A 70,844-nucleotide genomic window follows, 5' to 3' on the forward strand; every position below is an offset into this window, starting at 1 on the left:
TTTGACCACAGTTTGACCACAGTTTGACCAGATTTGACCAAAATTGAAATAACTGAAATAATTATTTAGTAACATTAATATTCTAGAATAATTAGTTTGACCATTGTTTGACCACAGTTTGCCCACTGTTTGAATTTTTTTCGATTTTTTTCACTCTAGATCTTAAAAGTCCCGTAACTTTTTTCTATTAGGTTTTTGAGGATTTTGAAAATGTTTAACGGGGTTCCCCCCGTTAAATTTGGATGTAACTTTTTGAGTAGATGATTTTTCATATAAAAAACTTTTTCATCCGAGTTAGTATGCAAAAGTTATGCCCATTTTTACAAATTTCAGAGAGATTTTGCAAATAAAGTCAAAATTCACATTTGCAAATTTTCCCAACAACTAGACCACATATCACATGGGAAACTTATTTTCTTTTTTTTTTGACATTTCCATCATTTTCTTTTTTTTTTTAAAACTGAAAAGGCGATCCACGGGGGGGGGGGGGTTAGTTTGAAAATGGGACCTTTAGTACCGGTTCGTGGCACGAACCGGGACTAAAGGTCTCATCCCCATTAGTCCCGGTTCGTGCCTCAAACCGGGACTAAAGGTCTAATCTTTAGTCCCGGTTTATGGCACGAACCGGGACCAATGGTTGTGGGCCAGGAGCGAGGCCCATTGGTCCCGGTTCATCCCACCAACCGGGACCAAAAGGTCTAGATGAACCGGGACCAATGGCCCACGTGGCCCGGCCGGCCCCCTGGGCTCACGAACCGGGACCAATGGGGGCATTGGTCCCGGTTCTGGACTAAACCGGGACTAATGGGGTTACCCGGCCTGGACCAAAGCCCCCTTTTCTACTAGTGATCTCTACACAAAAGAGATCCGCTGACAAGATTTTTATTGACGGAGGGGACATAATGCACGTTCTTCAGCCACACGATCTTCCCCGAAGTAAACTTCAGATCGACCGTGTCAACACCACGAACAGAAGCACTTGAATCGTTGCCCATCAGCACAGTTGAAGTCCCTGCGGTCTAATAAGATGAAAACATGGAAATATCACCGCATACATGCACATTAGCACCCGTGTCAATCAACCAATCGGGAGAATGACATACTGAAAGAATAGTGGGAAATATATCATACCCATCATCCTTCATGTCAGTGTCTCCAATGACAACATTAGCGGTCTTGCCGCCTTTCCCAGGGTGACGCTTGTCATAGCGATTAGGGCAATTAGGAGCCCAATGATCAGGATCCCCACACACATGACAGTCACCTTTCTTCTTGTCATTCTTCTTGTTGAAGTTCGTGTGTTGCACAGCCTTGTTCTTCCCATCAAACTTTGCTTTACCATCAAACTTGCCCTTGTTCTTGAACTTGTGGGGCTGGAAGTTCTTCTTCTGTACCAGATTGGCACTAGATCCTCCTTCAATACCTCGAGCACGTGTGTCCTTTGCTCTCACCTTTTCTCCCACATCAAGAGTGCCAATGAGATCCGGGACAGAAAACTCTTGTCTCTTATGCTTCAGTAAGGTAACAAAGTTCCTCCATGAAGGAGGAAGCTTAGTGATGATACCTCTGGCAACAAACTTGTCCGGTAGCATACAACCGGAGTGCTCAAGTTCTCTAGCAAATGACTGTATCTCATGAGCTTGCTCAACCATGGAGCGCTCTTCAGTCATCCTGTAGTCATAGAATTGCTCCATGATGTACAACTCAGTGCCAGCATCCGAGACCCCAAACTTGGCCTCGAATGCATCCCACATATCTTTTCCATTATCAACTGACGCATAAGTATCAACTATGTTCTCACCAAGAACACTCAAGAGAGCAGGCTTAAACAGAGTATCCATTTTCTAAAAGGCTTGTGCCTATTGAGCATCAAGCTCCCCTTCAGGTTTGCCGAGAGTGGCGTCATAGCAACTCATGGTTTGAAACCATAAGACTGCCCTCACGCGCCACCTCTTATAGTGGATACCCTCAAACATAGGAGGTCTCATGGAAGCAGCAAAACCACTTGGGGTAAATTGCCTATAATAAGGTTTTTGAATTGTTGGAAATATGAGCAATTTACCAAATGATTTTATTAACAGAAATACTAGATAAAGCATGGCTAATATAGTAGAGATAAAAACAAGTCATGCGTTCTGACAGAGAGAAGGTAAATAGCTTCTGCATATATGAACCGTAGCCTATCATATCTATAGCAGACAGTAGAACTAATTGCATATATGAGGTAGAACCTAACATATTTAGGGCAAGTACTAGTACGAGAAATTGTGGCAGGATATCTAACAGAAAGAAGAACACATACGGGATAGCAGCAGCAGTAGCACTGGACTTGGGGTCGGTGTCCTCGCCATCCATGTCGTCGAGGAGGTTGTCGACGTTGGGGAAGAAGTCGTCGGAGTCCGGGGCGTCCGTGACGAAGGAATCAGTCAGTAGTCGCGCAGAGCGCTCCCCAAAAACCTTATCACCCTTCTCCCATACAGGACTCAAAGAGGTGCGGTTTCTGAGGCCTACTGTCTCGACCTGCGGTGCATGCCGCAAGCCGGGATGAGAAAGACAGCAGCAACTCAGAGATTGGAACCGGTGGCGAGAGGAAGGAGAAGTTCTGGTGCGTCTCTCTGAGAGGAGCGACCTCCCTTTTATAGGCGCAAGAGAAGGAGGCGAGAGGCTGCGCCGGGAGCTGAAGGGAACGCGGGAGATGAAACAAACAGACAACAGCCGAAGGGTGCAGCGTTCGTATTCAAAATTTAGACATCGGCTCGGCTCATTCCCGCAACCCGCGTCGTGGCGAGGCGAGGCGGGCGACGGAGGAGGAGCGCGTGTGGATGTCACTCTTGTTCTCATGCTCATACAAGTGGGGAAAGAACCTCTCTTATAAGGAGGTCCAACTCCCACTAAACTAGCAATGTGGGACAAAACTTTAGTAGTATCTCTTGCTTTGCACAAATGAATTAAGTGGGCCGCTAAGATTTATTATGAATTTTTGAAATAGTTATTGGGCTGCCTTCAATATAGACTAAATTCCAGCATATATTAATAAGGAAATCTTTATCATGTTAAACTGCCACACATATTTAGCCTATTTTCCAAATTTGGATACCAAATTTAGAAGGTGACCAAAGAACGTGCGCGCGCGCACACACACCTCTCTCTCTCTCTCACACACACACACACCTCTCTGACACACACATTGTAGATATGTTGCAACCTATTGCAGAATAACTTCTGTCACCACTTTCTAATTGTCGGAGAAAAAAAAAAGATAAGCTAGTTGCACGTCCTATACTAGCTGACTGCAAACCGTACTTTCTTGGCTCTATTTTTTCGCGCTGTTTCTTATCACAATTTTCAAACTGTTTATTAGAATGACGCAAATGATAATACCATTGGATATTTATTGACGGGGCAAAACTTCTTCAGGTTAAACATTTTCCCAAACTTTGAACACTTATATATCATTGAAAACCTATTGATTAGCCCGAACTTTCTCTGTAGAACACTTTTTAAGGTTTCCTATTGTTTAAGGGAAGTTTAAAAAAAACTAACGTCATTTTTGTCTTTTTTTGACCCAAACTGCTACATTATGCTACCTGCTCGAGCAGAAAAGCTAACTGATCTATGCTGAGCAAGCTAATTACTAGGTTCTTAATTAGTTTGTTCGGTTTATTGGCCAGAAATAGCCAATTGCCCCGTTGACGAGCAAGCTAATCGTCGGGACTAAAATAATGAAGGGCCTGTTTGGTTTCAGATAAGTCATCAACTTATAAGTCGAAAAGTGAAAAAAAAAATGACTTATTTTGCCAAACAGACCCAACTTATAAGTCATAAGTTGCTCCACCCCAACTTAAAACTTATAAGTCATTCCTTTTTGCGTTGGTCCCACCACCTTTACATAAAAAACAAGAAGAGAAGGTGTGGTCAGGTGACTTATAAGTCAGATGACAACCAAACAGGTATGACTTATAAGTCACTGGTTTTAAGTTACCTGACTTATAAGTCAGGTGACTTATTAGAACCAATCGGGCCCTAACTTCCCACATATTATAATGTTTTTTGTCCCAAACATTACTAGGAAAACATTTATAGGTAGGGTCACATTAGTGGCGGCATATTCTGGACCCCGCCACTGCTACTTTTGCAAGATATCTATGATGGGCACGTAACGAAGCTCAGCACTAATTTATGTTACAAGCGGCGAGCCAATTTTCCAGCCCACCTCTGGTTTTCTTAGCCTTGTTAGCCAAGGGACACTACTATCAGTGAGGGTGCCAATATATTTCCCGCCACTAATATTTGTGTGAGCAGCGGCAGGAGCCTACAATTGCTCGCCACTTCTAAAACATGCAAGCATTTTTTTTAACTTGCTTCAAATTTTAGTATGTTGTTTTTTATGACCTTCGTATTGTATGAAAAATTGATTGAACTTTCTAGGTTTCCTTATTTGTTATATTCTAGATTTTTTATTAACATGTTTGTATTCAATTGGATGCAATTCAAATTTGAACTATGCCTATATTAGAAAAAAACACTTCAAAATCTGGCATGTCGGCGATGTTTCGTGAGGGAACCATGGCTCACAGCAAGGGTTTTTTGGGAAAAAAAAGCTCAAAACTCATATGTTCGCACGAAGTTTTGAAGCACATAAAGTATCCAGAAATATTGTGTGGCATTTGAAAAAAAAACCTTTTGTGCTTCAAAAGGGGGAGAAAAGGAAGAAGAGGAGTTGTTTGAAAGAAAAAAAAAGAGAAAAGAAGGGCATGTAATTGGGTCCACCTTGCACCGCACACCAGAGTGGAGAAGAGCGTGAGGTCCGGCCGGCCGTAATAAACAGCAGCAGCAGCCAGCCGGACAAGCTACACGTCGTCCCGATCTATCGAGCTTTTAATTTTGAATCGTCGGGCTGGTTGTCTCTCCCTCAGTCGACACGTATACGCTACAGATGACGAAGCTGGTCTCCGTTCCCGGTAAGACTGGTCATAGTGAGGAGTAATTTAAACTAGTGTCATATGCATGACCCTAGTTTAAGTTACTATCCTCATAATGCAAAGTATCTTAGTAGTAGTGTCATAGTTTGTTTTATTTATTGACTTATAGACTCATTTTACTTCGGAAAGCGCTATATTATAGTAATATATTATGTTACTTCAATCATCTCTTTTCTTATTAAATACTTGCCACATAAGCAAAATTATCTTGAGATGTATTAAATTACTACTTAAGTTACCCCACTATGGCTAGCCTAAGAGGGTGTTTGGATCACTAGTGACTAGAGACTAGAGACTAGTAGTAGTCACTTTTAGTCAGTAAACCTCCAAACACCCCTGACTAATGGGTGACTAAAACTAGTTTAGTCTCTAGTCACCCCACCTCCAACTAAAAGTGACTAAAGTCTCTCCTCTAATTAATTGGCGGGCCCATCCTGTTGCGGGTGACGCATCTGCAGCCCCATCCCCTTCGCACGCAGGCAGGGGGCAGCCGCTCCCCTTTCCACTCCGCCGCTTCCCTTTCCACCGCCGCCGCCGCACTCCGCCGCCGCGGCAGCACTCCGCCGCGCCGCTCCCGCGTCCGTACTCCCGCCGCGCCCGCAGCCCTCCGCCGTGCCGCGCTCCCGCGTCCGTACCATGGACGGCGACGGCGAACTCCCCTTCGATTTCTTCTCGCAGACGGCGTCTTCCGGTGCTGCGGTGCACCACATCGACGAGGACGGGTGGGGGATGACGCCCCCTCGTCTCCGGGGATCCGCCGGCCGCGGCTTGGTGGCAGGGGGGCTCGGCCGCGGCTCGGTGGCCGGGGGGCTCGGCCGCGGCTCGGTGGCCGAGGGGCTCCGCGCTCCCATCGGGTTGGAGAACATCGACCTCAACGGCAACTCCGCCGTCGCCGCCTCCTACCCCAACATGGGCATGTACACGCACCTTTTTCATCCCGGGAGTGCGGCCGGCCATGGTGTGCCCCTCCAGCGGACCAGATCGGACGGCGTGGCGCAGCGGCAGGGTCGTCCACCTCGCCAAGGTCTCCCCCCAGTGAGGGCCCCAGATCGTCGTGCCAAGCAGGTCGTCGCGACGTCGGGACGAGGTGGTGCCGGTTCAAGTCGCTCAGGCAGCGGCAGGCAGCGGCAGGCAGCACCGATCATGGTAGAAGATGTTGGGGAAGAAGATGAACCAGCTGAAGAAGATGTTCAGGCAGAGGAAGATGACAGCATGCTGAACCAGCATATCCAGGTACAATATTTGTCCAATTGTTGTGTTTGCTTGAATGAATGTATGTTAAGTGGAAAGTAGAAAGTAGAAACTACAGCTTGTTAAGTGGAAAGTAGAAAGTAGAAACTACAGCAAGGTGTTCAGTTTGGACAAATGAAAGAAAATACTTGTTCATGCTACTTGTTCTGTCATATTTATCAAAAATAGTACAGTATCTGAAATAGTACTTGTTCTGTTTTCTCATACATTTTTTTAATAGAGGCCAAAAAGCAAGGCTAACTGGACAGACAGAAATACATTGACTTTATGTGAAATAGCTTGTGAGGAAATAGATGCTGGCAATTACGCTGGTAGAGTTTGGAGCCCTCAGGCGTACAAGAATATGAGGGAGAAATATTGGGAAAGGGCAAAGCTGTGGCATCCAGGCAGGGAGTTCAAGAACAAAATAACTAACTTGAAGGGCTTGTACAATGATTGGGTATGGTTGCAGCAGCAAACCGGCTGCGGCCGCGGCTTAGATGGCGAAGTGACGGCAACTGCAGATTGGTGGGAGAAAGAAATCAAGGTATTTTTGCTTATATTCTTGCTCCCTCTCCTTCAAGTGTTCATTTTTGCTTATGTTCCAATGACAGAAGATATATATGCTGATTTCTTTCTATTATTTCTTTTCAGGACAGACCAAATCTCAAGAAATTTAGAAATGGTAACCCTGAGTATATGCCCCTGTTACATGAGATATTTCATGAGGTCGCTGTGGATGGTTCATCTGCTTATGTTCCTGGGACAGAAGATTGTTTGGAGTTAAATAATGATGATGACCTGGATGGCAATGAAGGCTTTGTGTCCAGCCCTATGAGTACCAACACTCAAAAGAGAGGGAGCCGCTCAGAGTTAAGGAGTACAGCTAGTAGTCCTTCAAAGAGAAGCAAAACTTTAGACAACATGCCTCGTACTCAAGGCAAAACTCGGGGTCCATTTGTAAAATATATGAAGGACATTGAAACTAAGTTGGAGAAGGAAAGTGAGAAAACAGACTCTATTTTGCAGGCTCTTGTGAACCAAGGCAATGAAAAGGTTAGGAGAAGTGAGGAACGTGCTCAGTCAGTAAAAAACTGTCAGAACCTTGCCATTGAGTGTGGAGCATCAGAAGAGTCAGTTGAGTACTTTGTTGCTTGTGATTTATTCAAGGAGAAACACAACAGAATTGTCTTCCAGAACATGAAGACCCCTGAAGCTAGGTTGATATGGTTGAAGAGATGGTGCAGGGCAAAGAACATGTATGCAGCAGATGGCGAGATATGAAGGCAGAATGATCTGTGTCAGCTAGTCTTGTGTCTTGAGTCATGTGTGTCCTCTTGTGTCTTGAGTCATGTGTGTCCTCTTGTGTCTTGAGTCGTGGATGACATGATTTGTGGACTAATGTGGCCTTAATCATTATGTTTCTGGACAAATTATTATCTACCGATCTGTGTATTTGCATGTGTTGATGATATGTTCATTATGTCTGTAGACTTCATGATTTCTATTTGTTTGTGCTTTTCTTGCAGAATGAGGATGAATCTAGTGATGAGGACAGTATAGACCAAGATGATGAGTCTAGTGATGAGGACAGGACTGATGAAGATGATGACTCTAGTGATGAGGAAGAAGAATATACAAGGACCAATAGAGTGCTAGCACTACTTCAGTTGAGGCGGCAGAGGCTCAACAAACTAGGTATGGTCGCCCACATGTTTGGTATGTACTACATGGATCGTTTCATGGTCAAAGGGGAAAGGAGAATTTTAAAAGCTAAAGAGTCTGGATATGAATGGGTAGTGAGAACTCTAGGAAACAGAACAGATTGCTACAAAATGTTTAGGATGTACCCACCGGTGTTTGATAAACTACATAATCTGCTAGTGGAGTCTTATGGACTGAAGTCAACCAAGAAAATGTCATCAGTTGAGAGTTTAGCTCTCTTTTTATATATAGTTGGATCTCCCCAATCTATTAGACATGCTGAGAATCGGTTTATCAGGTCCATGGAGACAGTCAGTAGAAAGTTTAACAAAGTTTTGGAATGTATGGTTAAGCTTTCCATTGACATCATTAAGCCACGAGATCCTGAATTTAGAGTTGTCCATGAAAGGTTAAGAGGTGCTCAGTGGTACCCATGGTTCAATGATTGCATTGGAGCAATAGATGGGACTCATGTGCCGGTTGTGGTGCCACCAAACAAGGTTCCACAGTATTTAAGCAGACATGGTTACTGTAGTCAGAATGTTATGGCTGTGTGTGACTTCGACATGAGATTCACTTTTGTGCTTGCGGGGTGGCCTGGATCGGTCCATGATATGAGGCCATTCAAGGATGCTCTTAGCCGGTTTGATCACAAGTTTCCACATCCACCTTCAGGTACGAAACTTGATACTCAGTACAATAGTTTTATGCCTTACATTGACATTTGCTAAAATGCATTGCCATGAACAGGGAAATTTTATCTTGTTGACTCGGGCTACCCCAACAAACAGGGTTATCTTGCACCGTATAGGGGCCAAAAGTATCATTTTCAAGAGTTCCATCAAGGCACCATGCCGAGAGGTAAAAAGGAGCACTTCAATTATACTCATTCTAGACTACGCAATGTCATTGAGCGTTGTTTTGGAGTCTTGAAAAATAAGTGGAGGATTCTTTTCAAAGTACCAAGTTATCCTCTACGCAAGCAAACAAAAATTATTGTGGCATGCATGGCCTTGCACAATTTTATTCGTGAAAGTCATTTGGCGGACAAGGAATTCGATAGGTGTGACAATGATGAGAGTTATCAACCTCTCCTTGAGGAAACAAGGAGGGAGGAGGCGTCGTAACACTAGGGGTGAAGAAATGGAGCTAGATTCAGTGGATATGAATCGAGTGAGAGATACGATTGCTGATGGTTTGTTCAACAGGCATTGAGAAATTTCTGATGTTATTTATTTCGTTTCCAACATGTAACGTTATGGGACAATTTTAGTTTTCTTATGTGTGGACAGTTTTGATTTCCTTATGGGACAATTTCGTGAGGGATAGTCTGGTGCTTGTGTTGCTTGCGTGAGGAGAGAAAAAAAAGGTATTGAGAGCTGCTGTTGCATGGCGTGAGGGAGAAAAGGAACAGGACTTTGCTGCTTTCCTTCCTTGCACGGGAGTATAGCGGTAGTTGCTGTTGCACAAGGGAGAGAAGAGAGATAAATGGAAGGGAGAGAGAAGAATTTAATACTGAGACATTTAATGCTGACTAGTAGTAGTCACCTTCCAAACAGGGCCTAACTAAAAACTTTTAGTCTGACTACTACTAGTCACATGACTAGAGAGTATCCAAACACCCTCTAAGCACCCGTCGCTAGCTTCGACGCAAATGGCAAAAAGTTGAGGCGAGGCCCGGGCAATGCTGCATCCCTCTATTGGTGCAAGAATAAATGGCATGGCCTGAACTGAAAGCAGAGCGTGAGACGCCGCGTGCGTGCAGGAGGGAGAAACGCCCCTCCATAAGTGAGCCCTCTCGCTGCCACAAGTTTTTCTTTAGGGGCTCTCGCCGTCACAAGTTTAAGGCATCTTCGTTATCAAATCGTCAGTATATGTTTTTTTTTTGAGTTCACACACTTTTTGCTATCCAATGTAATCCCTTCAATGTTCGCGGACATATCTAGACATGCACTAATAGAAAATTGAGGGTTTTACGGGAGTCCCGACATTAAGACTAATCATAATGGGAGTAACTTAATTAGTAACATCACACATTTCAATATAAGATTGCTTATGTGGCAGCTAATTAATGAAGAGAGAGGGATTTGTGGTAACTTAGCTAGTTATTGTAACATCACACATTTCAAGGCATAATGAGTCCATAGGCTAATAAATGAACTCTTTCATGATACCACTCATATGTTACTACTCACTATAAAGATAGTAATATAGACTAGTAACATCGGCAAGTTACTATTCTATGTTATTCCCCACTATGAGCAGTCTAAAAGGCACTATGTGTTCAAGAGCGGCGATATGACTCATACCACTATATGGTAGCATTATCTCAGCCATTGGTTGGCACAGATCCGCTCCGCGGTCTCCTTAAATGAAGCGCGCCGTCGCCCGCAGAGAAGTGCGGAAATGGTGCGGGCCCGGAGTATGCGGCGTATGTACGGTACGAATACAGGAGGGTTGGATGGACGTTTAATGGAGCGCGACGGAATTGTACTATCGGCCCCATTGCAATCACCCGTCTTGGACCATGGTCCAGAATTTCCCGTTCGAACAACATACACGGGCACGTCCAGCGCCCGCTGCACCGAACGGGAGTTGAGCGGGGTTTCGCGGGAGAGGGGTCGTGTCGGGTGCGGTCTTGTCGGGGTCGTGAAAATCTAGGTGCTGACTAGGGTCGAGTCCGGTGCGCCGTGCGCGGGTTCATAAAAATCTAGGTTAAAAAACGATGAAAAGATAAAAAGGGGTGCCACGTCGGCACATCTGGAGAATTCTCGACGAGTCTGTTCCAGTCTGTAGTGTCTAGGGGGCGACAAAGTTTTCACTCCCTATACCTACCGCACTTATGAGGCCGCGGCTGCTGGGGGGCTAAGGGTCTGTTTAGTTTCAATAAGTCACCTGACTTATAAGTCAGGTGACTTAAAACCAATGACTTATAAGTTATGTTGTTTGGTTGTCATCTGACTTATAAGTCAACTGACCATACTTTTCCATCTTATTTTTTATGTAAAGGTGATGAAACCACGCAAAAGGGGGTAACTTATAAGTTTTAAGTTGGGATGGAGCAACTTATGACTTATAAGTTGAGGTGACTTATAAATTGAGTCCGTTTGATAAAATAAGTCACTTTTTTTATTTTTCGCTTATAAGTTGGTGACTTATTTGAAACCAAACAGGGTCTAAGTTGGGCTCGTTGATGTATATCCTAGAACAGCTGTGGCGGAGTGGCGAACTATTGCTGTGTTGGTAAAAAAAAGTGGTGCTCAACAGAGAAGATCGGTGGGGAGAAGGTGCTCTGCATGGAAGCGGAGGCGGATGCGGAGGCGACATGGCCGGCGGCGGCGGGCGACCGAGCGGCGGTTGGAGACGGCGGCTTTCCTGTAGATCAAGTGTGCATGTGAGGGCACAACTCCCCCTCGCTCCGACCACCCAAACACCACAGCTCGCCGTTGATTTTCCCCACAAAACATCTAGTCTGGCCACCCCCACCTCACTAGACTGCATCTGTCTTCTTCCTGTGCGGGGGTAGGTTGCCAATCTTCCCCGGCGTCGACGCGTCACCGGGATCGGTCCAAGACGAGGTGAGCGAGGTGGCTGGATGGGGAAGAGGTTGGGTGACGGCCTCTTCTGTGGCTGGGCGTGACAGCTGCGCCGTCGCTGCTGGCGACTACAGCGGAGAGAGCGGCCCCGCTGAGTCGGGAGAATCGGCGGTAAAACCTGATCCCAAATCTTCAGGCTGGATAAGAAGGTACGCTGGGATGCTCGCGGGAGCGTATTGTTGGATTGCTAATGTAATTTCTGCTACTGTAACTCACTGCGTAGATGATAGTCAAAAAAGATTTGGTTACCCCGTAGCCGTGAAAAACTGAAAAGACATTAGGATTTGAAATGTTCAGAAGTTCAGATAAGGCAGGGTGTGCCCCGTTTTTGGCACATCTCAACCGGTACGCTGGGGTGTGAGAAATGGAAAATAATGTGAAGTAGTGTGACGAACATAATTCTGGTAAAAAAGTGCAACGGCGTCTTAGTTTAATTGTTAGATGAGTTGTAGAGTGATGTTGCCAATTTAGGTAGGTTACTACATGGGAATGTGTAGAACGGAGATGGTAGCTTCTAATTATAAATGACGATCACAAAACAAAAAATGTTGGATTTGTTGTAGCTCAGAAATCTGGGTGGAATAATGGAATTCGGTGAAGATAAATAACTGAGCAGTAAAATTAGTGATTGGGGGTCCCTCGTTACTAACCTCACCTGCCAATTGTAGGGGGAAATGCAGGCAAAAATGAAATGCATTTTGTTGTTGACCTCTTTTTTTTTTCCTCAGAGTGCGAGTAGGCGCAAATCCAATCGAGCGACCACCTTGTCCTGGAAGGATGGGAGCACTCGAGAAGACTATCAGGGGCTTTGTCGAAAGGGAGGGTGATGAAGTAGTGAAGCTGAAGGTAGGGACAACGTTTGACTCACTGACGGAGGTCTATGATTTCTACAATTTATATTCATGGGAACATGGCTTCGGAATTAGATACGGCAAAAGCCGGCTGAATCCTGATAAGAGAAACACTATGCAGGAGATTGTCTGCGGGTGCTCGGTAAGGAAGGGATATTTCAAATTACACAATATGCAAAAATGATGTGCACGTGCATTTCCTTTTTCATCAGTTCATGACATGAAACAAATATTGCATTTCAGGGGAAACCCCTCCGCGAGAATGCCAGATCTTGTAGATGCGAGTGCCCTGCAATGATTAGACTGTTGAGGACATCTGACAATGGGTGGTACATCACGGAGCATCAAGTAAATCATAACCATGTGATGACGCTGAATTGTGGTGAAATGCTGCACTGGCCATCTCACAAGCACATCGACGGCTACACTAGAGACCTTGTTAGGAACCTAAGGAAGAACAACATCAACCTGAGCAAGGTGTACAACATCATCGGAGGGTTCTTTGGTGTTCGAAGTTTGAATGCTATAAGCCATGTAATCTCAACTATCTCTCCCTCTATTCCGTATCCTTATCTGTCTCTTCCTCTTGTAACGGGATGAATCCTAGCGATCGTTCTATCTTGTAACCTACGACAGGTCTTCTGTCCGCATCAATATATAGCAACGCGGCTCTCCCTTTGGAGAGTAGGAACGCTTCTATCAATCAATCTAATATGGTATACAGAGCCTAGCCTTTTCCCCTATCGTCTAGCGATCCCAAAAATCAGCGCCAGAAACCCAAACCCCCCGATCCCATCTAGCGACGCAGAAGCCCAAGCCCTATCGTCGCCATGGCAGGATCCAGCGCTGTCGCCGTCAACCTGGGCGCCCCTCCAACAGAAAAACTTACGAGAGGGAACTATCTTCTCTGGAAAGCGCAGGTAATGCCGGCGCTTCGAGGTGCCCAAGTAACCGGCCTCCTTGACGGCACAGATGCCGCACCGGCAAGAACGGAGGAGGTCCCCAAGGCGGACAAAACCACGGCCATCGAGCCCAATCCGCTGTATGGTCCGTGGTTGGCGAAAGATCAACAGGTTCTGAGCTACCTGTTGAACTCGTTAACTCCAGAAATCTTGGCGCAGGTCATCGGTAAGGAAAGCACTCATGATTTATGGACTGCTCTTACCACACTATTCGCTGCGCAGTCTCAATCTCGGATAACAAATCTGAGAATCGCCATCTCCAACACCAAGAAGGGCAACATGTCAAGCAATTCCTTCATCGCCAAGATGAAGAGTCTAGGAGATGAGCTTGCAGCCGCAGGTCGTCCAGTGACCGACGGCGAGATGGTCGACTACATCCTCGCCGGACTCGATCGGGATTACGATCCCATTGTTGCAGCGGTCGGCGCCATCAAAAACTCCATCACTGTTGATGACTTGTTCTCGCAGATTTCAGCGTTCAACCAAAGGATGGAGATGTTGGGCGATGGACCGTCCGGTTTTCGCTCATCTGCAAATGCTGTGTACAGAGGACGCGGGCCATCACGCGCGAGAGGAGGACGCGGGCGAGGGAACAGAGGGCGCAGTCGTGATCGTGCCTCTCCCTCTCCTGCTCGCGGTGGTGGAGGCAGCAGCTACCAACAGCACCAACGACAACCGCCACCACACCAGCAGCAACAACAACATGAGGGAGATTATCCCGAGTGCCAAATATGTTACAAGTTTCATGCCGGCGGCGCAAGGGCCTGTTGGCACCGATATGACGAGGATCATGGAGAAAAGAAGAAGGCCAATCTCATCACCAACTCCTATGGGATTGATACTAATTGGTATGCAGATTCTGGCGCCACCAAGCACATCACGGGGGAACTTGACAAATTGACAACGCGAGAAAGGTACCACGGAGGTGATCAAGTGCACACGGCAAGTGGCATAGGTATGGATATTGCTCATATTGGAAACTCAATTGTTAAAGCCCCCGGGGAAAATTTGCATCTAAATCGTGTCTTACATGTCCCTCATGCATCAAAAAATCTTGTTTCAGTTCATCGCTTCACTCTTGACAACAATGTTCTCATAATATTCTATCATTACTCTTTTGTTATCAAGGACTTGGCAACGAGGAGAGTCATCTTTAGAGGAAGATGCGAGGGAGGTCTTTATCCACTCGTATCATCATCCCCTTCATCATGGTCAAATAAACAAGCTTGGAGTGTCACCAAACCATCATCGGCAAAGTGGCATAGTCGTTTAGGTCATCCGTCTTCAACTATTGTTCAACATGTTCTTAGTAGAAATAAACTTCCTTATGAGTCTAGTGTTGAGTCAGTTTGTGATGCATGTCAACAAGCTAAAAGTCATCAATTGCCATATCCCATCTCTACTAGTGTATCCACTGCTCCTTTGCAACTTATTTTTTCAGATGTATGGGGGCCAGCCCCTACTTCAGTTGGTAGATTTTCATACTATGTAAGCTTCATTGATGATTATAGTAAGTTTACTTGGATTTATTTGCTAAAGAAACGGTATGATGTTTTTCAAGTTTTTGGCAATTTCCAAAGTCTTGTTGAACGCCAACTGAACTCCAAAATTCTTGCAATGCAAACTGACTGAGGTGGTGAATATGAGAAACTTAATTCTTTTTTTCAAAAGATTGGAATTTCTCATCATGTTTCCTGTCCGCATGCTCACCAACAGAATGGTTCTGATTGAGCGAAAACACCGTCATGTTGTTGAAGTAGGACTATCATTGTTAGCTAATGCATCCATGCCTCTCAAATTCTGGGACGAAGCTTTTCTTACTGCCACTTATCTTATCAATATTCGTCCTAGCAAAGTCATCAAATTTGAGAATCCTATAACACGCTCTTTGGTGTCACTCCAGATTACACATCACTTCGTATATTTGGTTGTGCATGTTGGCCAAATCTTAGGCCATACAATACACGCAAACTTGCGTTTCGTTCAAAAAGATGTGTTTTTATAGGCTATAGCCCTATGCACAAAGGCGTTAAGTGCCTTGATGTTTCCACTGGCTGGGTCTATATATCTAGAGATGTTGTCTTTGACGAATCAGTTTTCCCTTTTGAGTCTCTCCATCCAAATGCCGGAGCTCTCCTTCGCAAAGAAATTCTTCTTCTTCCAGATTTTGATCAAGGGGGTGATAACAATTGTACTAACCAATCTGACAATATTCTACTTGCCCCTTGTATTATGCCTGTGCAGGTACCTGAAGAAAACAACAGAGAAAATGATCAAAATCATGAAAATTTGGCTCAAAATGATCTATTATTTCATGTCAATGGAGAAGGAGGAGCCGGTGCGGAACCCGAGGAGGACCTGGCTGCGCCTGCCACGCCAGTGCGTCAGCCGGCCTTGGATCAGGCGCGCAGGTCTGTTTTGGATCGCACGCCGGGGCGACAGCCCGTTCGGGTGGATCAGGCCGCGTCTAGCCAAGCGGCGGGCCACTCCACGAGCGCCGCGTCATCACGCGGTAGCGGGCGCGCGCGCACTACACACATGCAGCCGACAGCAACAACAGCTTCAGGAAAGACTTCACTCCAGGTTCGACCACACCATTGGCCACTGGATCTTCTGCGCCCACTCAATCTACAGATTTGGAAGGATCTTCTGGATCTTCTGCGGCTGGTCACATTGAGCAGTCTTCTGTGCAACTACAGCCACAACCTGTCACCACTTCAAGGATTATGACTCGATTGCAAAAAGGGATTAGAAATCCCAAAGTAAGAACAGATGGTACTATCCCGTATGGCATGCTGTGTATTTCAGGTGAACCAACAAGATTGAGTGATGCACTTGGAGATCCTAAGTGGAAAAGGGCTATGGATGAAGAATATGGTGCACTCATGAGGAATAAAACATGGCACTTGGTACCAAGTCAAAGAGGTAAAAATATTATTGATTGCAAATGGGTTTACAGAATCAAAAGAAAAGCAGATGGCTCCATCGATAGGTACAAGGCACGTCTGGTTGCAAAAGGTTTCAAGCAACGGTATGGTATTGATTATGAGGACACTTTTAGTCCTGTTGTGAAAGCTGCCACCATCAGACTTGTGCTGGCTATTGCTATTTCCAGAGGATGGAGTCTTAGACAGCTAGATGTTCAGAACGCGTTTTTGCATGGTGTTCTGGAAGAGGAGGTCTATATGAGGCAACCACCAGGGTATGAAAATAAACAAACACCTCATTATGTTTGCAAACTTGATAAATCTCTTTATGGTCTGAAACAGTCTCCTAGAGCATGGTTCTCATGGCTGAGCTCACAATTGAAGCATCTTGGTTTTGTTGCGTCCAAGGCTGATACGTCTCTCTTCATTTATAATAAGGCAAATACTGTCATGTTTGTGCTCATTTATGTTGATGACATCATAGTTGCGAGCTCCTCACAAAATGCCACTAATGCTCTCTTGCATGATTTAAGTTCCGAATTTGCCTTGAAGGATCTTGGTGATTTACATTTCTTCCTTGGTGTTGAAGTTAAGAAGATTCAAGATGGCATAATGTTGAGTCAAGAAAAATATGCCTATGAACTTCTAACTCGTATGGGAATGAAAGACTGCAAGCCTTCGCCCACACCTTTGTCTTCTTCAGAACAACTTTCAGCGCATGAAGGAGAACCACTTAAGGAAGAGGAAAGCACAAAATATAGGAGTACTGTTGGAGCTCTACAGTACTTGACTTTGACACGACCAGACATATCCTTTGTCGTGAACAAGGTTTGTCAATATCTGCATGCTCCTACTTCCACCCATTGGATAGCTGTCAAAAGGATTGTGCGGCACATTAAGCATACTGTGAGTTTGGGGCTTCAGTTCAAACGCTCTAATTCTTCACTGGTTAGTGCTTTTTCTGATGCCGACTGGGCAGGATGTAGTGATGACCGAAAATCAACTGGAGGATTTGCAGTGTTCTTTGGTCCAAACCTTATTTCTTGAAGTGCCAGGAAACAAGCTACAGTGTCAAGATCAAGTACAAGTCATTGGCAAATGCTACTGCTGAGATCATTTGGGTGGAATCATTACTTGATGAGTTGGGAATCAAGCAACGTCGTGTTCCATGTTTATGGTGTGATAACTTGGGGGCCACCTATCTCTCAGCTAATCCAGTTTTTCATAGCAGAACTAAACACATTGAAATTAATTTTCATTTTGTACGAGAAAGAGTGGCAGAAAAAAATTGGACATAAGATTCATTCCGTCCAAGGATCAGGTAGCAGATGGGTTCACTAAAGCTTTGTCAGTTAAGCCTTTTGTAGAGTTCAAGAGAAACCTGAACATAGGATAGTTTAGATTAAGGGAGGGTGTTAGAAGTTTGAATGCTATACGCCATGTAATCCTAACTATCTCTCCCTCTATCCCGTATCCTTATCTGTCTCTTTCTCTTGTAACGGGATGAATCCTAGCGATCGTTCTATCTTGTAACCTACGACAGGTCTTCTGTCCGCATCAATATATAGCAACGCGGCTCTCCCCTTGGAGAGTAGGAACGCTTCCAACAATCAATCTAATATTTGGCACTATGGAGAATGTTCCGTTCACGAAAAGGTCTCTACGGAACCTGTGTGTGCAAATAAGTCGGGACGAGGCAGAGGATGACGTTAGGAAGACGATCGAAGTTTTCGATGAACTAGGTGCAAAGGACCCTGAGTTCTTGTTTAGGGTACAACCTGATGGCGAGGGCAGGATCAGGAATTTAATGTGGGCAACGGGAGACAGCAGGATGAAGTACAAATTCTTTGGTGATGCAGTCACGTTTGATACAACCTATCGGACAAACGTGTACAACATGCCATTCGGGCTGTTTGTCGGAGTAAACAACCATTTCCAGAGTATATTACTTGCCGGAGTGCTGATCAGAGACGAGCAGGTGGAAAGTTTTGAGTGGGTCTTCACGGAGTTTGTTAGGATGATGGGTGGGGTAGCACCTTGGACCATACTAACAGGTTTGTGTTTCAAACTTTCTTTCTGAATATTTTGTCCCTCGCTGCTCCTAGGTGATTGAACAAAAAAAGTGATGTGTGTGTGGTTTCATTTGGTTGTCTCAGATCGGTGCGGAGCTATGGAGATTGCAATCAAGAAGACTCTCCCAGACACGGTGCATCGCTGGTGCAAGTGGCATGTACTGAAGAAAGCAAAGGAGAGTCTTGGATCACATTACGGGAAGAGGAATGAATTCAGGCAGGAGTTCCACAAAGTTGTGAATCACATGTTAACTGTTGATGAGTTTGAAGAAGCGTGGGCTCATTTGCTGGAGAAACACAATCTGCGGAACCATGGGTACATGACTCAACTGTTTGAGATCCGAGAAAAATGGGCTAAGCCGTACTTCAAAGGAGTATTATGTGCTAAGATGACAAGTACCCAGTGTAGCGAGAGTGCGAACCATATGCTGAAGAGCTATGTACCACCTGAATCTCCAATGCATATGTTCGTGAGGCAGTACATGAGGCTGCAGTTCGACAAGTCATCCGACGAGAGCTACGAGGAAAAAAGGAGTAAAATTGTAAGGAGTTCTATTTCTCTTGTTGCTAATCTATTGGCAGACTTGAATGGAATCGCTGACCAGCTTACTTTTCAGGGAGGAGTTGTGTTGCGAACAAACTCATCCATTGAGATGGATGCAAGCAAGATCTACACCAGATCCATGTTTGAGCAGTTCCAGCTGATACTGTACGAGGCAGGGGGGTACCGTGTCCAGGAGATAGAACAAGATGCCTTGTACAGGGCTACGCACACGAGACCAGACAAACGAGAGAAGTGGAGCATGGTAGTGTTCATGGTGAAGATGCACGACAGAGGTGAGCACTTCGAGTGCGAGTGCGGGCTTTTTGAACACATGGGGATGATTTGCGCACATATACTAAAGGTTAAATCACTTGACTTTCTCGTACAAGCAAGAACTTTTTTGTGGCCAAAAAACAGTTTGCGCTTTGCTAACAACATAGTATTTCCTATCTTTCGTCAGGTGATGGATTGCCTAGGGATGACTGAGATTCCGAAAAAGCACATAGTGAAAAGGTGGACAAAGGATGCGCGGGATGTACTTCCAGAACACCTGCAACACTACCAGCGAGACAAGATTGGGACGACGACATTGACTTTCAGGCATAACAGAATGTATGTGCAAGCTCTCGAGTTGGTAAGACTAGGGGATGCTAGTGTTGAAGCTTATGACACACTGATGGCTTTATTCAATCAAGCTCTGGTGGTCATGAAACCTTTCGATATGGCAAGAGATGGCTTGGGACTGGAGGACCGTGCTACAGGCAAGGGGAGAATAACTCAAAGTGCTGTTCGGGTCAATGGCATTGCAGAAGAGGAAGATAGGAATTCCGTTGAGAGCAACACGCTGGCCGGGTTGGCACCTCCCATGAAAGAAGTTAAAATTAGGCAGGCCAACAAATGCTAGGGACAAAGCGCCATATGAAGGAATGACAAAGAGGAGCAGGTTCTATAGCATCTGCAAAGGTAAGGGGTACAAACACACGACTTGCCCCGAACATGGGGATGCTCCGAAAATTCCAAGGAAGGAAGCGAAGTGCAGTAACTGTGGAGTAGTTGGACATAGGAAAAACACTTGTGGCAGAGTTACCGGCGATTGAATAGTTCGTGATGTGGTCTAGGGTTTCCTTAGGAATTCTGATGTAGCAAATATTTGTAACGTTGTAATAAGTTATGCACCCTCAACCGAAATTTGAGTATTTGAACTTTTAATTAAATAGAGTGCGGTGGAAGTGCTGAAGAGCTGCTGGTGTGTAGACATATGTTTTTGCACGTAGCAAGTATGGGCAGTGCAGGCTGATGAGATACAGAATATTTAGGCAGTGGCATGTATGGTTGCCAATAGGCTTGCATTCATGGACAGATCCTAACGCGTGGCCATGCCCTACGAACCCCCCGGGTTTAAATGTTCGAAATTTGAACTACCGCTGGCGGGATATGAGCTGGCGAAGTACTAGTACATAAAGCACTCTGAGCCGGTAGGAAGGCTCATAGCAGAAACAAAAGCTCACAAACAAGTGCCCAAGGTGAACATGGCTGCCTCCTTCAGCTGGCCCAGCTCTGGTGTGGTGATCTCCAGTCTAGCTTGGTCACCGCCAGACTATATTGGGGATGAGGTATGCAAGTTGGTTTGCCAATCTATTCCATTTAGTTCTGCAGTCAGTTTTAATCTCCTGCTTGATCGATTTTGACAGTACTTTGCGAGTCTTTCTGGGGGCGGGAAGCACTTGGACGACGGAGCATCTGGAGAGCATGAGTTCCAGGGCCATATCGATGACGAGGTAAGATGTAGAGTTTTTTTATTGGCGTGTTTTCGCGAGTTACAACTGCTAGGAAGATTCAGATGTATAATGCTTTGGGCTATTGGTACTGGCATCAATCCGTGGAGGGGTAGCTAGATGTAGAAAATGAGGGCGAGGGGGTGCGAGGGATGAAGATGCAGAGGTAATCACTGCACAATTTGGGAAGGGATCTTGTCAGTTCTATGGTTGTTGACAAAACCGGTGTCTCTTTTTTTGGTCAGGAGGTGATGCAGATGGGGAACATGGAGGAAGCCGTGGGCGATTACGATCCCGACACTGTTGAGCACGTGCCCGCGGCCGTGCTAGAGGAGGGAGAGGAGTCAGGAAACCGCGCGCAAGAAGGGCATGAGACCGAGGAAGAAGACGATGCAACCAGCCATGTGTCCAAGCGGCAGCCTGTTGAATAAGTGGCGGCCGTAGTTAGGTCAGTGGGGCAGTGGGGGTTGCATGCATGCAGTCCACCGTATGGCTCCGTCAGAAGGAGTGGGTGATCGCTAATGATAAGATGCATGGTTGCCGGTTTAGGGAGTAGTGTCGAACTGATTGCCATGATGCAATCACTATGTAATATGGATCCGATGTAGTGCTTTGCGCAAAACGAAATTTGTAGAGTGCTTATAATTAATGCAGTGGTTAGCAGTAGTTGTTAAAAATAGTTAAGCGAACTAGCGTGCGGGCTATACGGAAGTGGGGAGTTGTTTATTTAGAAACACCTGGTCTCTTGGTAAGTGGCATGCATGCCTTGAATAATTAGAATTAAAAATGGTAGGAGCGTGGATAGCAGGAGTTTGCATGCATGCAGATGAGTCGCTGCATCTGTGGCCCACTGCATGTGGAAGTAAGAAGCAGTCCATGCATGCCAATCCAAACCCAAGGGATCTGGTGTGAGAAAATCTTTGTCAGGGAGTTTCCGTGGATCTAAGCTTAAAGTGGTGGAGTAAATGTAGTCTGTGTCGGATGAACAGTACGTCAGACGTAGCGTAGCAAAAAGATGGTACAAAAGGCAGCGGAGATGTCGGAAACAACCCTTGCGGAGGGACCGGTCCTTCAACGTCGAGCCAACTGCAGATGGGACCATATAGATACACTTACCAGTGAACCCTTCATGCCTAACTTTTTTTGGAATGTTCCAAAGGTACCATATGCACGTACGTGCACGAGATGGAGATAAAAGCCGTCGGCACTGTACGTGTAGCGTAGGAATAAAAGGTAAGCTGCCGGTACAAGCGAAAAATGCATGTTGCACTCTGGAGTTTGTATGGCGGGCTCGTTTTGGAGGGTAGGCGCGCGGTAGCTGGCGATAGTAAATGACAGTAGTAAAAAAAATAAAATGAGATGTAATACATGCGGACTAGAAGAAGCTGCCGGGGAGGGTGTAGAGAACAGTGCTCACTGTGGAGAAGAGGGTAATAGGGGATAGAAGCAGAGCAAAGTAGTAGAGCCAAGAGCAGAGTCCACTAGGGTTGGGTCTAATCCGGCGACCGTGGAGGAACAACGGTGGGAGGAGATCCTAAACCGGCGCATGCGGAGGTAAGCTTCGTATTCCCCTCGCTATTACTCATTGGCTGGAGCGCTGGGTTCCTAATCTGCTGCTGGCCATGCTTGCGCAGCCGCCAATGGCGGAGCTGTCCGTGGGGTCGTCGTCGTCCAGGCGACATCGGTCACCGTTGGCTACGAGGAGAAGCAGCGCATGGGGATGCCTTGGAGGCGAGCCGTTCAAGGTGACGCATGGAGTTGACCTGGAGAAGACCGGAACCATGCGGGGTGTGTTCTCTGGGGCGCCTCTCCTGGGAGTAGGCACGATGTGCTACCCGCTTGTGCACAAGACAGGGCTTGGATCTTTGCTTACGGTGAGGTGCTCTAGTCCGTTTGGCAAGAACTTTTACAGGTAGTGCCTAGAGCGTGTGGACACGTCGGAGAAGTATACATTGAAATTCCACTTCCGTGATGGTGAAATCCGTGAGATAACAAGGCGGGACGTAGAGAGAATCATGGGGGTTAAGTCTGGTAGTAGGAAGATTAAGCTAGGGACACCAAAAGATAAGGGGAAAAAAGTTGAGGCGGTACAGAAGTTGTTGAATCTACGGATGAACGGTAAGAGAGGCATTAGCATATCAGATCTGAAGAAAACTCTTCAGATTTGTGATGCTTACGGCGTGAACAAGGAGACAAGTGGGCCGATTTTGGCAGCATACACGTTGTTGTCTTGCTCAACTTTAGTATCCCCACGTCCACCGAACGCAAATGTGCCAGATGAGCTGCTCGCTTGCGTGGCAAAACCAAAAGAAATATGTGAGTACGACTGGGCTGGGTACATACTAGACGTCCTGTGATCAAGCGCTGATAAATACCAACATGAACTGAACCAGGGTACTACTGTTTCACCCCAGGGGGTTCACATCTCTTCATTCAGGTACGTTGGATGTTAACTGAGGTCATGAAATTTTTAAGACATGTATGCTGCTTTGCGAGTACTAATCCATCTGACTCTCATTTTGCAGCTTTACTACCTGGAGTGGGTGGATTTTGGTGTCCACAGTATGTCGACGGAGTTGGTTCCCAAAATTGGTGCGTACACCTCTGAAAAAATGAATGAGTTGATCAAGATGGACGTTGAGGACAGAGGACACCCAATCCCTTTGTTGAAGGTATTTCCTTATCTCTGTAGGCCACATGTCAAAAATGCAATTTTTGAGATGACATAGTTGTTCAGCGTGGATAAAAAACATTAATTCTAACAAAGTGTGAAATGGTTTTCCTGCAGACAAGATCAGAGGACAGCATGAGGCATAGGGGGGAAATCCAGCATCCTGTAATTGCTAGCTTTGCTACCTTAGCAGAGGTGTGTTGCATGATGTGAGGACAGTACACCATTTAATTGACATTCAACACTAATATGTTGCTCTCTGTGCAGAGGAAAACTGGGGTTGGAGGAATACTTGATCAAGAGGTGGTGGATAAGTTCAAGAATATAATTTTACAACTTGCAACTGAACTGAGCGGATCAGAAGGCGGAAAAAAACTTAGTGACAACAGGAAGACATCGCTAGTGGATGAAGCTCTGCTAACGGTGGAGGGCATGAAGTCAAACATACTTGAGCTACTACTAAAGGAGATGGGATATGTAAATATGACAGAAAATGAGAAGGCATGCAAGTTGCCTAATAAATTTGAAAGCATTTGAAATTAATTTGCATTCATGCCATGTGTCACATTTGGTTACTAATTGTGCAGGTACAAACTATTTCCTGGATCTGTAGATGAAATGCATCATGTGGAAGTGGCTCCCCAAAGTGACGGTTCTGCAACGGGGGCGCAGACGGGGGCAACCAGGGTGCTCGAGCCATGTGGTGTAGCGGATGACGCTGCAGCGGTTTCATACGGGACAAACTCAGAAGATGCGGCATTATCACTTATCCGAGTGAGAGATGAGACGCTGAAAACGGGGACGGAGCCTGAGGATGCAGACAATGATGGAGAATCGCCTCCTGCGGTGGAACACCATACATCAGGTCAGTAGAGAAATAAAACAAAAATGAATTGTGTGTGCCTGATATCAAAAATGAATTGTGTGTGCCTGATATCATTTTGAATATTCAGAGAGCTATGGATTGGTGACGGCAAGTGATTTCATGTCAAATGCAAGGATGGAAGAGGACATTGTTGAAATCAGAGGTAAACTGTAAGAAGAAGCATCGCATGGTAGTGCAGGGTCACTACTGCTGGGAAATTGGTCGAAATAACTATAATTGTTGATCTGGCAGATCGAGGGGACAATGTATCTGCAGTAGATAAAAGTCAAGACGTAGGGCACAAGGAGATGAAGGGAGGAAAGAAAATGGCGACCTTGCTAAAGAGATTAGAACCTAGGCGACCAAAAAGAAAGTGCGCTTTGTCTCAGAGATAGCTGACATAATCCCCCACATAGCGGACTTGGACAACAAAGCTGAAGGTGAGTCGGCAAAGTTTTGTTTTTTAAATTCCTGCATTTTGGTACATCGATTCATTAGTATGAAGTGCTTCACTCAGGAACAGGGGGCATGGCCCATATGGTGGTGAACCAAGAAAATGCTACATGTCAAGATGAAGAGATGGGACAAGGTGGAGATCAAGTAGCCGGTCCAGGTGCGACTGACTGTAAGGCCCTTATGGTGGTGAAGCAAGAAGATGCTACATGACAAGATGAAGAGGTGGGACAAGATGGAGAACAAGAAGCCAGTTCGGGTTTGACTTACTATAAGGCATCACTTCCAGCATCAGAGGGAGGTGGCGTGGTGCTGGCTTTGCCATTTTGTGAGGACGGGCCAGTTCAGGAATTGGAGAACTATGTTGAAGCTGCAGTCCATGGGATTTCCTCTGTGGGTAAAAATACATGCGACACCCAAACAACAAGAGCTGAAGATGTTTGTTCAACAGGTATTTTTGAGCTAGTAAACTAATTTTTTGCTGGTGAGGTTAGACAACGGCTAATTGATTGGAAAATGTTTTCTGATGCAGCAATGTTAGTTGGTTTCCTCCACAGCTCCGAAGCTAATTTGGCTATCCCGGAGAAGGGAGCAGGTAAAATGAAGTGCTTAGATAGGAGGGTGGAAAGACATTTGTGTATTTCAAACTTTGATCTGAACATCATGCCTGACTATGCAGGGGTTAACCAGATTGAAGTTGAGAATGTACAGATTAAGAACACCGATGACTGCACGCTGGTTGAAGGTCAAACTTCAGGGGGGCAGGTAAAAAATGCTACATGCCTGTTGACTTTCATTTACTGGTAGTAAAAAACAGGATCTTGGAATGGAAAGTAGGTAGTGACATTTCTTTTGTACTACGGCAGGACAAGATGTTTCTACATTTGCCAAGGGAGCATTGGTTCATTTTTTTTGCACGTAGTGAAGTTGGAAATGGAGGCAGACTTCCCTGGGAAACTAGGACTCTATAATGAGCAGCCACGGCCGAAGAGTGTGATCCTTTTCTATGATTTGTTGAAGAAATGTGACGATGAAATTGATCTAGCAAAGTAGGTTCTACTTAGTTTAGTGACTGCAAGTTTTTTTTGAACTTAGTTCATGGTAGGCGTGGGTGCAGACGAACTAAGTATACATAAATTTTTGCAGGAGATGGTTTATGCACGAGCATCCACAATGGATGGTGCTGAGAGGGGAAGATTTTGTGGATCAATTCGGACCCTGGGGGGAGCTAGACAGGCTAGGCATGACAGGGATTTGGAGAGCGCTAAATTGGCTAGAGAACAAGATGTATAGAGGAGGGAAGAATCGATGGAGAGCTATTCCGGACCCAAACTTGATGGTAAGCCGGATTCCATTAAGTGGCTTGCAAGCTTTGCATATTGAAAAGAATTAAGACATTTTACGATATTTGCTGCAGGTGGAGATTATGATGAAGGACCACCACAACATGATAGACTTTGAGTGTGTGAGGAGAATGCTTTGTGAAGAGTACACTGGGTACAACCTTCGAAATGTGGAGCAGGTTAGCTGAAGTTTTCCATTGAAAGAGAGGCATTAAGAAGAAAAGTTATAAGTTGACTAATTACATAAGCTCAACTAATGATGAACAGCTACTAATGTTGATGAACGACATGGAGAGCTGGTCAGTATATGCTGTGAACTTGAAGATGAAGAAGGTGGTCATCATGGATCCATCTGATTGCAATGCTGATGACTCTACAACAAAAGATAGGCACTGGCGTAATTTAAGTAAATTTCTGAAGGGGTTGATTCATTGCATCAACGAATGCTTCCCGGGGTGGGAAATGACAAGGCAGGGCTGGCAAGCGGAGTACAAATATGATCTACATGAACGTTGCTCCAGGTAAAGTACATGTTATCTTATCTCCACCTATTTTATGGACCTAGTAATCTAGTTCAATCTAGTTATTGTTCTGGAATGTGGCAACAACGAGGAAACAGGCTACTACTGCATCCACATACTGAGAGAGTTCGATGGCGACAGTCTCGCTAGCCCAGTGACAAAGGTAATCTCTGTTTGAACTATAACCAAAAAAGAAGAAGAACATGTATGAATTGCAGTGGATGACGGCTTTCTTGCTTCCATTTTGATACTGCAGGGGGCTGCAAAATACCTACGGAAGAGCCTACCATACCAGATGTGCACTATGGGGGCAAAGAGGCGGGAGCTGCCAGAGAAGATAGAGATGATGAGAGCTCGACGAGCTGTTGATCAGACCAAGGTTGTGCATATTGATTATCTCAAATTGCAACAACCGTGATGAAGCAAAAACTCCGCTCTAGCAATAAAATGTGATAATACCTATGGATATCAGTCAGTGGTTATGTATGAACATAAGACTACGTTTGGAATGGCTGTGCTGCTTAAGACTACGTCATTATCTGGTTTCATGCAATGTAAGACTTCAAAAATCATGCCTGCAGTCGCCGCAGCTGGTTTCATGTAATGGAAGACTTCATATGGCATGCATGCCGTGTCCGCATCTCCTTACAGCGCCAACGGTTTGTGTGGACTCATAATCTCATGGCTTTTAAGTTCCAAAAACATCTGCTGCAATGACATTTAGTTAGTAGGGTCGTTCATGCTTTCCAAATACAGAAAAATAGAAGGGATCATGTTCTTAACTTGGCTGTAATTGATGTAGGAAGCATAGCCTTGGCTGTGGAGATAGACTGGAAAAGTTTTTAAATGATTCTGCAAAGAACATAGGGAAAAAATCAGGAATATACATGACTGGAACACATTTGTGAACCTTCATTTGCAGTGGAATGGAAAAAGAAGAGAACTAGTTTGTGAGATAGTGTGCACAGTTTTTAGAAAGTTGTGAAAAGTGAGGTCATGGATGCAAGCATTAACATAGCTGGATTACTTGGAAAAATTGTAGAACATAAGGAAAACGAATGGAGCTGCAGGGTTGACCAAAGTACATAGTAAAACTCTATCCATGGTTACATGTCCAGACACAGGAGGACTCATGCACCGAAACACATGATGATTACAAACTTGCAGTAAGTCATGGTACAAGTTTGACATAAGAAATCAACAACATCGCATAAGAGCTCTCATTAAGTTACTACGGATGTTTCATCAGCTATGTCATCAGGCGCTAAGATGTTCCACATCACGTCTGGTGGCACAGAAGATTTGTTGCCTTGTAACTTGAAGGTTTCATGGAATAAATGAAGGCGCATTCTGTCAATATTGTTCTGAAAAAAAAACAAAAGGACATTAGCTAGATCAAATAAAATGACAGGTTGTGATGTTATGGTTCAGTACCGCTTGCATACAAACCTTAGTTAGTGGCACGGTTGCCTTGCTGCCATTGTAGAATCGAAGAAGATGAAGGACACATACTGCCGAATCTTCCCTACAGTATGAAATCTGAAATGAGAAGACAAACTTTATTTGGGGGCAGTTGTCAAAAGGGAAATGTAGCGACATTGACCTAAAAAGCTGTATTACCTAGAGAAAAGAGTGTCAGCCACTCGAGGGTACTTAGTGGTCCAATTTTCTTTACTCACAGGCCATCCCGAGAAAAACTCTGATATACACTTGAACAAACCGTCGTGCAATATGGAGACTGCAGCTTCGTGCATAGCTCGAACTTCGGGAGTGCACCCACTAGGACTAGAGAGAGGGTCTAGTATATGTACTTCAGTTGCAACCATGTCCCATAAATAGAGTGACCAGCCATGTGGTGTTGGCACTGGAACATAAAACTTGGGCACGGAAAAAACAGCCTCATTAGTTCAAAACATGAAACGGAGAACTGCTGACATGGATTTACAGAAAACCAGTACACACATACGTTCTGGCAAGTGTGCAGGGGGTAGAGAATGTGTTGTCCAACAAACTGCTCTTGTATTTGGATCAGGTGGATGAAATCCATACCAGCAAGAAATAACACCTGATATTAAAAGATATATCAAATAAGAACAGATGTTAGCAAAACTTTTATTTAAAAACAGTCGTAAACATAAAAAATAACTGAACTAACCGCCAAGTCATTGTCCAATATGTGAGGAAAGCTCATGTATGGACGATCTGGGTTTTCTTCCATGAAAATCTTAATGCAGCGTCGAAACAGGAGAGTAGCCATTTCATGCTGGAGATCGACAGGGGCAAGGAACTGATTCCTGATTTGCAGACCAGACACGGAGAGGTGACGAGGAGTGTTGTGGACTGTCCAGTTGCTGCAAATAAAGGATTGTTTTCGTCAGTACGATAGGGGGGACAAGGTGACAGAAAAGATTGAAATAAGGGAGACGACCTGTTCAAACATTCCGCGCTAGCATTGCGAATGAAATCTTGGAGCTGCTCCATAAGAACAGTAGACTGCGGGGGAGCAGGACAATAGCCTGCCATCCAAGGATATTTTTTTTTGCAAAGCCAGACGATGTGATGTATTTCCTCTGAGGCAACGGCCTCAGTGAATGGGCAAACACGGGGGCATCAGGGTCATCGCAGTTAAGGCGGATTTACACCTCCAAGACAACGCTGCTAACTGACGAAGCGTACTCAGAAAGGCGAACTGAATAAGTTGTGCTAGAACCATGGTCCCTCTTTGGTCTACATGAATCAACGAGAAGTGGATCACTAGCGGCGCGCTTGGATCGGTAGTTAGGGCTTGGGGAGGGGTTCGTATCTGCGAAATATAAATTGCAGCCATAAGTAAGATATCCCATGTGGTAAGGTTTGATTTACACCCTAAGTGATGAAAAAATGTACCTGCCATGGCTGTCATATCTAGACGTCGACCAGGAATGCTCAGTGCAGCAGGGGTCCGCATCGAAGGGTCTATGAAAACAAGGAAAAATCCATGGCGTGCCATTAGACAAAATTCATCTACGAAAACTGTATATGCAAATACAAACATGAATGTGGTTGGAGGATGAAAGTCAGTACCTGGAGTTGATGAACGATCACGCATTGGACAATCCAGATAACCTCTAATAGAGCAGCACATGCAACGGCTCTACAAGTTAAAGAACATTTTTTGGGCGAATGAGTGCATGTCTTCCTGGATATTCTGCATCGCAGTGTTCATGTGGAGTACCACCCTCGCGTATTGTTGCCTCAACACGATTGCGAGTGGATCACCAAACTGCGGGCAATGGGAGATGCAAAACCAATAAGTAGGTTGTATTTTGAGAGTGTGATCTGTAAGCTATCGCAAGAACAAAAAATTGTTGGCATACCAACTGAGGGTAGTTGAGTCTAATGAAATTGGAGAAGTCTGACGCAGAAAATTGCCCTGGAGGGAATTAAGAGCTCGGCGTGTGAGGCGAACATCGAATGCTCGTTGGCTGACCGATTGCAGCCCTAGCGGAACATTGAGGTGGTGTACTCCAATTAGGCCCGTATGGCACGTCTCGTAAGTTACCAACCGAGGACATAAAATTTGATCTCGTGTAGCAAAGCCCATGAGGATCCCTAAGCTGAAACACAGAAATTAAGTATCAGTAACCGCACCAACCGCACAACGCGAACCGGCCACTGGAACACAACAACAACACCCAGACACCGCGCCAAAACAACACCACACAACAGGAACCACCCAAAAACACCACCTACCCCCCCCCCCCCCCCCCCCCCCCCCACACACACACACACACAAATGTGCTGACACCATAAAAACATTAGTAGCTTGGCAAAACATACCATGGCACTAGTGTAGGTGCTTGGCGACTTGCCAATGTCCGTGGCCATGGTGATCATTCGTCTAAGTGTGGCCCTGTCAAAGGCACTGATCCTCGGGAAAATATCATGTTTTGTCGTGAAAATACCAAGTTCAAGGTTATCAAGGAAGAAAACCTGCCACAGAAAATATAACGACCGATCAACAATATTTCTGTTGAAATAGATGGCATATATCCCAACAAAAATTTAAACACACCTGAAGAAACAAGTGACAGCCAGTGAGGTTGATAGTCTGAACATTCATCACCAAATCTTTTTGCAATTTGGTAACCGAATCCGTCAGACAGCTGAGTACATACTCACACCAATTAAATTGTTGAATGTTCTCCGGATTTGCAAGTGCTCCCCAAAAATCTATGGTGGCATAATTGTGCTTCGTGGACGGCACCAGAATATGTCCCATCATGACGATAACAAAAGCAATCTGGAAACAATCCTTCTCCAGCTTGCCAGAATCCTCTGTTATGTCCCGCTTCAGGAATTCCTCTGCAGCTCGAAGGCTGTGAGCTCCAACTTGATCCATCCTCAAGGTGCGTTTGATAAAATCAACAGAATTAGGATTTACATCCGCATCCCGGCCCTTGACATCTCGGCTGCCACATGGTATGCCGAAAACTTTTCCAACATCCTCTGCCCAAAATTTTAACACCTTCTTCTCAGTGATGTGAATCGCACACCGGTGTACTCCCACGTTGCTCATTAGCCATGCACTAAGCCTGAGATTAAATTTCTGGTGCGTTGGGAGGTCAAGCATACCTCCAAAACCGATCTCAGTCACAAGCCACTTCTTGTACTCGCTAAAATCCTTGATAACTGCGACAACTTGCTTCACTGACATCCTGGAAGTGTAGTTGGGTGCTTGCTCCAGATTTGGATCTGTGTCTGAGGTCCGACCCTGCGGCATGGGGATCTGCTCAACTTCTAGTTCGTCATCATCGCAGTTCCCAGAGCGAGACATCTGCTCAATCAAAAAAGAAGGTGCAGGCATGCAAGAAATCAACCATAGATTCGTGATAAATAAGAGAAGATAGTTACGAACACCGGCATGGAGGTTGAGAGAGGGTTACCTTCGGAGAGGAAGAGCAGCGGACCCATGTGGAGAAGCTACAATGATGGTAAATGACTAGTAGTTGGGACAGGGGTGGGGTGGTACATGGTGGGTGCTGGGGTAGTTGAGGCGGAGTCAAGGTAAAATAAATGAGCCCATGGCGCGTATTTTACAGTTGTAATGCTGATCGCATGGCCAGCATGCTGCTCGTTTGTATTTGTGAAAACCGGACGATAATAAAGAGACAAAAAAAACGAAAGCATTAACTACTCATTCTGCCATTTTAAGCTGATTAACACACAGGCATAACATAACATAGGGTCATTTGTGAGATCCTAAACTGATAGTCCGTGGTCGAAATCACATCAGCCATACATAATGACACACATAACTGAAACTAGCTGACATGCACCCGGTACAAGCACAGGAGAACACCTGATGCATCTACTGCCAGCACCTAAACTATCGGAACTATGCCTAATGGCCGCCTCACTTAAAATACACCACTGCCAGTATGAGGACAGAGATGCCAAGCAAGAACATGAGAAGAATCAATGCGGCGCCCAGCATAAGCACCATGGCCCTGCCGAAATCTGGACCACCACGCGCCTTGGTATTCCTGTCCTGCTCTGATCCATTCGCCAGAGGAAACCCGGTAGTCTCCTAGATGACATCCATACGAGCAGGGCGGTGCTGCAAACCATGAACAGATGAGCTTGGTGGGGGCGCCAGCGATCGGGATCTACCGGACCTTAGGATCAAATGATAGTTCTCTTGCCACTCAAAGAATTCGCACTGCCTAGACTGAAAAAACCAAAGGAAGAACAGATCAAGAACTCGAAAACTGGAAAAAATATTGTTGAGCCAGATCTGATATTAGGATTGAGGAACTCACTGTCCACAGGACACACCAGTAGTAGCAATTTCCAGGCCTTTTGCCGCTGACAGTGATGTCGCTGACAACTTCCCGAAGACATCTAGGGCATGGAATCAGCGGGAGCAACTCCGTGTCGGGATCCTGCGGACCGGAGGAAGAAGAAGCAGACATGGTGGTGGAGGATGGGATCTAGTGACAATGGGGATCTAGTGACGATGGTAGTGGAGGATGGGATCTGAAGACATATATCTCATGGGGGAACCTGCTGGCCGCCCGTGAGCTCACAAAGTGGGCCACGCAACCAGGAGTTCAGGGAAAACGGCCCATGACCACGACAAACAGCCCAAATAATCTCAGTAACGATAGGACCGTAGTGGACCAAATTAGCTGGGCCTCATAATTGACTACAGACAACCAAGAGGAGCATTGTTCTAAAAATGCTGGGCTAACGAGATACAATGGCATATACCTGCATGAGCGGGCATCTCTAGGAGGACGAACGTCCTGGATAATGTGACCATATGCCAGTACGACCCATATTGAATTTTCGCTATGCGTTCCTCCTTTATGTCCGAATAGTTGAAGGCCGCCCCTAAAATTTTCTGTTTGGTGGAAGGTGATTAGAAATTTGATGGAAGACAAATAGTAGCATTTACCGGAAGCTACTAATTAGCATTATATTTAGAGGAAGCTACTAACGATAGCTAGCACGCATGATATTTGGCGGAAGCTACTAATGCACGTTGTTGCACAAGCTACTAATACAATGCTAATGATATGCACTTTTTTTGGAAGCTACTACTGATATGCTATGTTTGCATACTCAAGTGCTTAGTATGTGTCCGCTGCTATTTGACGAAAGGTTGATGGAAGGCAGTCACTATTTGGCTGAACATTATTGCCGCTACTATTTTTTAAGTTAATAGAGATGAACATTTAAGGTATATATAGCCAGATGACCGGTTCCCGTAACATATATGCGGACACGGACGCGTCTGGAGACGGCCCGTGGAATGATAGTGTGTTCATCATCTTAAGAGATAGCGTTGGAGATGCCCTTGCTACTCAGTAGTCGAGTTCTCTTCATTCCCCACCAGCATCTCCATCACACAACTTCTCGATCTATGGAATGGGAACCAGAGTAGCAGGATCCATGTTTCGCCCTTGTCGGCATCTGGACCACCTGGTCCCAAGTCCTTCATGCCATCCTCACCAGCCCCCTACCTTTGGCCACTCTTTGCTCACCTTGCTCATGCTCATCAATCCCGCCACCTTGATGGCCCTTTGCTCCCACATCGACCTTGACCAAGACGACGGTTTGAGGCTCCCCCGTCTCATCGTGGACTGGGCTGGTTTACTCCACTTTTGAAGTTCTGTCATAACTGAGCTCTAAGACTCAGCAACGTTTCCCAGGCTTCCCGCCGGCCAAGAATGATCCCAGGCATTACAGATAATTGTCGGAAGCCGCAGATCCTATTCCCACATAATCTCATGTCGTGGGTGACTTTTCCGTCGCCGATCCCCGAACTCCTCCATATGCGGTAATAAGGACAACGGTCCGATCTCAGGTGACACTAGATGTTGCACCCATGCAAAAGGAAAAATCTATTTCATGCTTCGTCCGCACAGGCCGGGTCCAACCGGACACGTACATTGCTCTGGCTTTGGTGGCCATTATCATATGTATAAGGGGCGCCAAAGAAGCCTAGATCAACCAACTCGCAATCAATAAGAACATCTCTAAACACCTCCATCTGAATCTCCCCTCGCAAAGATCTCAAAAAATGCTCATGTTGCCACATAACACTAGTAGAAAACAGGGCTTTGGTCCAGGCCGGGTCAGCCCATTAGTCCCGGTTCAGTCCAGAACCAGGACCAATGTGGGCATTGGTCCCGGTTCGTGAGCCCAGGGGGCCTGCCGGGCCACGTGGGCCATTGGTCCTGGTTCATCTGGACCTTTTGGTCCCGGTTGGTGGGATGAACCGGGACCAATGGGCCTCACTCCTGGCCCACCACCATTGGTCCCGGTTGGTGGCTTGAACCGGGACCAAAGGCTCCCCTTTAGTCCCGGCTCATGTCACCAACCGGGACCAATGAGGTGCCTATATATACCGCGAGCAGAGCACCCCAGTGCTCTATTTTTCTCTGGCCAAGGGGGAGAGGGCTTTGTGGTGCTCTAGCTCACCTCCTATGCACATGAGGTGTTCGATGGAATGCCCGAGGCACACTACTTAAGCTTTCTCCTCTCGAAGCTCGACCTCCAAGCTCCATTTTCCTCGAGATTTGTCTAGATTTAGCGGTCTGTCACGCCCCGTCCCCGTCTTCACCGCCGCCGATCACCCGCGCCGATCTCATCACCGACACCACCCTGGTGAGCCTCTTGTTCTTATCTTCTTTCTGAAAGGAAAAATATTCTTACTTGTATGTTAAGATAGGTACTTGTATCATTTTCTTACATTTATTATTGCATCTTATATAGTGCGATGGTTTTGGTATCCGCCCCCGTCGGCCCTCGTCCTGTCTATGATTCGGATGTGGTATGTATATTATCTTTATAACTATTGGTTCATTTATTGTTTATGAAAATTATGCCGACCAACGTGACATAGATTTTATTTATCTAGGATGTATGTGAATCGGAAATGCCAACCGACCCTATTGTCGAGAGGTTAAATTTAGTTGAAGAAGAAAACAATTTGTTGAAGGAAAAAAATAAAAAAATTGAGGAGGAGAAGATGATATTGGAGTTGCATGTTGCGGATGTCGTCGATGATCACAAGATCAAGATGGATGCAATGCGCTTGAAGATTAGAAAGATTAGAAAATATGCCATTCATACCGAGGCTTGGTATCATTATGCCGTTGGATCAATTGTTACCTTGGTTGCGATTATGATCGCATTTGTTTTCGCATTGAAATGTTTTACATAGTTTCAATGTATGGTTTAATTAATTAGATGCTCTCGAGAGCTATATGTTGTTAGATGAGAACTATGTATGCACTTTGGTTTTAATGTGATGATGAACTTCTATTAATTTGGACACTTAATTATATATAATGCACGCAGATGAACCGGCAATGGATGTACGGTGACAGACACACCCGCGAGTACATTAAGGGCGTGCATGAGTTTCTCGATGCAGCTGAGGCAAACAAGCAGAATGGTTTTATGTGTTGTCCATGCACTGAATGTGGGAATACGAGGTCTTACTCTAACCGGAAAATCCTTCACTCCCACCTGCTTTACAAGGGTTTCATGCCACACTATAATGTTTGGACGAGGCACGGAGAAATAGGGGTTATGATGGAAGACGGCGAAGAAGAAGAGTACGATGACAACTATGTGCCCCCTGAATACGGTGATGCTGCAACGGGGGGAGCTGGTGAAGATCAAGAAGAACCAGACGATGTGCCCAATGATGCTGCAACGGGTGAAGCTGCTGACGATCAAGAGGAACCAGACGATGTGCCCGATGATGATGATCTCCGCCGGGTCATTGTCGATGCAAGGACGCAATGCATTAGTCAAAAGGAGAAGCTGAAGTTCGATCGCATGTTAGAGGATCACAAAAAAGGGTAATACCCCAATTGCGAAGATGGCAACACAAAGCTCGGTACCGTACTGGAATTGCTGCAGTGGAAGGCAGAGAATGCTGTGGCTGACAAAGGATTTGAGAAGCTACTGAAAATATTGAAGAAGAAGCTTCCAAAGGATAACGAATTGCCCGACAGTACATACGCAGCAAAGAAGGTCGTATGCCCTCTAGGATTGGAGGTGGAGAAGATACATGCATGCCCTAATGACTGCATCCTCTACCGCGGTGCATACAAGGATCTGAACGCATGCCCGGTATGCGGTGCATTGCGGTATAAGATCAGACGAGATGACCCTGGTGATGTTGACGGCGAGCCCCCCAGGAAGAGGGTTCCTGCGAAGGTGATGTGGTATGCTCCTATAATACCACGGTTGAAACGTCTGTTCAAAAACGAAGAGCATGCCAAGTTGATGCGATGGCACAGTGAGAACTGAAAGAAAGATGGGAAGTTGAGAGCACCCGCTGACGGGTCGCGGTGGAGAAAAATCGAGAGAAAGTACTGGGATGAGTTTGCAAAGGACCCAAGGAATGTATGGTTTGCTTTAAGCGCGGATGGCATTAATCCTTTAGGGGAGCAGAGCAGCAATCACAGCACCTGGCCCGTGACTCTATGTATGTATAACCTTCCTCCTTGGATGTGCATGAAGCGGAAGTTCATTATGATGCCAGTTCTCATCCAAGGCCCTAAGCAACCTAGCAACGAAATTGATGTGTACCTAAGGCCATTAGTTGAAGAACTTTTACAGCTGTGGAATGAAAATGGTGTACGTACGTGGGATGAGCACAGACAGGAGGAATTTAACCTTAAGGCGTTGCTGTTCGTGACCATCAACGATTGGCCCGCTCTCAGTAACCTTTCAGGACAGACAAACAAAGGATACCACGCATGCACGCACTGTTTAGATGACACTGAAAGTATATACCTGGACAAATGCAGGAAGAATGTGTACCTGGGCCATCGTCGATTTCTTCCGACCAACCATCAATGTCGAAAGAAAGGCAAGCATTTCAAAGGCGAGGCAGATCACCGGAAGAAGCCCGCCATGCGCACCGGTGATCACGTGCTTGCTATGGTCAATGATTTACACTACGTAATCTTTGGAAAGGGTCCCGGTGGACTAGCTATTCCGAATGATGTTGAGGGACACGCACCCATGTGGAAGAAGAAATCTATATTTTGGGACCTACCCTACTGGAAAGACCTAGAAGTCCGCTCCTCAATCGATGTGATGCACGTGACGAAGAACCTTTGCGTGAACCTGCTAGGCTTCTTGGGCGTGTATGGGAAGACAAAAGATACACCTGAGGCACGGGAGGACCTGCAACGTTTGCACGAAAAAGAAGGCATGCCTCCGAAGCAGTATAAAGGTCCTGCCAGCTACACTCTTACGAAAGAAGAGAAAGAAATCTTCTTTGAATGCCTGCTCAGTATGAAGGTCACGACTGGCTTCTCGTCGAATATAAAGGGAATAATAAATATGCCAGAGAAAAAGTTTCAGAACCTAAAGTCTCATGACTGCCACATGATTATGACGCAACTGCTTCCGGTTGCATTGAGGGGGCTTCTACCGGAAAACGTCCGATTAGCCATTGTGAAGCTATGTGCATTCCTCAATGCAATCTCTTAGAAGGTGATCGATCCAGAAATCGTACCAAGGCTAAGGAGTGATGTGGCGCAATGTCTTGTCAGTTTCGAGCTGGTGTTCCCACCATCCTTCTTCAATATCATGACGCACGTCCTAGTTCATCTAGTCGACGAGATTGTCATCCTGGGGCCCGTATTTCTACACAATATGTTCCCCTTTGAGAGGTTTATGGGAGTCCTAAAGAAATATGTCCGTAATCGCGCTAGGCCAGAAGGAAGCATCTCCATGGGCCATCAAACAGAGGATGTTATCGGGTTTTGTGTTGACTTCATTCCTGGCCTTAACAAGATAGGTCTTCCTAAATCGCGGTATGAGGGGAGACTGACTGGAAAAGGCACTCTTGGAAGAGACTCAATAATATGCAGGGACGGATATTCTTGGTCTCAAGCACACTACACAGTTCTACAGAACTCTACCTTGGTGACCCCGTATGTCGATGAACACAAGAACAGTCTGCGCTCCAAACACCCGGAGCAGTGCGACGACTGGATTACATGTGAACACATCAGGACTTTCAGCAGTTGGTTGGAAACACGTCTCAGAGGTGACAACACTGTTTGTGATGAGTTGTACTTGTTGTCCAGGGGACCATCTTTGACTGTATTGACTTACAAAGGATACGAGATAAATAGGAATACATTTTACACAATCGCCCAAGATCAAAAGAGCACCAACCAAAACAGCGGTGTCCGCTTTGATGCAGCAACCGAGAGCGGAAAGGATACATATTATGGTTACATAGTGGACATATGGGAACTTGACTACGGACCTGATTTTAAGGTCCCTTTGTTTAAGTGCAAATGGGTCAACCTGTTAGGCGGCGGGGTACAGGTAGACCCACAGTACGGAATGACAATAGTGGATCTAAAAAATCTTAGGTACACTGACGAACCGTTCGTCCTAGCCAATGATGTGGCACAGGTTATCTATGTGAAGGACATGTCTACCAAATCGAGAAAAAGAAAAGATAAGGAAGCGAATACATCATACGATGAGCCAAAGCGCCACATAGTTCTTTCAGGAAAAAGGGACATCCTGGGAGTGGACGGCAAGACAGACATGTCTGAAGATTATGAAAAGTTTCATGAAATTCCTCCCTTCAATGTCAAGGCTGACCCAAGCATCCTGATAAACAATGAAGATTATCCATGGTTACGGCGCAATAAGCAAATGACACAAGCGAAGAAAAAGTGAAGACTTTCTCCCACAACTTTGTAACACACGAACATGCTACCATTGTCCGTTTTGTACATGCACATGCTATGTGGGTGAAATTATGATACCATCCCAACTTTCAACTTTTTCAGAGTTCATTTTAAATGCTTTCATGTCTTATGGTTCGGCCCTCGTAATACCATGACCATTAGTCCCTGGCCCATGCCAACTTTCAACTAATGGCACTAACAGAAAGTTTATAATTTTTCTAAAACTAATGGCACTAACAGAAAGTTTATAATTTTGCTAACCTAAAAGCAAACAGAATTAAAAATTAAAGCAAAAAACAAAAGAAAATAAATAATGCAAAAAACAAATCAAAAAAACAGGAAAAAACTATTTTTATAGTAAAGTTAATCACAAAATAAAATAAATAAAGCAACAAAGAAAACAAAAAACTAAAAAAGTGTTTTCAAATTTGAAAACTAATGGCACTAACAGAAAGTTTATAATTTTTCTAAAACTAATGGCACTAACAGAAAGTTTATAATTTTGCTAACCTAACAAATTTGAAAACTAATGGCACTAACAGAAGTTTATAATTTTTCTAAAACTAATGGCACTAACAGAAAGTTTATAATTTTGCTAACCTAAAAGCAAATAGAATTAAAAATTAAAGCAAATAAATAATGCAAAAAACAAATCAAATAATCGCCCGCCACCTACTGGGCCACCACGGCCTGAATACGACTAGAAACCCTACCATGGGCCAGGATTCAGTAGGCAAAATAAATAATCGCCCGCAGCAGGCCCAGTAGGCCCACAGGCATTGCAGTGACAGATTAGGCCCGAAAGCCTGCAGTTGAGAGGAGCTCGGGAGGGTGGGCGCAGCAGCGCTTATAAACCACTCTCGAGCCCTCTCAACTAGTGAGGTGGGACTAAACTTTTGGGCGCGGGGCAGCACAAGGCCATTGGTCCCGGTTGGTGGCACCAACCGGGACTAAAGGGGGCATTGGTCACGGTTCGTGTCACCAACCGTGACCAATGCCCCCCTTTAGTCCCGGTTGGTGCCACCAACCGGGACCATAGGCCTCTGCTTCCCGCCCTTTCGGCTGCTGAAAAGAGACCTATGGTCCCGGTTGGTGCCACCAGCCGAGACCAATGCCCCCTTTAGTCCCGATTTGTGCCACGAACCGGGACCAAAGGCCTGGGTATATAAGTAGCACTTGGGAAAAATTGACGAACTCATCGCCAGTTGCCCCCCGGCCCGCCCGACGACGCCGAGCTCATCGACGCTGATCCGCTGCCCCAACGCCGCCCGCCGCCCAGATGCCGTCCGCGCGCCGCCCCGACGCCGTCCGCGCGCCCCCGTCGTCGCCCCTGCCCCGTCGCCGCCAGGCTGCCCCGAAGCCGCCCGCTGCCCCCGCCGACACCGTCATCGTCGCCCGCACCGATTCCGGCCGGCGACCTCGACCCCTCCCCGCACTGTGAGCCCCTGCCTCCTCCCCTTTTCCTTCTCATTGTCGTCCCCGCACGTCATCCGTAAGCGCGCGCCACCGCCAACCATCGTCGCCGTCGCCGTATTAATGCTCATGTATATGCTCACTGTATGTATGTATGTATGTATGTATGTATGTATGTATGTATGTATGTATGCATGTATGTATGTTCACTGTATAATGCTCTGTATATGCTATATATATAATGCTCGTTTTTGCATTTTTTTGTTACCAAGAAAAAGGTCTATTTTTTGTTGATATGTATGTTCATATGCTCATTAATATTTAAAAAAATGTTCATATGCTCATTTAAGAAAATGTTCATATGTAACATTTAAGAAAAAAAGTAAATGTATGTATGTTCATATGCAAAGAATTATTTTTGGATGAAATGAGATGAGATGAGATGTGTTTTGTGTTGGAGAAGAAAAGAGGAAGAAGGAAGAAGGAAGAAGAAGTAAAAGAGGGTCGAGGGGGGGTCGATATACTCCCTCCCCGATAATAATTTTTTCCATGTATATATGCAAAAGTTACATTTTTAGAAAAGTTTTATATATCTAGCTAGAAAGAAGGAAGAAGAAGAAAAAGAAGGAGAGGAAAAAGGAAAATAAGAAGAGGAAGAAAGGAGAAGAAGAGGAAAGGAAGAAGGGGAAAATAAATAAGAAAAAGAAAAAAAAGAAGAGGAGAAGAAGAAAGGAATAGAGGAGAAGAAGAGAAAATAGAATATATTCCCTCCCCGGTAACAATTTTTTCCATGTATATATGCAAAAGTTACATTTTTAGAAAAGTTTTATATATCTAGCTAGAAAGAAGGAAGAAGAAGAAAAAGAAGGAGAGGAAAAAGGAAAATAAGAAGAGGAAGAAAGGAGAAGAAGAGGAAAGGAAGAAGGGGAAAATAAATAAGAAAAAGAAAAAAAAGAAGAGGAGAAGAAGAAAGGAATAGAGGAGAAGAAGAGAAAATAGAATATATTCCCTCCCCGGTAACAATTTTTTCCATGTATATATGCAAAAGTTACATTTTTAGAAAAGTTTTATATATCTAGCTAGAAAGAAGGAAGAAGAAGAAAAAGAATGAGAGGAAAAAGGAAAATAAGAAGAGGAAGAAAGGAGAAGAAGAGGAGAGGAAGAAGGGGAAAAATAAATAAGAAAAAGAAAAAAAAGAAGAGGAGAAGAAGAAAGGAATAGAGGAGAAGAAGAGAAAATAGAATATATATATATATATATTCTATTTTCTCTTCTTCTCCTCTATTCCTTTCTTCTTCTATATATATTCTATTTTCTCTTCTTCTCCTCTATTCCTTTCTTCTTCTATTCTATTTTCTCTTCTTCTCCTCTATTCCTTTCTTCTTCTCCTCTTCTTTTTTTTCTTTTTTTTCTTCGATCTTCTCCTCTAGATATTCCTTTCTTCTTCTCCTCTTTTTATTTCAGGGTCGTCTAGGGGTCGAGGGTTCCAGGGTTGTCGAGGGTTCGAGGGGTCGAGGATCGCCGAGGGGTCGAGAGAGGTTTCCTAGTGTCAAAGTATTGAAGAAATCCATGGCTTCATCATTAGCCGGAAGTAACCAGGGCATGGCGAAGTCCTCCAAAGTTATTTTGGAATGGTGTCCTGGATAGGATAATTTGCCTTTTTGTATGAATTTCAGCAAAGGCCTTCCAAATCACGATATTTGGAAGGTTCTTGCTGAACTTTGTACCAAAAGGCGAATTATCCTATCTAGGACTCCGTTCCAAAATAACTTTGGAGAGCTTCGTACCATCATGCACCTGTTACTTTCGCCTAATGATGAAGACATGGTTTTGTTGAATCCTTTGACACTAGGCAACCTTCCGACCCCTCGGCGATCCTCTCGAACATGAGAGGAAGAAGAGGATAAAAAAAGAAGAGGAAGAAGAAAAAAAAGGAGGAGAAGAAAGAATAGAGGAGTTCTTCTCCTCTATTCTTTCTTCTCCTCTTTTTTTTCTTCTTCTTCCTCTTTTTTTATCGGGAACGAGGGTCGTCGAGGGACATATAGATGTAGTGTCGTCATTGTCGATATATACCCCCTCCCGATAGCTTCAACACGTGGGGGGGGAGGGGGTTGAGGCCACTAATTAATATATATTATTCCTTACTATGATTAGGTAGCTAGTTCTACGTTTGGCACTAATATATCCATCTGTCATGTTTGAATAATAAGTGCCATGTTGTAAATATTTGTAGAAACTATGGACACCGCCCGAGACGAAGCAAAAGAAGCGTTGTTGAGGGACATAATCGCAGAAGGAAGTGATGCCGTCTCGTTGTTTCTCAACGACACCGATGATCTGGAAGGAGAGGGTGAAGAAGCTGGCTACGGTGACCTAATGCCGGTGCAAGAAGAAGAACATGAGGACGGCTCCGGTGACCCAATGCCGGTGCAAGAAGGAGACCGTGATGACGGCTCCGGTGACCGAACCGAGTCCGGCCAGGTATATATATTAGTTAAGCCTGTGCTGACTAGCTGATTGATGCATTCATTGTTTTGGTATGTACACATATTAATTAAGTCTTTGTTCTTTTTTCTAGCCCTCCGGATCGAGCACAACTTCGGTAAAGAGACGAGGCCCGAAGAAAAAGTTGAGCTCGGATGAAAAGTTTGAGATCATAGCAATCGCGCCCGACGGCCAACCGATTGAACCCCTCCGGACAAGGAGCGCATTTGTTGCTCAGTGCGGGGTTCTGGTTAGGGACAAGATCCCGATAAGCATGCAGCAATGGTTTAAGCCGGCTACAGAAGACCCTGAGGTGTCTTATGTCAATGATATGCAGAAAAATGATCTTTGGACTGAGCTGAAGTCAAATTTCACCCTACAGCCAGAGGATAATCCAGAGAACCCAGTTAAAGAGCAATTAATCAAGTCTTTTGCTCTTAAGAGGATGGCAGAACTATTCAGGAGGTGGAAGAAAGAGCTGAATAAGTTTGTCAAAAATAATGAGACACCATAATTCAAGGGCAGATATGAGAAGATCAGAGATCACTGGCCCGCATTTGTGGCCCACAAGACATCGGAAAAGAGTAAGAAGATGTCGGCGACAAACAAGAAAAATGCTGCAAAGAAGATGCTTCACCATCGCACGGGGTCAGGTGGCTACCTCGTAGCCCGGCCTAAGTGGGCCAAGACTGAGAATGATCTGGTTGATAAAGGGATCAAACCAGAGACAATTAGCTGGCCAGACTGTTGCCGGACTTGGTTCTTCGGGGCTGGCGGAACCTTGGACCCTGTAACAGGGAAGTGCATTTGGACAAACGATCAAATGGACATACCAGTCAGGAAGCTTAAGCAGTATATCGAAGCAGCACAGCAAGGGAAGTTCTTTCCAGACAGATAGACCGACGAGCTCACAATGGCCCTCGGGAATCCTGAGCACCCTGGACGGACACGAGGCACGCCAGGCTCCATTCCATGGAAGGTTGGGTTTCCAGACGCAGGCGGTTACAAATCCCATGAGAGGAGGAAAAAAGTGCAGCAGACCCAAATGCAGGCGCTGCAAGCAAGGGTAGACGCGATAGAGGAACGAGAAGCAAATCGCAGCAAACGTACTGCCGAAGCTTCCCCCGAAGCTACCCCGCCATCTCAGCGCAGAAGCAGCGTGGCTTCCACCGAGCTGCTTCAGCCGGAGCATGCCTTGATGGCTCCTGCCAGCTATCCCATGGATGCTATCACGGAGTCTCAAAATTGCCACCTTATGACGCAATGGATGAATTTGAAGGTCAAGGCGGCTGTTGGCTCTGTTTATCCTACTGAACCCGGCGCAACTTTTCACTGCCGGCCGATTCCATAAGGATATGCTAGGGTGATGGTGGATGAAATAACGGAGGGATTTGAGGACCTCCAGCTTGACCACCCTACCGGTGAAGGGGAGACTCGGCTGGGGTCTGCTCTGAAGACTCCATGCCTAAGGCGGAAGGAGCTCATCAACCTTCCGAACTGGACGCCTCCGCCCCCTCCTCCTCCTCCGGTGAGTCAGGGCACTCCGCCTCCTCCACCGCCTCCTCCTCCGGCGAGTGATGATCAGGGCCCTCGGCCGGCTCCTTCTCTGGCGCGTGGTGGCACTCTGCCTGCGTCGGCGCGCCCGAGCAGCCAGCCTCCTCCTTCTCCGCCTCGTCAGCAAGGGCGGAAGAGACCCGCCGCCGCTCCAGCAGCTGCTCCGGCGTGTCGTAGTCCTTCTCCTCCGCCTCGTAAGCAAGTAAAGAGGACAACCGCTTCGTCTGCTCGGCCGGCGTCTAGCAGTACAACCAGAGGCGGGAGGACATACAGATTCGGTCCTTCTCTGAAGAGTCCACAGAAGTTACCATACGAGAGGACCCCGGAGGAGAACGCGAAGATTGCGCGAACCGAAGTGGATGACTGGTTTCAAGGGTTGAGAGCAAAGAGACATCCACCTCCAGAGGAGAAGGTAGATCCGGTGAAAGTGAAGCGCACTCTGGCTGCCCTGGCAAAACCACCCAAGTCTCCGCCGAAAGGCAACTATGAGCGCATTATTGCAAAGACATGGGCCGAAGCGGAGCGGTCGGGAAGTACAGTTAGTGATCAAAGGCTGAAAGAACGACGAGCAGCTGGCAAACAAATTGCCCAGCTTGGTGAACAAGCGAAGCAATCGTGCCCCCCCCCTCAAGGTGCCTAGCGACATTGTTGATCCGAGGATGGTGCCCGGTTATGGCAATGTTGACGATTACCTGCTCGACGATGTACATTATGATCCCATGGAGGTGCAGATACACAGATACGAGTATGGGAAGCCTCTCGTCAAAGATGAAAAATCTTTAACAACGATGATGCGAAGATTACATGATTGGTACTTGAAAATCTGCAGAGAGTCTGGGGGAGGAGTACTTTGTATGCGAGAGTTAAACCGGAGCATGACCTCGTTGGAATTGAACTGTTGCCTATTCCATTTGAGGAGTTCTATTAGTTTTTCAATCAATTGGCCCTCGATAAAACAACGATCACCTGCTACTGTCTGTAAGTACTACTACTTCTGTCATTAAGTCTCTCTATATAGCTAATCTCTTTCATTGCATGTATTTATAATTATCCTCACTATATTATGCAGAATGAAGATCGCCGAATTGAAGAAAAGACAAATCGGTGATATTGGGTTCGTTAACACATATCTCATAGATGCAACTAAGGTTAAACTTCATGCCGCAGCTACCGAGGCCAACTTGCTACGATCGTTCGTAATAAATCAAAACAAAGATATAATATTCTTTCCTTACAACTTCAGGTGAGTGTTACTGTCTTGTGCATATTCGGTTTCCCTTATATATTAGTCCAGGTTATAGTAATGTAATTGATGAGTTATGCATGCGTGTGCAGTTTCCACTATATTCTCCTAGAGATTAGGCTTGAGCAGGGAGTAGTAACCGTCTTGGACTCTAAACGAAAAGATCCCCAGGAGTATGCGGACATGACTGAAATCCTCAAAAATAAGTTAAATCGATCATTATCCACCATATCAACAACTTTGTTCATTTCCTGATATCAAGTAATTGTTTTCTTTGTCCGGCAGGGTTTGGAGAAAATTCACCAGAAAAGTTCCGGGACTGCCGAAGGAGCTGGAATTTAGACACCCGAAAGTAAGTACTATAGTAGCATGTTCCGCGCATCTCCTAGTGATTCAAGCACTAGTTTCATCAATACCATTTAGCATTCTTGCTTATCAGTTTGATTGACCTCTATTTCTTGTAAAGTGGTTGTGGCAGGAACAAGGGAATGATTTCTGTGGATACTACGTCTGCGAGTCCATCCGCCACACGACCTGTGAGCGGGGCGGGTACTCTGACGAACAATATGAAGTACGTAAATAACAACATTCACAATTTTATTTTATTACCATCATTTGTATTGAGTTTCATTCATTCATATATATATGTATTGACCCCCTTCTTCAAATTAGATGTTTCGGAAGCGGGATGAACTCCTAGCACCAGCTCGCATGCGAGCAATTCAAGAGGAATTGGCGGCATTCTTTCTTGACCACGTGATCGCTGAAGACGGAGAATACTATGTGGACCATGAGTCCGTATGATTATATTTGTAAGAGATAATTATTGTATATATGTAGCCGGTAGTGTCGGATAGATATACGAGAACTTGTTGTTCGACCAATCTCTCGGAGGAGAGGTGGTCGATATCACTTCTCTGTGTATGCATATATGTTCATGACGATCTTCTGTTTCCTTCGTTTGCTTACTAGCTAGCTAGCGTGTCTAGTCCTCTCTATACGTATGAATAGTACGTAGCGTCGACCAAGCACGGACATAAGAGAGGACACTTCTCTCTATTAATTATAGCTAGCTAACACAATATATGAAACACCTAAATTAACCCCCCCAAACCCCCAAACCCCCCCCTTCAAAAAAAAAACAAAAACCCCAGCCACAGAAATGCTGACGCGTGGATGCCTATTGGTCCCGGTTGGTGCCACCAACCGGGACCAAAGGGTCTCCTGCCTGGGCTCCGCGCACAGGCCACATGGAGGCCCATCAGTCCCGATTCTGGATTGAACCGGGACTAAAGGGACAGGGCATTAGTATCGACACTTTAGTCCCGGTTCAGGAACCGGGACTAAAGGCCCTTACGAACCGGGACTAAAGGCCCTTACGAACCGGGACAACAGGCCCTTTTTCTACCAGTGTAACTTCATTAAAGTCACCACAAACCACCCACGACAGATCAGAACAACCTTTAAGTCTGGACGGGTGTTCCCACATAGGATAACGATTCTCAACACATGGTTCTCCATAAACAAAAGTACATCTCCATGATTTACCAGAATCATGATCATACACACTAACAACAATATGTCGCTTGCATGCGTCCTATGTTCATCATTGTTACTTGAGGGAATCATCCCAAAACAAGGCCAACCCCCCCCTCCTCGGCCATCACAGTCCACACCACAAAAACCCTTTAAGCTTAATCTCAGCTTCAGTCTCTCAATATTAACAGAAGTTTGTCTTGTTTCTGACAGGAAGACAGACTTTGGGGAATTGGGTTTTGTAAGAGCCACAACTTCATGAACTTTCGGTGGTTCGACGCCCCCTGGCAGTTCCAGATTAGGCAACTCATTGATCCCGACGACAGTTCGGCTGGGGGCCCGCCGATCTACTATCTCAATTCCCTCCATCCTCTGCCAACTTTTCTTTCTTGCTACTTTGACTGCTTGTCGGTGACACAGGGACACCACCACCTCCATCAGTACCATCAGTGATCAATAGAGGTTGTGCTGATGACTTTGACTGGAGGTCCGCATGTACGCCTATCAGATTAGCATCCAATGCTAAACTTTTACGAGCCAATATGTCACAGTTAGTCATGACCGCATCCACTATCTTTGGAGTTGTGCCAGTATCTGTAACATGATCATCCTCTTCGTCACCCTATGGTTGACCTAACATTGAAACAACAACGTTGGAACTGCGATTCGCATCAAAACCAGGCCTACTTCACACCGGGGGATCTACGTGGAGCCAGTGCCCAAACTTCGGGTCTTTCAGTTGGTGTAAACTAGCGCCACATTCTTTATATTCATGACCAACTCGCCCACAGAACTTGCAAAATCTAGCTAGTTTTTCATAATGAACAACAATAAATGTTTTCCTTCCCCAGATTATATCACAAAAAATTTCAAGGGCTCCCTGATACCATGATGAACACGAACCTGTATGTAGTCACCCCGGAAATTTCCATGAAGCCTTATCACCAGCCTTTACCAACTTTCTTGATTAGTTTTTCCACCAACTCTTTCTTGCAGTAACCGCCTAGGAGTTTATTGATTTGCATCCAAATCGTGTGTGAACTATCTCAACCTCTTTAGCTTTTTTAAAAACATCATAAGGACTAAGAAGGGCTACCCAGTACCTCAATAACCAAGGTTCTGTCTCCATGATACGTTCCCAATCACCAAGGCACGAAGCTTGCATGATGATCAGATTAGGACAAAACGCCCGGAATCGCACCTACTATGTAGGATTCCAAGTCGAAAGCCTCTCCTTGAAGAAAGCGGCTTGGCAGAAGCTTTTCTGAGTGTGCACCCTATCAAGAGCTAGCCAACACACATTATCATTCAACTCTGGATCATCTACATCGATTTCCGGATCATCAAATTCTTCACCATCCAGATCAAGCTGGTTGAAGAAATCTCCTAGGTCACATGGATCACCAACCCTAGCGCTGTCGGTGTCAAAACCGGCGGATCTCGGGTAGGGGGACCCAAACTTTGCGTCTAGGATCGATGGTAACAGGAGACAGGGGACACAATGTTTACCCAGGTTTGGGCCCTCTCTATGGAGGTAATATCCTACGTCCTGCTTGATTGATATTGATGAATATGGGTGTTACAAGAGTTGATCTACCATGAGATCGTAATGGCTAAACCCTAGGAGTCTAACCTGTATGACTATGGTAATGAATGTATCCTTTCCGGACTAACCCATCCGGTTTATATAGACACCGGGGTGATCTAGGGTTTACATAGAGTCGGTTACATAAGAAGGAATCTTCATAGTCGGTCGCCAAGCTTGCCTTCCACGCCAAGGAGAGTCCAATCTGGAGTCAGGTATAGTCTTCGGCCTTCATGTCTTCACAGCCCATCAGTCTGGCCCATGGATAATAGGCCGGACGCCCGAGGACCCCTTAGTCCAGGACTCCCTCAGTAGCCCCTACACCTGGCTTCAATGACGAGGAGTCCGGCACGCAGATTATCTTCAGCATTGCAAGGTGGGTTCCCTCTTCCGAACTCCTAGTTGATCTTCGGATGTAATGATTGTATCCGGACTTGTATGCACAACCGTAGAGGATATAGTATTTCATGGGTTCAATCCACTGACCACTTTTTGGTAATATGACACCACGCCTGCCCGGCCTTTGCCTGTGAACCGTTTTAGCCGTCCCGTCGCCCCATGTCCCAGGACGTGGCATTATTGGCGTATTTTATCCAAATGGAGGTCGTGCCTCCCTTTTTTAAGGGATTCCTGTCGACCCGAACGTGGGTAACCCAACCGTCGCTTGGGTACAACTCCTTGGAAACAAGCAAGTTTTTTAGGACCGAGAGGAGACGTTTGATATTTGCAGCCTTTATATAGGGTTACAGACACGTCTTTTTATTCCATGCTTGCCTCTTCCTCAACTCCTGCTACCCCGAGCTCCAACTCCCGGGCTTCAGTCGCCACCAGCCCCAATCATGTCCGGATCTAGCCGTCAAGGCCGGTGGGTAGCCTCTTCTGTCACGGAGGAAGACATTGCAAAGCTTCGGGCAACGCGGTACCTGACCGCTGAAATCCATCATCGGCTTCCCGCCGAGGGGTAGGTCATTCCTACCCCCGGATCCAGCGAGAGGGTCGTGTGCGTGTCCCACTTCCTCCGTGGGTTGGGGTTTGCACTTAACCCCTTCGTCCGAGGGCTCATGTATTATTACGGGATAGACTTCCACGATTTGGCCCCGGACTCTATTCTTCTTATCTCGACATTTATCGTCACGTGCGAAGCCCTCCTTCGAACTCCTCCGCACTTTGGCTTGTGGCTCAAGACCTTCGATGTGAAGCCACAAGTGGTAGAGGGCGAGCAGGCCGAGTGTGGCGGTGCTGCAGTGAGCAAGCTTGCTAGCGCCGTTTGGCTGAAAGGATCCTCCGCCAAATCTTCCGATCTATGGCAGTAGGGGTGGTTCTATATCACCGAGCCCCGCAGCTCCAAGCGGGCGACTGCGCCCGTATTTCGACCCAGCCCTCCAACTCAACTTGCATCGTGGACTAATAAGGGGCTAGATTGGGGATCAACGAATGATGTGCAAACTCTGCAAAGTCGCATCCGGAGCCTCATTGAGAGGGACATCGACATAGCCAGCGTCGTTCATATAATGCTAGTTCGTCGGACCCTGCTGTGCCAGCGATGGCCTCTCCGCCTATGGGAGTTCAATCCAAAAGTGTCGTGGACTCTTCAGAACTTCTTCGACGCAACGCACGAAGGAATGTGGAGATTAGTCTTCGGAAAACGAAGGCCATGGCCGGACACCGCCAGAGATGTCGTCCTAGATTGCAACCATCCGAACACCCCGGTAAGTAAACGTTTACCGAATACCTTACAGTCAGATATCCAGTGGCAAGAAACCAACGGTATCATCCTTTTTCAGGGCTGGATAAAGAAGGTAGAATTGATTAGGTGTCCGGCTCCCCTTCCCGAAGACTCGGCTACTCCTGTGTTAACAAGGATGCTGGTCTCGGCGCTGTACCAGGCATCAGCAGGGGAGGGCGAGAAGACCCAAGATGACCTTTAGTTCTGGAGGTAAGTCAGACACTGGGTCTGGAGAAATCGACCTTTCCTCGCCTGAAGATGGAGGCGGGAAAGGACCCAGTGTTCCTTCTCCAAACAGGAGGAAAAGGGCCGCCTCCGAAGATGGGGAGGGGCGATCTTCCAAGATGGGCAAGATTCCACTGTTGACCGGCTTGGGTTTGGAAGGTGACGCCGTTGAGAAGCTCCAACAAGGGGACAAACCCTCGGCCAAATCGTAAGAAAATTCGGAGTACCTTGATAGCATCATGTTCCGTTGCTGTTACTGTAACGCATTCATGCATTTTTATAGGTCGGCACAGAGTTTTTCTAGCCGATCCTCTTCTTCGGGGAGTCTCCTTCCAGAGATGATGGAGAGCGAGACGCCTCCTCCAACCTCCTCACCCAACAAGGCGGATGACTCTGAAGTGTCATCGCGGAGGGTCCCTTTAGACCAGGGGACAGAAGAGGCGGTACCCCAAGGTGGGCCTCCGACCATCCGGGATTCCGGGGCTGATGGTAACAAGGGCCCCGGACTGTCCGGTTCACAGCCGACAACGATTTTGGAGACGGGTGAGCAGATTCCTTCAAAGGATGATCGTGCTGCTGGAGCAGTTTCCGGAAGCCCGAAGACTCCGGATATATTGCGAGACATGTTGCGGAAAGCATCTGTCTCAGGGGAACAGCGTACCTTGATGGGTACAGTGATTGAGAAGATTTCGTCCGCGAAGAGAGGATTAAATGAAGCCTTCATGAGCCTACTGAAGGGCTTCGAGGTTTGTAACATAATGTTTTCAGCTATGTTTCATTTGCGAAGATACGCCTGTGTATAGGTAGTAGCCCCTGATACTCGGGTTGGCTTCCACTGGGAAGCAAAACGGAGGATCAAAAAAGGATCGTTTGAGGACTAACCTGATAAACCTTGAATGCAGGCTGCTTCCCCTTTGGCTACTTCCTGGACTATGGATATTGCCGATTTGGAGCGGAAGCTTGATGTGGCAGGGGATGATCTTGCTTTAATCAATATGCGTATTGACGAATCGCAAGGTATGTATTCGGGGCAACCCTCATACATTTTTGTGGTATAAGCGTGATGCTGAAATTTGGCTGCAGATGGTGCTGCCGCTGTTGAAGTTCTTCGAGCAGAGCTGGCCCGGGCCAAGGAGCAGGCCCGGTGTAGCAATGATGCTGCCGAAAAGGCATCCGCTGAATTAGAAGCTGAACGAGCTGTACGACACCAAGATGCGGAGAAGATATCCACGATAACGCTCGATCTGGAGAATGCTACCGGCCGTTGTGAATTTCTGGAGAAGGAGAGTGAAGCCTTAACGGCTGATCTGGAGAAGGCCTTGCAAGAGGTAAGAGGAGCGCGGTCGGAATGCAGAGTGGCCCGTGAGGAGGTTCGACAGGCGAGGGAGATTGTGGCTGGAAAGCCCTTTCTGCTGCAAAGTAAGTTCGGCGACCCGAACTATGTCCAGCTCAACCAAGTATGGAGTTCTCCGGACGAGTTCTTGGACTTGCCGAAGAGTTCTGTCGATGCAACGCAGTATTACCAAGCGCGGGATGGATATGCAATGGAGAAGCTTTTTTGGTCACAATTTGGCGCGTCAAAGCGCCCCTTGTTGCTTAATGAACAGATGTCCCAATGGGCCGAACTTCATAGGATGTCCGGCGCTGCCATGAAGGACGTCGTAGTCCGGCTGTGGCCAACCGAGCCTGTTCCGAACAGCTATTTCGGTTTAGTGCAAAGGCTTGTTGACGTGGTGCCGCGTATCGACGTTGTGAAGCGGTCAACGTGCATTGAGGGTGCACGGATGGCTTTCGCCCGAGTCAGGACGTTCTGGGGGAAGATGAAAGCCATCGATGTTGCGACGAAGGGTCCACCCAAAGGCATGGACCGTCCGGGACCGGAACATTATTTTGAGGACGTCCTAGAGGCGGCTCGCTTTGTAGAGGGTCAGTGCTCGAAAGACATAATGTTTGGGTGAAATTTGTAAAAGACAATTTTATAATTAATCTATTTATGTTTTTTGCTTGAAAGCTTGAATTCCTCCTGTGCGGCCGTTTTGATATAGTCTAAAAGTTTTCCAGTCGTCGGCTTCAGCCCCCTCGTAGGAAGTATGGGGGTGTTCGGAAAAGCATTTAATCACTGTTTATCGAACGTCTTGGTCCATAAAGGAGGTGATAATGCGGCGAAACAGGCAACCGGACTATAAGGTGTTAACACTTTCACTTAGCCATAGGAGTTTTATGGTGGGGCTACGACATAGCCCCTGGTATGTATGCGGCGTGTGGTGCCTTACATGTTTGACCTGAAAAAGATCCCTCGTGTGACACGGAGAATCGCTAAAGATTCCAATAAGTCGTCAAGTGGTTGACCAGCTCACACCTCATCATGACATTCAGTTTTCGGCTTTCTCTGCTGAGGTGCTCATCCGGTTTAGACCAGGGCACAATCGCAGTAGTTCTCCCTTTACTACCCTAGCCGATAGAGCGGAACGTAGGGTAGCAAGCACAGGAGCCGGGCAACCCAACTATTGACCCAAGACAATGATTCAGAACTGATGCATATAAGGCCAAACTTGCGACGCTGAAGTATACTATAGAGCTGTTCGAACTTTACTGGCAGCTCATTTGTTCCCACACTGAGCCCCTGGCAGATTAGGCCAAGGTATTTCTGTGAAATAACCGTAGGAGACATATTTGTCGGGAAAACCATACGGATGATTAGTTCGGATATTGTTTACTTGTAACTGAGCGATATGCCAATGATTACTTATGATTATATAAAAACCATCCCCCCGGCTATTTGACATGCTCGGGGTTGGAGGCGGAGGAACAAGCATAGTACAGGCTCGAAAAATGGGGAATGTGGTCTACAAAAAGTTATTTTGGACCTCCTGTCGCACGTCTGCGCCGCCAGTCCTCGATGGGGAATCCTTGATGAACGTAGCCCCTTTAGGTGAGTGTACGGATCCAAACTCCGATAGAGCCAGTTTCTGATTTTTAAACTGTTCGTCGCCTGTTTTTTAAACGATATCGAAAGATGAAATAAAAAAGAAAATAAATAATTATATATAGAAAAAGTTACTGGAGTGCTCGCAGGTTTGTCCGTATTGTTCTTCCGCCGATGCCCATGGTATCTTGAGTGCGTAATGATGTATGTGCGGTACACACTTTGTAGGTGTATGGAGTGGGCGGCGGAAGCCGGGCTGCTATTTCTGTTCTAGGGGTAGTTGATCCTCGGGTGGAGACTGCTTCAGACCCCCGGTTTTTCGTTGGAGAACCGTTCGGTCATCCCTGTTGGTTGGCGGCTTCCTTCCCCTCTGTTTGGCGTTGAGCTTGCCGGCATGTTTAAAGACCCAGCAGTTTCTGTTGGTATGACTAGCTGGTTTATCGGGGTGGTCGTGAATCTGGCAGGGTCGGTCCAAAATCCTGTCCAGGTTGGATGGTTCATCTCGATTCTCCTTGGATGGCTTCTTCCGCTATTCGGGCTTGGGGTTGCTGAATCTGGCGTTGACCGTTGTGTCGCCTGATCTTTCATTGTCATTGTGACTGTTGTTTTTGCTTCCCCGTGGCTTGCCGTTGGCGTCTTGGATTTCGGAGGTGCCCTGGTTGCTGGCGCTATTGCTTCTACGAGCGAGCCAGCTATCTTCTCCCGTGCAAAAGCGAGTCATCAGAGCAGTGAGAGCTGTCATGGATTTAGGTCCTTCTTGGATGTGGTGGCGTGCAAGCCATTCGTCCCGGACGCTGTGTCTGAAAGCCGCGAGGGCTTCCGCGTCCGGACAGTCGACGATTTGGTTCTTTTTGACTAAGAACCGGGTCTAGAGCTCCCTGGCTGATTCGCCGGGCTGTTGGACAATGTGACTTGGGTCATCGGCATCCGGTGGCCGGACATGTGTTCCTCGGAAGTTATCGAGGAAGGCCTCTTCCAAGTCCTTCTAGCTGCCTATGGAATTTTCAGGCAGGCTGTTTAACCAGTACCGAGCTGGTCCTTTTAGTTTTAGTGGGAGGTATTTAATGGCGTGGAGGTCGTCTCCACGGGCCATATGGATGAGGAGGATGAAATCTTCTATCCATACTGCGGGATCGGTTGTCCCTTCGTATGATTCAATACTGACGGGTTTGAATCCTTCGGGGAATTCATGATCCATTACTTCATCAGTGAAGCAAAGAGGGTGTGTGGTGCCTCTATGTTGGGCCACACTGCGGCGTAACTCCGAAGGAGTCCCATTGCGGTTTTCGGCCTGGTTGCGGCGAGGTGTGACACGTCCGAATAGGTAGCCGTCGTTGCGTGTCGAAGCATGTTTTCGTGATCCCTAGATCGGTCTTGCGCTTCCTGCTCTATTGTCCCAGTCCCTCTGCAGGTTGTCTGGGTAATCGTGGCCTGCGTTATTCTTGCCTTTACGGCGAGGTGGGGCGGTCTGGTGTTCGGCTTGAGTTGCCTTTTTATCCAGAAAGAGTTGCCAACGACCTGCCGTGTTGTGTGACGATGGTATGGGCTCCAACGCTCCGTCATCGGATTGGCAGAGCGATATGTGCTTTGGGTAGCTTTTGGTTGGGCCACTGAGGCCATATTCTTCAGCGATCAGGACTTCGGTCCATCTGTCATTGAGTAGGTATTGGTCAGCTTGAAGCTGCTGCTGCTTCTTTTTCAAGCTCCTTGCCGTAGCTATCAGCCTGCGCTTGAAGCGCTCCTGTTCGAGGGGCTCTTCGGGTACGATGAAGTCTTCGTCGCCGAGGCTTTCCTCATCTTCGGAGAGCGGGAGGTAGTTGTCGTCCTCCGATCCGTCGCTGGGCAGGGCCTGTTCGTCAGGGCTGGCTTGCCCGTTTTCCTGTTCCTCCTGCTCGAATGTTGCTCCCACAGGGTCTTCATTGCCTTCGGCACCGTCCGAAGTACTATTTTCTCCAGTGCCATTGTTGTTGCGGTGTGACTTGGGGCGCCGGAACTTAGACTGTGACTCAGTACTATTTCCTCCTGGGCAGGGCCTGTTCGTCAGGGCTGGCTTGCCCGTTTTCCTGTTCCTCCTGCTCGAATGTTGCTCCCACAGGGTCTTCATTGCCTTCGGCACCGTCCGAAGTACTATTTTCTCCAGTGCCATTGTTGTTGCGGTGTGACTTGGGGCGCCGGAACTTAGACTGTGACTCAGTACTATTTCCTCCTGGGCAGGGCCTGTTCGTCAGGGCTGGCTTGCCCGTTTTCCTGTTCCTCCTGCTCGAATGTTGCTCCCACAGGGTCTTCATTGCCTTCGGCACCGTCCGAAGTACTATTTTCTCCAGTGCCATTGTTGTTGCGGTGTGACTTGGGGCCCCGGAACTTAGACTGTGACTCAGGAGTTTTAACTGGAGCTCCCTTGTCTTTGCCGCGAGGCTTTTTAAGTGTATCGATCATGTAAACGTCATGTGAAGGGGTGGCCGTCTTGCGTCTGAAGACCGGCGGATCTTGGCCTTGCTCCTTATCTGCATCGTCATCTGGACCGTCAATGTCTACGGAGCCAGGAGTGGGCATGTCGGTTAAGTCCTCGATAGTGGCTATGGAGTGGGTGACGGGTGGGAAACAAAATTCCCCGTCGTCAGCCCCTAGTTCGAACCGGACATAGTTCGTTTGCGAGTCTCCCGTGAATGACAAGTTCTTTAAAGAGTTTAACACATCGCCCAAAGATGAGTGCTGAAAGACGTCTGCGGCACCGAATTCGAAGATCGATAACCGATCTAGCTCGGTGTCCGCAAGCGTATATGGTCCGGAATATATTGCCGGAGACGAATCCAGAGTTCCATTGACGCAGATATCGCGGGGTGACGAGTCCGTGTGCGGCTTCAACGCCGCGGACTCTGTGGCTTCGGATGGCACGATCTGCTCTGATTCTAAGGCCGTTGCAGCAACAGGGACCATCTCCTGGATGTGATCCGATGACAGATTTAAGTCATGTTCCTCGGAGCGAGGGGGAACGATCGCTGCGGTTTAAAATCCATTGAAGATCAAGTCTCCACGGATATCCGCGATGTAGTTCAAGCTTCCAAATCTGACCTGGTGGCCAGGGGCGTGGCTATCGATCTGCTCCAGATGGCCGAGCGAGTTGGCCCGCAGTACGAAACCGCCGAACATGAAAATCTGTCCGGGGAGGAAGGTTTCTCCTTGGACAGCGTCGCTATAGACGATTGAAGGGGCCATCGAACCTTTCGTCGACGGCACAGTGGAACTCTCAATGAAAGCACCAATGTCGGTGTCAAAACCGGCGGATCTCGGGTAGGGGGTCCCGAACTGTGCGTCTAGGATCGATGGTAACGGGAGACAGGGGACACAATGTTTACCCAGGTTCGGGCCCTCTCTATGGAGGTAATACCCTACGTCCTACTTGATTGATATTGATGAATATGGGTGTTACAAGAGTTGATCTACCACGAGATCGTAATGGCTAAACCCTAGGAGTCTAACTTGTATGACTATGGTAATGAATGTATCCTTTTCGGACTAACCCCTCTGGTTTATATAGACACCGGGGGGATCTAGGGTTTACATAGAGTCGGGTACATAAGAAGGAATCTTCATAGTCGGTCGCCAAGCTTGCCTTCCACGCCAAGGAGAGTCCAATCCGGACTCAGGTATAGTCTTCGGCCTTCATGTCTTCACAGCCCATCAGTCCGGCCCATGGATAACAGGCAGGACGCCCGAGGACCCCTTAGTCCAGGACTCCCTCAAGCGCCACCATTGGAAATTGACTGCGTGTCGGAGGGCGTCACCATTGGACTAGGAACGGGAGGAGCATCGTCACCCGTCAAGAGAAGGGAAGGGAGGGACACTAGGGCGGCCGAACTTGGTAGGACTCTCGAGGGCGATCTCAGTCGTCTGGGAGGAAGAAAACCCTAGCCTTGGCTTAGGGGAAAAAGACGCTTTACATAGAGCTAAATATTTTTGTATCGGTGCACCCACACTTGTGCTACCGATGCACCAGATGCCATGGAACATTTTTAAAAATCTAAAGAAAAATCCATCACACTGACACAAGATCAATGTATGTTATCACAAAATTTTGTATCAAAAATTGAAACATTTCTTGCTATACAAAAATGGAAAGGTTGACATGAATGTGGTAATGGCCAAATCTAAAACCCAACTTATGTTATGTACTATTTAATGCTGAATTTGTCATTTTTATTTTCTGAGTTCTATTTCAAATTTAGCTTGAAATTTTATGATAATTTATATTAATGTTGTGTGAATGCGCTAAATTTTTTCAGTTTGTTCTCAGCATCTTAAAATGTGTAATATGAGTTGGATGCACCGATAGCACCACAAGCACGGAAGATAAGCTGGTACCTCGTCCCGATCAACCGAGCTTCTAATTTGAACGACCCAGTCGGCCTCGTCCTGCTGCTCAATCGACAGTCAGCTGGTCTCCGTTTCCGGTAAGCACCCATCAGGGCCGCACTAGCATCGATGCGATTGACAAAAAGGTGAGGCGAGGAACGTCACGACGCGGCCATCGGCGATGTATTATCCTTGGAGGCTGGCCGGCCACAGCTACGTGCTAGGCTAGATGGTAGTAGCAGGGCAGGAGTACGTGCTTGCTTTGCTTCCATGTTTGCCATCGCCCCATGCATGCATGTCTAAACCATCTTAAATGATGGTGGACAGCATCCTTCTCAATCGATGCTACTTCAACTTTATAATACTCTCTCCGTTTTTATTTACTCCATGTATTAGTTTTGATCAAAGTTAAATTTTGTATACTTTAACAAAGTTTATAGACAAAAATATTAACATATGCAATAACAAACCAACACCATTAGATTCATTATCAAATGTACTTCCACATTATATAGATTTGTTATGATAAATATATATATATATATATATATTTTTCTATAAATTTGATCAAACTTTAAGATGTTTGACTTCAGTCAACTCTAATATGCGAAGTAAATAAAAACGAAGGGAGTATCATTAGAGCATCTCCACTCACCCCCCCCCCCCAACAGGCCCTCCGGGGTGTTTTTTAGCACCGGCAACGAAAAGTCGGCCCAGTCGCGCCCCCAGGTCCTTGTTTATCGCCGGTTTGGGTCAAAATAACAGCCGGCGAACCCGAGCTGAACCTAGCCCCCGAGGGGCGCCTGGGGCGCCGGTTGAAGCGAAAAGGCGCTTGGGCCCGCTTTGTCAGCGATAGACAGGTCTTTTCCCGTTGTTTTCCCCTTTCCCTCCATTTTCTCATTGCTTCCGCCCTTATGCCCCGTCACTCCCGCCATTCTCCTGTCGCTCCCCGCCATCCGGCAGCCATGCCGCCAAAGAAGTATTCGGCCCCTCGCTCCACTGCCACCGCAAATTCCACCCAGCCGAAGTAGAGGAAGCCGGGGGCGCCAATGGCAAAACCACTGGGCGTGTCCAACACCGAGTGGAGGGCGGAGGTTCAGCACCGGGAGGCTGTCACCACCGACCGGCGGAACAGGCTCAACGCCAAGAAGGCCAGGGACGCGGCGGCGGCGGCGGAGCAGGCAGAGGCGTCTCACGCGGGGATGATGAACCCGCCCGGCCACGGCCCGCAAGCTACGTGGAGCCAACAGAGCGTCGCGTCGCCGGCCAACTTCTCGCAGCCACCGCCGCCCTGGGGGTACACACCCTCGCTTGGCTACTGAGACGGCGACATGCATGGTGGATTCAACCGCAACATCACCTTCCCACATGGCGCGCCGCCACGTGCCTCACCCTTCGGTCTGAACCCCGACCAGCGTACACAGCCCCGCTGACGCCACCTCTGTGCTAGGGCGCCCTACCCTTCTCACAAGCCTCGGCGACACATTTCGGCAACCCCGACGCGATCGACGCCGACATGGACGAGATCATCACGAGCGGCTCGGTCGCCATGCCGACGTCGTCCAGACTGAGCACAGAAGCCATGCCGACGCCGACCAGCCCGCGCACAGAAGCCACGCCGACGCCGACCAGCCCGAGCACAGAAGCCACACCGACACCGAGCACGCCGACGGCGGCCAGTCCAACGCCGGAGGAGCCCGTCGTTTGATGCATTCCTTTGTCTACGAGTCCTTCCTTTTGAACGCCAAATTTTCGTGTATGTTTGATCACCAAACTGTGGCATGGTGATCGCCGAACTTGTGACGCTTTTTTGGCAGCGGGAAAGACAAGTTTGAATTTATGTGCGTCTCGGGACCGAAACCCGGGGGGGGGGGGGGGGGGGGGGGGGGGGGGGAACTGGATCGCCCCCAGGGCGAAAAAACTGCCGGCGCATAGGCCAAAACGCAATCGCCGGGTGCGCTGGCGGGCCGAACGAGTGGAGATGCTCTTATTTCAGACTCAGTCCTTCTTTGTGTGGCCACACATCCATCTTTACATGCGCATCTTCGCCACATCTAACCGTTGAACATGTCGGCTTTTAGTCGGCCATACTCAATGCCATACAACATACAAAAGCGTCGACAAACATATATTTCAGGGAATGTTGATCCGGGTTGGAAGTGGTCCTTGTACAACACTCGTGCACTAGCGACCTTATCCCAATTTAGAACTCACCTCCCTTCGATCAAACCACTGAAGTTTAGATTGGATGCTGACCATCATCATCGACTTGGAATTTATATACTAGCGCAAAACAAAGTCAAAATTTACTCTAAAAAAGTTCTGAATTATATTGACTCTTTTGTAAAAGAAAAAAAATCCATATGAAGTGCAGATACAACCAGGAATCAAGGGGTATTTCCCGGTGGTACTTGTACAGCACCCCGGGCACTTACGGGCGATGACACGCTTTCTCCTTTATTCTGTTTTTGGTTCCCACACTAACGGGTAACGGCACCGATGACAAGCACATCGGCCCGGTAGACGCGCTTTCAATCGACTCTCCACACGCGGAGTGAAGACTCGTTTCGAGGAAGCTTCACGCATGGGTGAGGCAGACAGTGCCACCACCCTCACGTCTCCATCGTCTCCGTCTCTATCGATGCTGTCCTTTTACTACTACTTACGTGACTGCTTTTGTGGTCACGGCATCATGCATGCAGATGAATGCTAGTCCATTCCGGTGCAACAATTGATGCCTTGGTCTGAAAGAACAGTATGCGTGCAGTGGAAGGCGTGCAGCAAAATAAGTGTCAAGCTAGGTGGCCTAGTTGTTGCTGCAACACAATCTTGAGACGATGCATGCCTTACGTAAAGAAACACAAATTTGAGATGACAATTAGAGTACCAAAAGGTATATTATATATATGGCCAGGATGACTTGACACGATGAAAGTAAAGTACCATGCGTACTTTTCCGTGCTAATTAATTTGAGAATCAATAGCACAAATGCCCGTGCAATGTAATGGGAGAGATATTTTATTTACGACAAGCAATGGGAAAGATAATCAATGTGTCCATAAAAAAGGTCTCCACAACGATAGGCGACAGAGTAAGGAGTTGCGGTCTTCTCACTGGACGTGTTTGGCCCATGAAATCTTAATAGTGGTGGGGTTGATAAGCGTGGTGGCGAGCACCCAACTCATGCATTTTTCTTTCACGTCCGCCTCCATCTCGAGGTTGTGCATGCCTCCTCATTTGGTGGGTGTGTGACGATCTTCGGGACATGGTTGCGTCGACCACTCTATTACAATGGCGTAACCGGATGGATTACTAATTGCAGCGCATAAATCCTGTTGCATAAGCATAATCAGGCATGGATGTCCCTTCATTACGATGGTTTATTCTCTTTCATTATTTTAGCACTCATGTATCCACGATTTTTTTTTCTAATTAGAGTCAAACAACATATTCTCTTTTATTGGCACATGTCCATAATTTTTTAAATTTATATCCAACCAAGATAGAACAAACGCGCGCTCTAACCAATGGCCAACACGAATATTTATGAAGATACCATAGCTTCAGATTTGATTTATTTATTTACTATTTTGAACATTCAAAGAAATATGAACTTCCGAATATTCTTGGACGTTAATTTTTTTGAAAGACCGAAGAGTTCTAAAAAATATGAACATGTTTATTTTGAAAATTCCATAAAACTTTGGAAAAACACTAACAAAATTAGAAACGGGAATAGTAATTGAAATTGAAAAACAATATTTTGAAAACATAAACCATTTATACAACACAACATTAACATTTTTGTTGAAAAGGGGAACACTCCGAACATTTGTTAAAAATGTTTTCTTAGATGCAAACATTATTTTATTTTTGTGAACTTTTCACTAAAATAGGAATATTTTTTTGAATATGGAACATTTTATTAAATATTAATTTTATAAATTATCGCGAACAATTCTAAAATATATTTTTAAATTGCAAAATTTTTTAAATGTTGACGAAATTCCGAAACCAATTTTTTAAAAAAGTTTCTAATATTTTTCAAAACAGGAATAAAAAAATTTTATGCTAATTTTTAAATATTAGAACAAAAATTGAAATTCTGAATATATTTTGTTTATTTTTATTTCACGAAAAAATAAAAATACAGAGAAAATGAAAACGAAACAGAAACCAAACACTGAAAAACAAAAACGGGCCAGCTCAGTCCTGGGCAACCTGTGCTTACATTCAACTATTTGTCGCCACATGCGACAGATAAGGTCCAACCAACGCATGGGGAGGATAATTATTGGGCTGGCTTTGTTGGACTGGATTGCGCCTGGCCCAGTTGCGGTATCCTGGACAAACTTTTTGTCTTTTCCTGTGAGAGACACACAAAAATTTAGTACCACCTCGGATAGCAAAAAATTATTTTTCGTGGTGAACGAATGAAAATATTGAAGAAATACACTTTGCTTTATTAGTAGGTATAGATATAGATAACGCGTAAAATACATTCCCCAATCAGTTTTCCAAAGCTGTCATTTTCCACGCCAACACGGGCTCGGGCTCTAAAACATCGGTTTGATCATTAAAATTCATGTCGCATATATGTATATACCAAGCTCTGTACGTACCACGACAGAAGATACTAGTTGTGCAGAGGGCAAAATTGTTGAAAACAAATAGACGAGTGAAAAGGTAAGGAAGAAAGTCAGCCCCAAGTACGACAAATATCGTTTCTCAACCACCTTTTCTAACTCATCTTAACTAGAGTATCTTTCTATGGCAGGCATCGAGTACATTTTGTACCTCCCATTTATATTGACCTCATTTGTCTACACTAGCTGTACCATTTGTTTCCTTGCCAAGCCATGTGAACAAGTCCATGCAAAGTGGATTTCAGCGCACAGGCCGGGGGCATTGGAGCACGGTTTTTGAAAGAGCTAAAGAATGATGGTTAAAACTTTCAACAAAAAATATTTTTCTACACAAATATGTATGCTCTATTGATTTCTGTTCAGTAATATGTTATGTTATATGCTACACAAAAAATATATAATTCTGGCCCGAAATCAACAAAAAAAACCTATTTTTTATATGTATTTGTCTTTTTGTATATCTCACATATAAACGTGTGTATTGATGACATTCTGCATAGCTATACTACACTTCTATATGTATATGTACACAAATTTTTGAAAAAATTGAGTTGTAAAAAAATTGAACTTAAAAATTTATAGGATAATAATGCCCGTGCTCCAAATGGACTTTTCGCTCCATATCCTTGGAAATCCAACCAACCAACCCCCCTCTACCCACAAGCCAACCCAACGAGCCCACCCCCGCCGCTTCTGTCATCCTCTCCCCTCGAGTCCCCCAACCAGCCGCCGCCGATCTCGTCTCCCACAACCCCACCGGCGGCCAACCGCCCTCCGCCCACCACCACACTCTCCTCCTTTTCTCAGACCGCGGCAACCACACAAGGGCAGAGGAGTCCTCCCACCGCCACCGCACCTTCCTCCTTCCATCCCCTAGCCGACCGCCGTGCCCGACCTCCACCTCCCGCGTCGCGCCCGGAACCCTAGCCCTATCGCCTTCACAAGTTTACTGCTCACACGCACCTCCACCACACATCTGTTCTCCAACCATGGAGTGGTGGGAACCGGAGCAGCAGGATCTCGGGCTCGAGCTCGCCCCCGCCGACATCCGGTCCCGACTCCTCCGCGCCATCCTCACCTGCAGCGACATCACCTTTGGCCACCCTCTGCCCTTCATGCTCGTGACTGCCCTTCTCCTCCATCTCGCCGCGAACTAGAATTCCTCATCACTCCACTTCCTCGTCTACGTTGTCCTTGAAGGAAATATGCCCTAGAGGCAATAATAAAGTTATTATTTATTTCCTTATATCATGATAAATGTTTATTATTCATGCTAGAATTGTATTAACCGGAAACATGATACATGTGTGAATACATAGACAAACAAAGTGTCACTAGTATGCCTCTACTTGACTAGCTCGTTAATTAAAGATGGTTATGTTTCCTAACCATAGACATGAGTTGTCATTTGATTAACGGGATCACATCATTAGGAGAATGATGTGATTGACTTGACCCATTCTGTTAGCTTAGCACCCGATCGTTTAGTATGTTGCTATTGCTTTCTTCATGACTTATACATGTTCCTATGACTATGAGATTATGCAACTCCCGTTTACCGGAGGAACACTTTGTGTGCTACCAAACGTCACAACGTAACTGGGTGATTATAAAGGTGCTCTACAGGTGTCTCCGAAGGTACTTGTTGGGTTGGCGTATTTCGAGATTAGGATTTGTCACTCCGATTGTCGGAGAGGTATCTTTGGGCCCTCTCGGTAATGCACATCACTTAAGCCTTGCAAGCATTGCAACTAATGAGTTAGTTGCGGGATGATGTATTACGGAACGAGTAAAGAGACTTGCCGGTAACGAGATTGAACTAGGTATTGAGATACTGACGATCGAATCTCGGGCAAGTAACATACCGATGACAAAAGGAACAACGTATGTTGTTATGTGGTCTGACCAATAAAGATCTTCGTAGAATATGTGGGATCCAATATGAGCATCCAGGTTCCGCTATTGGTTATTGACCGGAGACGTGTCTCGGTCATGTCTACATAGTTCTCGAACACGTAGGGTCCGCACGCTTAACATTTCGATGATAGTTATATTATGAGTTTATATGTTTTGATGTACCGAAGGTTGTTAGGAGTCCCGGATGTGATCACGGACATGACGAGGAGTCTAGAAATGGTCGAGACATGAAGATTGATATATTGGAAGCCTATGTTTGGATATTGGAAGTGTTTCGGGTGAAATCAGGATTTTACCGGAGTACCGGGAGGTTACCGAAACCCCCTGGGAAGTTAATTGGCCATAGTGGGCCTTAGTGGAAGAGAGGAGAGGCGGCCAGGGCAAGGGCCGCGTGCCCCTCCCCCCTAGTCCGAATAGGACAAGGAGAGGGGGGCGGCGCCCCCCTTCCTTCTTCTACTCCACCTATTTCCCCTCCCTCTCCTAGTCCAACAAGGAAAAGGGGGGAGTCCTACTCCCGGTAGGAGTAGGACTCCTCCTGGAGCGCCCCTCTCTAGGCCGGCCGCACCCCCCTTGCTCCTTTATATACGGGGGCAGGGGGCATGTGACGCCCTCGATTCAATCGTACACTAATCATACACGCAAATGTGTACGATCAAGATCAAGGACTCACGTGAAGATTGTTGGGGAACGTAGTAATTTCAAAAAATTTCCTACGCACACGCAAGATCATGGTGATGCATAGCAACGAGGGGAGAGTGTGATCTACGTACCCGGTAGATCGACAACGGAAGCGTTTGGTTGATGTAGTCGTACGTCTTCACGGCCCGACCGATCAAGCACCGAAACTACGGCACCTCCGAGTTTTAGCACACGTTCAGCTCGATGACGATCCCCGGACTCCGATCCAGCAAAGTGTCGGGGAAGAGTTCCGTCAGCACGACGGTGTGGTGACAATCTTGATGTACTACTGCCGCAGGGCTTCGCCTAAGCACCGCTACAATATTATCGAGGTCTATGGTGGCTGGGGGCGCCGCACACGGCTAAGAATAAGATCACGTGGATCAACTTGTGTGTTTCTGGGGTGCCCCTGCCTCCGTATATAAAGGACTAAAGGGGGGGGTGCGGCCGGCCTAGGAGAGGCGCGCCAGGAGAGTCCTACTCCCTCTGGGAGTAGGATCCCCCCCCAATCCTAGTTGGAATAGGATTCGCGGAGGGGGGAAAAGAGAGAGAGGGGCCGGCCCCCTCTCCTTGTCCTATTCGGACCAAGGGAGGGGAGGGGCGCGCGGCCCATGTTGGGCTGCCTCTTCTCTTTTCCACTAAGGCCCACTATGGCCCATATAGCTCCCGGGGGGTTCCGGTAACCTCCCGATACTCCGGTAAAATCCCGATTTCACCCGGAACACTTCCGATATCCAAACATAGGCTTCCAATATATCAATCTTTATGTCTCGACCATTTTGAGACTCCTCGTCACGTCCGTGATCACATCCGGGACTCCGAACAAACTTCGGTACATCAAAATGCATAAACTCATAATATAACTGTCATCGTAACCTTAAGCGTGCGGACCCTACGGGTTCGAGAACAATGTAGACATCACCGAGACACATCTCCGGTCAATAACCAATAGCGGGACCTGGATGCCCATATTGGCTCCTACATATTCTACGAAGATCTTTATCGGTCAGACCGCATAACAACATACGTTGTTCCCTTTGTCATCGGTATGTTACTTGCCCGAGATTCGATCGTCGGTATCCAATACCTAGTTCAATCTCGTTACCCAAGTCTCTTTACTCGTTCCGTAATACATCATCCCGCAACTAACTCATTTAGTTGCAATGCTTGCAAGGCTTAAGTGATGTGCATTACCGAGAGGGCCCAGAGATACCTCTCCGACAATCGGAGTGACAAATCCTAATCTCGAAATACGCCAACCCAACATGTACCTTTGGAGACACCTGTAGAGCTCCTTTATAATCACCCAGTTACGTTGTGACGTTTGGTAGCACACAAAGTGTTCCTCCGGCAAACGGGAGTTGCATAATCTCATAGTTATAGGAACATGTATAAGTCATGAAGAAAGCAATAGCAACATACTAAACGATCGGGTGCTAAGCTAATGGAATGGGTCATGTCAATCAGATCATTCACTTAATGATGTGATCCCATTAATCAAATAACAACTCATTGTTCATGGTTAGGAAACATAACCATCTTTGATTAACGAGCTAGTCAAGTAGAGGCATACTAGTGACACTTTGTTTGTCTATGTATTCACACATGTATTATGTTTCCGGTTAATACAATTCTAGAATGAATAATAAACATTTATCATGATATAAGGAAATAAATAATAACTTTATTATTGCCTCTAGGGCATATTTCCTTCAGTCTCCCACTTGCACTAGAGTCAATAATCTAGATTACACAGTAATGATTCTTACACCCATGGAGCCTTGGTGCTGATCATGTTTTGCTCGTGGAAGAGGCTTAGTCAACGGGTCTGCAACATTCAGATCCGTATGTATCTTGCAAATCTCTATGTCTCCCACCTGGACTAGATCCCGGATGGAATTGAAGCGTCTCTTGATGTGCTTGGTTCTCTTGTGAAATCTGGATTCCTTTGCCAAGGCAATTGCACCAGTATTGTCACAAAAGATTTTCATTGGACCCGATGCACTAGGTATGACACCTAGATCGGATATGAACTCCTTCATCCAGACTCCTTCATTTGCTGCTTCTGAAGCAGCTATGTACTCCGCTTCACATGTAGATCCCGCTACAGCGCTTTGTTTAGAACTGCACCAACTAACAGCTCCACCGTTTAATGTAAACACGTATCTGGTTTGCGATTTAGAATCGTCCGGATCAGTGTCAAAGCTTGCATCAGCGTAACCTTTTACGATGAGCTCTTTGTCACCTCCATATACGAGAAACATATCCTTAGTCCTTTTCAGGTACTTCAGGATGTTCTTGACCGCTGTCCAGTGATCCACTCCTGGATTACTTTGGTACCTCCCTGCTAGACTTATAGCAAGGCACACATTAGGTCTGGTACACAGCATTGCATACATGATAGAGCCTATGGCTGAAGCATAGGGAACATCTTTCATATTCTACTTTCCTCCCACTCACTTCTTCCGAGAGAAACTCCTTCTCCAGAAAGTTTCCGAACTTAGCAACAAAAGTCTTGCCTTCGGATCTGTGATAGAAGGTGTATCCAATAGTCTCCTTTGGATATCCTATGAAGACACATTTCTCCGATTTGGGTTCGAGCTTATCAGGTTGAAGCTTTTTCACATTAGCATCGCAGCCCCAAACTTTCAGAAACGACAACTTTGGTTTCTTGCCAAACCACGGTTCATAAGGCGTCATCTCAACGAATTTTGATGGTGCCCTATTTAACGTGAATGCGGCCGTCTCTAGAGCGCATCCCCAAAATGATAGCGGTAAATCAGTAAGAGACATCATAGATCGCACCATATCTAGTAAAGTACGATTACGACGTTCGGACACACCATTACGCTGTGGTGTTTCGGGTGGCGTGAGTTGCGAAACTATTCCACAATTTTTCAAATGTACACCAAACTCGTAACTCAAATATTCTCCTCCACGATCAGATCGTAGAAACTTTATTTTCTTGTTATGATGATTTTCAACTTCACTCTGAAATTCTTTGAACTTTTCAAATGTTTCAGACTTATGTTTCATTAAGTAGATATACCCATATCTGCTTAAGTCATCTGTGAAGGTGAGAAAATAACGATATCCGCCACGAGCCTCAATATTCATCGGACCACATACATCTGTATGTATGATTTCCAACAAATCTGTTGCTCTCTCCATAGTACCGGAGAACGGTGTTTTGGTCATCTTGCCCATGAGGCACGGTTCGCAAGTACCAAGTGATTCATAATCAAGTGGTTCCAAAAGTCCATCAGTATGGAGTTTCTTCATGCGCTTTATACCGATATGACCTAAACGGCAGTGCCACAAATATGTTGCACTATCATTATCAACTCTGCATCTTTTGGCTTCAACATTATGAATATGTGTGTTACTACTATCGAAATTCAACAAGAATAGACCACTCTTCAAGGGTGCATGACCATAAAAGATATTACTCATATAAATAGAACAACCATTATTCTCAGATTTAAATGAATAACCGTCTCGCATCAAACAAGATCCAGATATAATGTTCATGCTTAACGCTGGCACCAAATAACAATTATTTCGGTCTAATACTAATCCCGAAGGTAGATGTAGAGGTAGTGTGCCGACTGCGATCACATCGACTTTGGAGCCGTTTCCCACGCGCATCGTCACCTCGTCCTTAGCCAATCTTCGCTTAATCCGTAGTCCCTGTTTCGAGTTGCAAATATTAGCAACAGAACCAGTATCAAATACCCAGGTGCTACTGCGAGCATTAGTAAGGTACACATCAATAACATGTATATCACATATACCTTTTTTCACCTTGCCATCCTTCTTATCCGCCAAATACTTGGGGCAGTTCCGCTTCCAGTGACCAGTTTGCTTGCAGTAGAAGCACTCAGTTTCAGGCTTAGGTCCAGGTTTGGGTTTCTTCTCTTAAGTAGCAACTTGCTTGCTGTTCTTTTTGAAGTTTCCCTTCTTCTTCCCTTTGCCCTTTTTCTTGAAACTAGTGGTCTTGTTGACCATCAACACTTGATGCTCCTTCTTGATTTCTACCTCCGCAGCTTTCAGCATTGCGAAGAGCTCGGGAATAGTCTTATTCATCCCTTGCATATTATAGTTCATCACGAAGCTCTTGTAGCTTGGTGGCAGTGATTGGAGAATTCTGTCAATGACGCAATCATCTGGAAGATTAACTCCCAATTGAATCAAGTGATTATTATACCTAGACATTTTGAGTATATGCTCACTAACAGAACTGTTCTCCTCCATCTTACAGCTATAGAACTTATTGGAGACTTCATATCTCTCAATCCGGGCATTTGCTTGAAATATTAACTTCAACTCCTGGAACATCTCATATGCTCCATGACGTTCAAAACGTCGTTGAAGTCCCGATTCTAAGCCGTAAAACATGGCACACTGAACTATTGAGTAGTCATCAGCTTTGCTCTGCCAGACGTTCATAACATCCGGTGTTGCTCCAGCAGCAGGCCTGGCACCCAGCGGTGCTTCCAGGACGTAATTCTTCTGTGCAGCAATGAGGATAATCCTCAAGTTACGGACCCAGTCCGTGTAATTGCTACCATCATCTTTCAACTTTGCTTTCTCAAGGAACGCATCAAAATTCAACGGAACAACAGCACGAGCCATCTATCTACAATCAAGCATAAACAAGCAAGATACTTATCAGGTACTAAGTTTCATGATAAATTTAAGTTTAGTTAATTTACTTAAAGAACTCCCACTTAGATAGACATCCCTCTAATCCTCTAAGTGATTACGTGATCCAAATCAACTAAACCATGTCCGATCATCACGTGAGATGGAGTAGTTTCATTGGTGAACATCACTATGTTGATCATATCTACTATATGATTCACGCTCGACCTTTCGGTCTCCGTGTTCCGAGGCCATATCTGTATATGCTTGGCTCGTCAAGTATAACCTGAGTATTCCGCGTGTGCAACTGTTTTGCACCCGTTGTATTTGAACGTAGAGCCTATCACACCCGATCATCACGTGGTGTCTCAGCACGAAGAACTTTCGCAACGGTGCATACTCAGGGAGAACACTTCTTGATAATTAGTGAGAGATCATCTTATAATGCTACCGTCAATCAAAGCAAGATAAGATGCATAAAAGATAAACATCACATGCAATCATTATAAGTGATATGATATGGCCATCATCATCTTGTGCTTGTGATCTCCATCTCCGAAGCACCGTCGTGATCACCATCGTCACCGGCGTGACACCTTGATCTCCATCGTAGCATCGTTGTCGTCTCGCCAAGCTTGTGCTTCCACGACTATCGCTGCCGCTTAGTGATAAAGTAAAGCATTACATCGTGATTGCATTGCATACAATAAAGCGACAACCATATGGCTCCTGCCAGTTGCCGATAACTCGGTTACAAAACATGATCATCTCATACAATAAAAATCAGCATCATGTCTTGACCATATCACATCACAACATGCCCTGCAAAAACAAGTTAGACGTCCTCTACTTTGTTGTTGCAAGTTTTACGTGGCTGCTACGGGCTTAAGCAAGAACTAATCTTACCTACGCATCAAAACCACAACGATAGTTTGTCAAGTTGGTGCTGTTTTAACCTTCGCAAGGACCGGGCGTAGCCACACTTGGTCCAACTAAAGTTGGAGAAACTGTCACCCGCAAGCCACCTCTGTGCAAAGCACGTCGGGAGAACCGGTCTCGCGTAAGCGTACGCGTAATGTCGGTCTGGGCCGCTTCATCCAACAATACCGCCGAACCAAAGTATGACATGCTGGTAAGCAGTATGACTTATATCGCCCACAACTCACTTGTGTTCTACTCGTGCATAT

At 46.2% G+C, this 70,844-nt stretch overlaps 3 protein-coding genes and 1 pseudogene across 9 annotated transcripts; 3 read left to right on the forward strand and 1 right to left on the reverse strand.

Annotated features, from left to right (window-relative positions):
* Positions 1-5,618: 5,618 nt before the first annotated feature.
* Positions 5,619-7,496, forward strand: LOC125520555 (annotated as a pseudogene).
* A 3,652-nt stretch (positions 7,497-11,148) lies between these two features.
* On the forward strand, positions 11,149-13,036 carry LOC125524744. The gene is made up of 4 exons (XM_048689778.1): positions 11,149-11,310; positions 11,443-11,661; positions 12,241-12,505; positions 12,607-13,036. The coding sequence occupies exons 1-4, from the start codon at positions 11,213-11,215 to the stop codon at positions 12,961-12,963; spliced, it is 939 nt and encodes a 312-aa protein (XP_048545735.1). The 5' UTR covers positions 11,149-11,212; the 3' UTR covers positions 12,964-13,036.
* A 9,183-nt stretch (positions 13,037-22,219) lies between these two features.
* Positions 22,220-27,063, forward strand: LOC125519485. Of its 5 annotated transcripts, XM_048684284.1 has the most exons (12): positions 22,220-23,080; positions 23,169-23,315; positions 23,432-24,179; positions 24,268-25,083; positions 25,165-25,227; positions 25,312-25,397; positions 25,499-25,681; positions 25,779-25,971; positions 26,050-26,154; positions 26,243-26,496; positions 26,595-26,659; positions 26,753-27,063. In XM_048684284.1, exons 6-11 carry the CDS (start codon positions 25,336-25,338, stop codon positions 26,644-26,646), a joined length of 849 nt encoding a protein of 282 aa, XP_048540241.1. In that variant the 5' UTR covers positions 22,220-23,080; positions 23,169-23,315; positions 23,432-24,179; positions 24,268-25,083; positions 25,165-25,227; positions 25,312-25,335; the 3' UTR covers positions 26,647-26,659; positions 26,753-27,063. The 5 variants fall into 5 exon arrangements, with proteins under 5 accessions (XP_048540241.1, XP_048540240.1, XP_048540237.1 ...); XM_048684283.1 differs by having other exon boundaries at positions 25,165-25,397; XM_048684280.1 differs by having other exon boundaries at positions 24,268-24,619; positions 24,697-25,397.
* A 479-nt stretch (positions 27,064-27,542) lies between these two features.
* Positions 27,543-32,523, reverse strand: LOC125519484. 3 transcript variants are annotated; one of them, XM_048684278.1, is made up of 13 exons: positions 32,298-32,523; positions 31,422-32,206; positions 30,551-31,312; positions 30,316-30,468; positions 29,853-30,092; positions 29,560-29,758; positions 29,383-29,451; positions 28,925-29,299; positions 28,652-28,847; positions 28,463-28,561; positions 28,117-28,373; positions 27,946-28,035; positions 27,543-27,860 (listed from the first exon to the last, which is right to left on the reverse strand). In XM_048684278.1, exons 3-5 carry the CDS (start codon positions 31,310-31,312, stop codon positions 29,919-29,921), a joined length of 1,089 nt encoding a protein of 362 aa, XP_048540235.1. In that variant the 5' UTR covers positions 31,422-32,206; positions 32,298-32,523; the 3' UTR covers positions 27,543-27,860; positions 27,946-28,035; positions 28,117-28,373; positions 28,463-28,561; positions 28,652-28,847; positions 28,925-29,299; positions 29,383-29,451; positions 29,560-29,758; positions 29,853-29,918. The 3 variants fall into 3 exon arrangements, with proteins under 3 accessions (XP_048540235.1, XP_048540234.1, XP_048540233.1); XM_048684277.1 differs by lacking the exons at positions 31,422-32,206; positions 32,298-32,523 and having other exon boundaries at positions 27,946-28,021; positions 30,551-31,415; XM_048684276.1 differs by lacking the exons at positions 31,422-32,206; positions 32,298-32,523 and having other exon boundaries at positions 30,551-31,415.
* Positions 32,524-70,844: the final 38,321 nt, after the last annotated feature.

Source organism: Triticum urartu, chromosome 7 (assembly GCF_003073215.2).
Source record: "Triticum urartu cultivar G1812 chromosome 7, Tu2.1, whole genome shotgun sequence".
NCBI lineage: Eukaryota > Viridiplantae > Streptophyta > Magnoliopsida > Poales > Poaceae > Triticum > Triticum urartu.

Excerpts from the sequence above, each read along its gene's own strand:
- LOC125524744 (XM_048689778.1), top strand. The coding sequence starts at position 11,213 with ATGGAAGCGGAGGCGGATGCGGAGGCGACATGGCCGGCGGCGGCGGGC. Across the intron at positions 11,311-11,442 it reads CCTGTAGATCAAGTGTGCAT|GTTGCCAATCTTCCCCGGCG; the intron begins GTGAGGGCACAA and ends GTGCGGGGGTAG. Across the intron at positions 11,662-12,240 it reads TCTTCAGGCTGGATAAGAAG|AGTGCGAGTAGGCGCAAATC; the intron begins GTACGCTGGGAT and ends TTTTTTCCTCAG.
- LOC125519485 (XM_048684279.1), top strand. The coding sequence starts at position 25,306 with ATGCAGGGGTTAACCAGATTGAAGTTGAGAATGTACAGATTAAGAACA. Across the intron at positions 25,398-25,498 it reads GTCAAACTTCAGGGGGGCAG|GACAAGATGTTTCTACATTT; the intron begins GTAAAAAATGCT and ends GTACTACGGCAG. Across the intron at positions 25,972-26,049 it reads TTCCGGACCCAAACTTGATG|GTGGAGATTATGATGAAGGA; the intron begins GTAAGCCGGATT and ends TATTTGCTGCAG.
- LOC125519484 (XM_048684277.1), bottom strand. The coding sequence starts at position 31,342 with ATGCCTGCACCTTCTTTTTTGATTGAGCAGATGTCTCGCTCTGGGAAC. Across the intron at positions 30,469-30,550 it reads GCTGTCACTTGTTTCTTCAG|GTTTTCTTCCTTGATAACCT; the intron begins GTGTGTTTAAAT and ends TTTCTGTGGCAG. Across the intron at positions 30,093-30,315 it reads GCACCTACACTAGTGCCATG|CTTAGGGATCCTCATGGGCT; the intron begins GTATGTTTTGCC and ends TCTGTGTTTCAG.